Genomic DNA, 72,089 nt, shown 5'->3' on the forward strand with positions numbered 1-72,089 from the left:
CTAGCTAACCCCAGGGCCCTCCCAGCAGAGCCCCTGGCAGGAAGATACCCCAGCCCTCCTGCTGCTTCCTGCAGCTACTTCCTGCTTCTGGGTGGGCGTCCAGAGCCCTGGAGAACCAGGAACCAGGGGGGCACCCCAGAGAGGACTGTGGGCCACAGTGGGGGAGAAGGGGGCAGACCCATGGCCTGGGCGGCTCCCAGGGGGCCGCGCTCTGGGTGCCCCCGGACCCACTGTCTTGGGCTTCAGTGGGGCTCCCTACAGCCAGGGATGGGGTCTCATCCCGGATCTGAGGAGCCTGAGTCCAGGGGCTGACAGGTACCCAGTCAGGGTTTCCAGTTCAATGGAAGCTGGTGTTGGTTGGTGCCCCTGCCTGGGTGCAGGCTGTTGCCCCTCCCTTGGAGACTCCTAGGAAGCTTCCAGAGGCTGTTCTCTGGGAAGATGGAGGGTTGACGTGGTGGGGGGGGGGGGGGCACCTTGGCGCAGCGGGGAAGGCCTTGAATGCACCAAACTGCGGTAGTTGTGCAGCAGGGAGGGGAGGCCGGCTCTGCGGATGATGTGTCCTCCTCGTGCCAGAAACCAGGGACCTCCTGGGATGGCCCTCTAGCTGAGCCCTGGGCTTCCCATCTGGGTGCTCTTCCTGGACCGACAGGGAGTCAGCAGGAACCTTGAGGCTGCCCACTTGTCTGCACTCAGCCTTCCCTCAGCTGACATGTGTCATGTGCCGTCTGGTGGCCGTCTGGTGCTCTGTGTCCTGCCTGAGAAGCGGGGACAGATATCCCTGGCCCAGGATTTCTGGGAAATTAAAGGAATGGTAGTAGGCAGTAGCCAGGAGGCCAAGCCCCGGTGTAGATGGCAGGCAGTTGACAATCCTGATGTATTTGGGGGATCAGAGGGTCCCAGGCGTAGTGAGACTAGGTGCCACTTCTTACCAACCTGGGAAGGAGCAGTGTAGCAGCAAGGACTGGGGGTCCATCCCAGCTGGGTGTCCGAGGTCACCTGGTGGAGGTCCCCTTAGGCGCGAGTGTCAGGGTGGATGGAGGGCAACCAGCTGACATTACCTGCATTCTGGAAGCTGTGGGAAGGGACCCAGGCCTGGAAAGACTAGAAGGCCTGGAGTGGATGGTGGTGCTATTGGGGTCCACATGGGACCCCAAAACTGAAGGACCAGGAGCAATGCAGCAGATACCAGGGAGGCCCCCCTCCCCAGAGGGCCCCTCGGTCCATCTCAGTGCCCAGCAGGCATCTGCTGGCCTGGCCCTGGGGGCTGTGTTGCCCAAAGTCACCTCACACCCACTTGGACCGGGTCCTCCCCCAGGGCTCTGGGAGCCAGTGTTTGGGAAATTAGGTGAGGGGGGCCTGGGACTAGGGTGAGGAAGGGAACTATTTATGGCTAAAAGTCATCTTGAAATTTTCAACATATTTTTTATTTTTCAAAACAAAAGCTGTACACGTGGGGTGGGAGGGGGGTGAACCTAGCTTTGTGGGAAATGAGTCAGACAGCCATAAAATTGTGTTTTTCTGAGCCGAGGGGATTATTTTACATCTTGTGGCATGAACACACTGAAAGGAAGCCCTCGTCCTGGTCCCTGGCAGGCTTCCCTGCTTGCCAGCCTGGGCCTCCGCAGCTCCCTCCTCTCGTGAGCTGGGGGCTGTCACCCTCCCAGAAGAGGTGAATGCTGTAGCCGCTTCTGAAGGCCTCGCTTCTCACCTCCTAAGCCTCTCCCTTCTCCCTCCCTAACCTACCCCCCATTCTTTTAGGCAGGAACAAGGCCGTGAAGGGTGGTGGCCTCACAGTGGGTCCTGTCTTCACCATTTACAGTCTGAGAATCTGGCTAAGTCCAAAGGTCCTCAGAGAGCCTCCCACCCCTCATCTGGTGGCTGGCTGGTGTGGGACCACCCTCGGAGCAGCTGACAGGATACAAAGAGAGACTTAAGAGAGCACCTGCATACCATAGGTGCTCAGTAAAAGGCTTTCCTTCCCCACCGTCAAGCAGCATCCTTGAGCACAGGTGATGAGGGGCACCAGAGACAACCTGTTCCTTTGGGGGACTTTCCCAAGGCCAGAAGGACAGGAGTCCTTCCCTGTCACCAGCATGCCCCACCCCCCACCCAGACTCACTCCCCCCACCCCGGCTCTGGTCCCAGGCAGGGATCAGGAGGCAGAATCTCCATCCCAGGGGCTGGAGGATTCAGAAAGGTTAGGACCATAGAATTCTGGGGACCCACTGGGGACAGGACCCTGGCTTCAGGTTATAGCTTTCAACCCCTTATCTCCTCTCAGGCAGGTGATGGTTGGGACTAGTCAGGAGAGGCTCTCCCTGGAGCCCCTCTGAAGTCTCTCACCTGTCCCTCACAGCCCTGCCTCCACCGGCTGGAGCCACAGATCCCATGGACAGCCTGGGGCCCAGGAGACAGATGTCATCCATGGGGAGAGACTGCTGGCAGCCTGGAGCAGGGCCAAAGTCAGGGAAAACAATGTGGGATCTGAATCACATTGACTGATTCCAGAAACCTACCACCTTCCTCCACCAGGATGGTGTGAACCTGTTTTTTCTCCAGAAGCAATGGGAAAGAAGGTTCACTCTGTATAGATTCCATTTCTTCCCAGGCCAATGGCCAGTACATCAGACACCAGTTGTTTTGCCTGTCTCGTTTTCCCCAATTCCAGCCACGACACCCAGATTTTCCTTGGAGAACCTCCCCTCCACTCTCATTCCATGTGGTGTGCATATAGCTGACCCTCTTCTAAATTGCCTGCTGGGGAAGGAGGGCGGTGAGAACGGGACTCAGGATCGGCCTGTTGGCATCTTCCACCCTCCCAGGCACACTGGCTGGTTCAGTGATGAGCCTATTGTCCAACAGAATCCAATTCCAGGACTTTAGACGGAACCGTTCAGAAACAGAAGCTCCGTTCTGGGTTGCTGGGTGTCAGTTTGGAGGCCTTGAGTTACTGGGAACCTCCAGGCACTGGAGACTCAGAGACCGAGCCGGCACAAAGGATGGCTAAACAAGGAGTTGGAGTGACAGAGAATTCTCCATGACACTGTCTGGCGGATGGATCCAGCCATGCCTGAAGCCACATCCCCTCGTGGTTTGTTTTGCTGATGGCACTCGGATCTATGCCTGAGTCCCGGGCACAGAGGCGGGAGCTTTGGTGAGATGTGCCAATATCATTTGCTTCTTTCTACTTAGGCCACTCAGGCTGGGATTCTGCAAGTGTGGGTAAGCCAGTTACCTAGGGCTGAGGCCTAACACACAGCTGGGCTCACTGACCACGGAAGCCTGGATATGTGGGTGAGAAGGGAGTCTGGGGGTGACCCACACTGACTGCAACCCCCTGAGGAGACCACCCTCAAGGGTGAATTTGGGAGCAGACTTCACGGGAAGGAGCTGATGATTTTCCAGTGACTAAATTAAGAGAAAGAACCAGCAGCACATTCTTTTGCCTTCATCTTTCCATCTGTATGATGGGCACCCTGAGCCATAGAGAATCGATTGGTTAATTTTGTGAGATGTTTGTCAGCATTTCTAATGCTGGAATGGAAACTCCAGGGCGGGCAGAAGTTTTGCTGAGTGTGGCTCAGCGCTGTGCCCTAGAGCTGAGGAGACCCCTGCTCCGGAAATATTTGGTGAACGAAGGAAAAGTCTGGTATTCTCACACTCCCCTGCTTGAAATCCTCCAATGCCTTCCCACTGTAGTTAGAGTGTATGAAATCTAGATTTCTTCCTGTGTCCTATGAGTAGGGTAACTGTGTCATTTATTAAGCCATCAGGGATGCATTTTGTGAGTCAAAGGAATGCTATAAATGATTATTCTGGAACAGTGGGAGTAAACGGAGCTTCTTGAGCAAATGGAGAAGCAAAGCTACCACACTCCGAGGCCCCCAGGAGCTGGTCTCTGCCCCTCCCCCTCATCCAGCCACTCTGACCTTCCCCTGGGACTTTGCTCTGTTTCTCTGCCTGGAGAAGCCATTCGAGTGCCTGGATCTTTCTCGTCACCTTGGTCTCCACCGGACACTGTCTCCTTAGGGGCCTTGCCTGACCACCCACCCACCCAGGCAACCTCGCCAGGGGATCTGGGTTCATTTTCCTCCCTCGCAGCTCCCGTCTCCAAAGCGAAAGTGAAGGGAAGCAAACTTCCTCTCAAGAGGTGGGGAAGCGAAAGGCAGAAGAGAGGGAGGGAATGGAGCTTGGCAGACCAGCCGGGCCGGGGTCCTTCCCAGAACCACCCACAGCACGGGGCATCCCAGAAATCAGATGCTCTCTGACCTTAGTCACTCAGACACTTCTTTTAAGATGTGTTTGGAACCGGAGTTTGAATGCGGATGCTGGGGCAGGACCCCAGCAGACACACACCCGGATTGCGTGGCCAGACAGAAGACACCAGCTCTGTTTATAATGTTCCTAATTACCTCTGTCCTCCCTGATACTGGGGTTCTATAAAATTGTCACAGCCGTGTTTGTCATTTGGCTCTGGCTCGCTGTGCACACACGCGGGTGTTTGTTTACGGAACACAGACGGCAGCCGGGCCTTCATGTGGGCTCTGACACCACCCCTTTGGCTGCCACGAGGGACTGGCCTCCCTCCAGAGTTCCCAGACAGATTTGCTTCTCCGGATTCTTTAAAGCCAAAAAAAAAAAAAAAAAAAAAAAAAAAAAAAGCCCTGAGTTTGATGATCAGGGTCCTGGCAGAAAACCAAACTTACCCCTGATGGCTCCAGTGAAGGGATGTTAACAAAGGAACTGTTTGTGGGGGTATGAGCAGGGTTGAGGGAATCGAGAAGAGATGCTGGGGTCCCTAGAGACTAGCCACAGCAGCAGCTGTCACCACTGAGGGGCTCAAGGGCAAAGTGAGAGCTAGTGCCACCAGAACCCCGTGAGAACTGGGCCCATCGAGGGCAGAGGGTAGGCTACCCAGCAGAGCCCGGAGCCCTGGGGGCATGTAGATGGGGCGCTGAAGCAAGCAGAGAGCAGGGAAGAAACGCCCAACCTCTCTCTTCTCCTCCCTCTGATCTGCTGGTGTCTACCATTGGCCAAAACCAACAGGGAGCCAGAGGCCTGGGAGGCCCTCGGTGTGGCCCACACGAGCCAGACTCCCAGGGCAGAGAAGAGGTATGGTGTGGATCCAGGGGCAAACAAAAAATAATCAGTATGGTTGGGTAACACATTCTGGAACGCTTCTATGGTGCAAAATCTTATCCTGTAAACATCTCTTGAGTCCATCCACCTCTGTGCCACTAAGCCCCCTCACTGGCCTGACAAGTGCCCCACTGCCCACTGTAACCCACCTGCCACACTTCAGCATAGTGATCCTAATGAGCAAACCCAACCGCAATGCTCTCTGTGACTACTGCTGCCCTTGGGATGTTGACCAAAGTCTGAAACCCTGCTCGTGAGAGCCTGACAGTCTGACCCAGCTGACCTCCAGCATCACCTCTTGTCCTCCATCCCCGACCTTGCTTCATGCACTGTGGCCACACTGGACACTTAGCAACACCTAGAATGTCATGATCCTTCCCACTTCTGAGGTCTGTGTATGCTGCTCCCTCTGCCTGGCTTCCCTACTTACAAATCCCTTCAGGTCCTTCAGAGCTCAGCTTAGAAGTCATATTCCTAAGGACAACTTCCGTGAGTCCACAAAGTGGGCGAAGGCTCTTTCTCATCACCCCTGAACATCCTTGCTTCACAATATGCGTCCCAGCTGTAATTAACTAATCAATTGAGTAATTGTCTGTTTGTTGTCTGTCTCCTCAGAGAGCCCGAGAGTGCCCCAAGAGTCCACTTTGTCTGTCTGGTTTCCTTGTCTGCTTCAGCACCGTGCCTGGCACATAGTAGGTGCTCCACAAATACTTGCTGAGTGACTGAAGAGAGAACTTCCAGCTCCCAGTGATGGCAGGCTAGATTACTTGCACCTATCTTGCACTGAAATCAACTAAAAATGCTGCATAAATTTTTTTAAAATACGGTCAAAGCACAAAAGTGTTGCAGTATAAAAGGAATTTCCAGGCCAAAACTGAAGGGAAAAGGAATCCAGACAGGTAAGAAACTGAGTTCTATTTTGACAGCCTCATGGAACGAGAGAGATAGAAATCAAACCCCAGGGCACATACAGGTGGGGCATATAATAAGATACCATCCCACATTGATGTGGGACTCTAAAGGGTTACACCCTCGGGGTAAGGGTGAACCAGAAGTAGACCAGCTCTCACAGGATCTTGCAATCTAAATTCTCATCTGGATGGGTTAGGGAAACTCAAGCCGTAAGGTTGATTGAGGTGGTCCTCAATCAAAAAACCAGTATTCTTTAACATTTGGCAGGAGCAAGTAAAAATGCTCTCCACATAGGTGCTTTTGTCCTCAATTTCAAATTTTTCTTTCAGATAACTTTTTTTCTAAAACAATGACCAGCACACAGTCAAACATGATCAGACACACAAGAAATATAAGACACTAAGAGTAAACACTAGAAGAATCAACAGAACACCGAAATAGACCCTTATGACTTCAAATTATTGACTATAAAAGAACTGTGCATCTAATGTTTAAAGAAATAAGACATGATTAAAAATAACTGCTGGGGGTCCACCTGGGTGGCTCAGTCGGTTAAACATCTGACTCTTGATTTCAGCTCAGGTCATGATCTTGCAGTTTGTGGGTTCGAGCCCTGCACTGGGGCTCTCTGCTGGTGGTGCAGAGCTTGCTTCAGATCCTGTCTCCCTCTCTCTGCCCCTTCCCTGTTCATGCTCACCCTCTCCCTCTCAAAAATAAAATAAACATTACAAAAATAACTGCAGAGAATGGGAATTTATAAAAAGTGACATTGCAGGTCTGAAAAAAGAATCAAGATGAATCTCTAGAAATGAGAACTACAATAACCACCATCAAAAACCCAATGAATGGATGTAACAGCAGAGTAAACACAGCTAAGAAGGGAATTGGGGAATGAGAAATGTCAGAAGAAATGATCACAAATACAGTGCATAGAGACAAAAAGACAATATGGAAGAGACAGCATGAGATAAAGAGGAAGAGAAGGTCTAACATACGTTTAATGTTATCCCCAAGAGAGTAGAGAAAAGAATTGGAACGGAGGCAGTGGTTTAAGTGTTAACAGGTAAGAATGTTTTGGAACCGATGAATGGGATGCATTGAACCACTTAACGATCAGCTATGGTTTGGTGATAGAACTCCATGTTTCAGACAACCCAGAGCTCAAAAGATACTGATAGGAGATTCTAGACCCAGTCTGTTCTTGGCCAAGGGCTATGATGTCATACAATACCAAGATCAATGTAGCAAAGGACACAAGAATAGGGTGAAAACTCAACCCTTGCCTGTCTCTGCCTCTGCAGCTCACCCCCAGCGGCATCCTCCTGTTCTTTCTTCCTCCTGCAGGCCTTACTGCCCAGTTACTGGGAGAGAGCAGAATGCCATTCCCTAGGGTCCCTTCACAGCCAATTGGGGGTGCAGTGGCATGGCTAGGTGGGGTGATGGAGGCCTCTGTCCCACGCTGATTCAGTACTGATGGTGCCATCCTCCTCCCAGATACTGTGATTCTTCTCTCCTCGGTCCCTAGTCTCCTTGTTCTGTGGATGGGCTCCAGTCTGAGGTCTCGGGGAGACTTGGGAGAGACTTATTGACCAGCTGGCTGATATAGTCTGGCCCTGGCTGGGGTGCCAGGATCTGAAAGAGGAGGGGATGCTAGAATGTCCCTTTGCAGCAGCTGAAGAAGGTTCAATGATGCCAGCACCACCTTAGTCCTCCAACATGGGCCAAGGAACACTAATGTTCCTGATTATCCAGCCCACCAGCACCACCTATGACCTGGATGGCAAGCTTCTAGAAGCTGGGCTCCAGAGACAGGAAAGGAATCACCCACGCCTGGGTCCTACAGCCCTCTGGCTTCTACCCCTGAGCTTTCTTGGGCAGGAGAGTGACCTGGCTGGCAGGCGGGTAGTTTGTTTCTGACTCACACTCCCCTCTTGGCTTCCAGGAGGCCTGGTCCAGGTCCTCCTCAGTGTGACTCGTCCTGGGATCAGGTTCTTGTGGTTGCTCTGTTCTGGAGGGACAGCCATTCATCATCTTGCCTCTGGGAATCCCGGCACACCTCTCAGACATGCTCAAACAGAGAGGCTGCCAAACCTGCGCCGGGTCACACAGCAGGTGTGTGGCGAGGCTGGGACACACACGGTCTCACGCCCCCGGTGGGTGGGAATGCAGGCCAAGCCCTTGTGTAACTAGCATCAGGACCTGAGTTCTGTGAGCAGCTCCACAGTGAAGGCTCACTGAGGCCCTGGTCCCGCCCTGGTCCCGCCCTCGTCCCGCCCTGGCCCTCCGGCATGTGCCAGACTCCCCCACCCCCAGCAGCAGGTGCCTCCAAACCTCTGTGCTGGGCAGGGAGGGGGAAGGGGGGTACCGGCCGCAAAGCCTTGTCTCACGGGGAAAGTAGAAAGAGACCATCAACTGCATCTCTCAGCCCATGACGAGTGAAGATGAGGGGAGTCATGTGGGCCCCCAAACCCGGCTCTGCGACGTCTCTGACACGCCAATCCAATTTCTGGAAATCTCCAAAATGTTCCAAACAATATGCAGCTGATTTAATTTTAAAAATTAAAAAACTAAAGGAAACTAAGTTGAGGAATGTTGGGTGGAGGCGGGGGAGGGGGGAGGGTGTCGTGGAATAAAGCCAAAGATGAGAGTCTTAGGAAAACACGAGGCTTTCACTCCCCTGGGTGGATTTGTGGGTGGAGAGGGTCAAACTATGCCACGGGTCGGGATGTGTAGGAGCCCAGGTGCTGATGTCGGCCCTGCCCTGGTCTTGTCGCTGGTCCTGAGAGTCAGGGCTCCTCGGCAAGCCCGGGGTGCAGCCGGTGAGGTAGGAGACCCGAGCGCGCTGCTTCCCTTTCTAGTTTGGCTCACACCCCCCAGGCAGCACTGCCCCACATAATTACATAAACTGCGCATCACTCAAGATGCTCATCACGCCTCTGACACATTTCGGGCTTGGAGCCATCATCCCCACCTCCCCTCGACTCAGGGGCCTGGCCCATGACTCACATGCCTCCACCCCTCCCAGGTGAGACCGCTCCTCAAATAGAGGTCCAGCTTTGGTGAACTTGGGAATTGCTCTTGGAAGGACCCTTCTGGGCACAACGAACGCTCCTCCAGCCCAAGGCTCAGAATCAGCCCCAAGTTCAGATGCACACAGCACACCCCTGCAGCCATGCCCGCGCCCACACGGCACCACTCTCCCCGGGGGACGCCCGCGGCCCGTGACTGCCCTCTCTCCTTTCTGCTGCGCCGCACCAAGCCCAGCGGACGGACGACTTACGGCCTCCTGGCCTCCCTCGATACCCACTGCCCTCCCTTGGTTCTGCAAGTGGCATCCAACTGTTTCCTGTGCTTGAGCACGGAGGTGGGGTGCCCGAGAGCTGCCTGCCTTCCTCGCCTGAGGAGTTTGCTCATTAACTTGAGTTACTCTCATGTTGGCGTTCCTGGCAGCGAAGGGAAACACGAGGCCGGTTTCCAGAGAGCTTTCCTGTTGGTGGCCCCAGCTCTGAGGAAGCTTGGTCAAGGCCGCCTCCCACCTGCCTCTGTGGCCCCTCCTCACCCCTCCAGGATCCCAGTCAGGTCTCCCCACAGGGCTGAGGGCAGCCCCTCTCCTCACTTCCTGGGCTCAAGCTAGTCAGGGCAAATGGGAGCTATTTGGCCCAAGTGCTGAGATGACCGAGTGGGGAAGGGAGGGCGGAAGAGGGGCGGGAGGTGTCTCCCCAACTCACACCACACATCCCCCTGCTCTCCTGCCACCAGCAAGAGGGAGGCAGGGCCACCTTACTCGCCAAGGTCCCAGATTTACAAATACAAGGGAGTTAATGGGGGGGGGCACCTGGGTGGCTCAGTTGGTTGAGTGTCGACTCTTGATTTTGGCTCAGGTCATGATCTCATGGTTCGTGAGTTCGAGGTCGGAGCCTGCTAGGGATTCTCTCTCTCCTTCCCTCTGCCCTTCCCTGCTCATGCTCGCTCTCGCTCTCTCTCTCTCTCTCAAAATAAACAAATAAACATTAAAAAAAAAAAAGAAGGGAGTTAATGGGAGGCCTGTGAGGTTGCGGGGAGGGTTCTCTCAGGATTTGGGGGAGGCTGATGCCCCAGTGAGAATGTTTTCACTGACCAGAAGTCCTCACTGAGGATTCTGCACTTGTATCAAGAAGCTTTTCCTAGGACAAGCACATGGGCACCTTTGCTGGCTCCAGAGCTCTCAGTGAAGGCGAATTTGACCACTGGACTCAGCCTTCAAGGTCACTGGCAGGAGGGCTGTGCGCAGTGAAGTTCATTAAGCGTTTTCTAAGCAGAGAAAAGGCATGGGGGGAAGGGGGTGGGGGAGGGGAACCGAAGCAACATTAAAATGGTTTCAATAATTTGGTTACTCTGGGTGCAAGGCTTCTGGCCTCGTTATTCTGACGACTATCTCCTTCCGCGGGACTTTTCAGGGACCGGGGTGTGCCTTCCCCCACCCCCTCTGCCTCCTGCCCTAACACACAGTAATCTCGTTACCTTGAGCCAAATGTCTCACAAGTTTTGCCTGTTTACCTTTCACAACAACTGGATGACGGACGTGGTACTCGTTTTGCATACATTTTGCATAAAAGGAAACCGAAGCTCGGAGCAACAGACGCCACACAGTCAGTACCAGGCACAGCCAGGGCTCAGTGGGGGCCCGCCCCGCACGGCCCAACCTGCTCAGGGGATGGGAGAAAGAGGAAACATTTATCACCCGTGAACAAATGGCTTTCTTCCAGAATCCAGCTCTCTGCATCCCTCAGGCATGTAGCAGGCCAGGACGTCTGGGTCTGATACATCTGCTTTCGCGAAAACTGCTAGCCTACTACGTGCCGAGCTCTGCAGGAGAGCGTCAGAGGCTTTCAGCCTGCGCTCGCCGTCCTTGGTCCCAGGCGGGTGGCGCTTGCAATACTGAATCAGACGTATATTTAAGCATCACAGACACCAGTGTCTTCAAATTGTTCTGCGATAAATCCTTTGTCCCGTGGACTTCTGGGGTAAGGCCAAATTAAACTGCTGCCAGGTAGGGCTCATTCCCTATAAATCAGTGGGAATGTGGTCACACGAATTTTAAATATCAGATTAAAATCAAATTAGTGGGAAAATTTGGAACAAATTGCCTTCAAGTACAGTGAATGAGTCTATTTTTAAAATGTTGCCGCACCAGGCAAAAGAGTGAAGCAAACACATTTCCTAACAGCGAGTCGACACCGTGATGGGAGTGATTGGTCATGCTTAGTCACTGTAATTGCTGCAGCAAAACTGAGGAATCAAATAAAACGTGTTTGCAAATTGTAAATCACTCCGGGAGGCTACTTCAGACGGGTCCTAACCTGATGTTGAAGGTCACAGCACCTCCCTCTGGGGCAGGCAGACATCTCTCTGACACCACCTTGTCCCTATTCTCCGGGCAGGGGCTGCGCCCTGGGTCCAGCCGAGACCATCGCCCAATGTGCTGGAGAGAAGGGCCGCCATAAATCAGCTTTATGTCCTCACCAGCATGGGTTCCTGGGGGGCACCCAGAGAGCGCTTGGGCTGGCTCCAGAGGGAGGTGGGGGGGCTCCCTGAGGCCTCCACGGCTGGGCCGGGAAGGGACAAAGGCCGCTCGAGGAGAGCCTTTCTTTCTGGTGAGAGGTTGGCGGCTATTTGCCAAGGAGGAGAAATATCTTCAGATCTAGAAGGCTTGGGACAGGCTGTGATGGCTCCCTTCAGGCCGTCTGGGTCACTGGGTGACATGCTCTGGCCCTAGACCACCATGTTTGGCCACTGGTGTTCCCATCCTCAGACCAAAGTCCCTCAATATTGACTTTGCCAGTCATCCTGGAGTGGGGACATAAGGGGAGATGCAGAGAAACCCTCTTTGCTCCCCGTGCATCTGAGCAGCTCTGGCAGCCCTGGGACATATTGCCCTGCCTCTCCCCAACCCTCTCCTCTCTTCCAGAAAGCTGACCATCTCTTGGGGGCTGGCTAGTCCCTGCTTCTGGGGCTAAACTAACCACACAGAAGTGCTGAGGATTACCTAGAATCGGATAGTTTACCTTTTTTAGGCCTCTCGTTGCCTCCCATAATGGTGAATCCTGGTTCCTCAAGCCACCCAGTGGACTCTTGAATGGAAAGGAGGGGGTGAGGATGTTTGTTAAAGAAGGAGAGAGGTGAGTTGCAGAGAGATCCGTGCATTCAGACGCATGTGTTAAAGACGGGCTGCGGGCCAAACACGGGCCAAATTCAGCAGGAAGCCAAGAGAGGCAGGATCCCAGGCAAGTTCATGTAATTTGGTTTCAGGAGTTCATGGTGACCTTGGAGAGAACAGTTTCCCCGGAGGGTGAAGGTGATGGTGAAGGTAGAGGGTGGGGACAGGGAAGATGAAGGTCAGAGAATGGCTCTCTGGGTATATAAAAACCACAAAGGACTTTTTTTTTTGGGGGGGGGGGTAAAATTTTTTTTTTAACGTTTTATTTATTTTTGAGACAGAGAGAGACAGAGCATGAATGGGGGAGGGGCAGTGAGAGAGGGAGACACAGAATCGGAAGCAGGCTCCAGGCTCTGAGCCATCAGCCCAGAGCCCGACGCGGGGCTCGAACTCACGGACCGCGAGATCGTGACCTGGGCTGAAGTCGGACGCTTAACCGACTGAGCCACCCAGGCGCCCCCACCTTTTTTTTTTTTTTTTTTTTTTAACAAACCAATTTCCATCCCAACGTGATGGGTGTAAGAAAACTACCTCTTTAAGCCAACCTCAGGTGGGCCTCCAACTATGGTCTGGAAAATGGGGATAAGGAAAGGTCCTACTTCTTGGTTCTGCCTAGAAAAGTCTTCAGAACAGCAGAAGATTCTTTTCCTGTGGTCTTTGCCCAGCCCCTCTGGGCTTCTCATGGCAGCCGGGCAGTGTGAACCCCTGTGCCCTGCTCCCCTATCAGTCATGCCTGCTTCTGAGAGTTTAGCTACTCTTCTTGCCCCAAGTGCCCACCCTCTCTGAAATCAAAGGGGAGCTCCCGGGGCTTAGGCCCCACGGGGTTCCCGACACAACCTTCTGCTGTTGTCAGGCATGGGCAGTGGGCTTGGGCGCGGTGAATAAAGAGAAAGGGCATCTTTGGAAGCTGTCACGCAGGGAGTCCTGCTCCTAGTGGGTGGGGCCAGAAGGCTAGAAAAATAATAAATAAAAACAAAAGTGAAGGGAAGCAAAGCTCTTGGGTGCCAGAATGGGGCTGGCTGAGGCTGTGGCTGCCTGAGTAATGGGTTCCACATTTGTCTGGCTCTGTCTGCAGCGACCAGGATTGAGGATGTACAGTGGGCCTTGCAGGGGGCTGGAGGGGATAGCCCAGCTGTGGCCAGATCTAGGCATGCCCTTGTGATGGCCCCATCCCGGGCTGGCCACGACGTGGCTGAAGCATCGCTGCGAGCTCACACTCTTGAACCCCGGCCTCCTTCCTACCCCCGCCTGCAGCTCCTGGGTCCCTGCCGGCCTGCACAGATTGTTCGCGTTATTAATGCCGTTTTCCCAGAGATTCCATCTGGCTTTTTAATTGCTCTGGGATGGGGCTAGGATGCTTTGATAGTGAATTGGTATCTTTCCTATGTCTCTGCTTACGTCAAATGCTCCATCCACAGAGAGGGGTTGGGGGAGGGGAGAAGGGGGGGGCGCGTCAAGAGAAGGGAGATAGCATAATCTCTCACAGAGACCAGAAAGATCTTTCAAAGGTGCTAGCGGTTTAGTTCTATTTAAGGAAAAGAAGAGAAAGCCCTTCCCCCACCCACCAGCATAGGAACTAAACGGACGCAATAGCGCCACCTCCACCACCAGCGCCGCCTTCCAGGCAAGGGACCCTACCCCGTCTGTGCAGAAAGTCTGCTGAGGAGCAACGTCGGAGTTTCTCCTCTCCCTTGACCGGCCTCCCTCTTTCTCTCCCCTCGGCCCCCCTCTCCTCCCATGAAATCAGCAGCGTCTAGAGGAGGCCTGGCAGGTTTGTGCCTGGGAAGGAGGGGGCGGAAGACCTGGGAGGGGCAGACACTCCTCACCAGTCCCAGTGGCTCATCACAGGTGTCAGGGCCAAACCCCACGTTCACAAATTCCCAGGAGATCCAGGAGATAAGGGTGACATCCACGACAGCCAGAGCTAAACCATTGGGAGGCATCTGGCAGCAAAGAAGGTGTGCCTCCCTCTCTCCCTTCTACCTTTGCTTCCTCCCTGGAGGCTGGTTCCCCTGAACAGTGCTCTCAAGGGGCCACCAGGCTCAGACGGCCCACCGAGGGGTGAGGCCCCTGCTACCTCTCGTGAAAAAGTACAAGGCAGGGGCATCTAGGTGTGTTGGATTGGGTCCATGACCAGGTCTTAGATCAAACTGCTGCCTCCAGGAAGCCTTCCCTGGTGGCCTCTGTTCACACTGTGAGCTTCTCTTTATTGCACTTGTCACCCTGAAAACCCATCTTGGCGCCACAAACTGTGAGCTCTGGAGAGCAGGAGCCAAGTCCTCCTGTTCCCAGCTGGGTGACCCATCCTCGGCCCAGGCTCTGGCACACAGCGGGCATCCAGTAATACTTGGGGTGTGTTCAGTGCCAGGCTCTTGGAGTGGCTCTTCAGGAAGGCTGCAGTCAGGAGGGGAACCATGGGGGCCCTGCAGGAAGCAGTGGGTGGCAAAGAGCAGCTCTTCCCCAGGCGCCTCTCTGGCCAGGCCCAGAGTGCATGCTGGGCAAGTTTACCCCACACCACCCCCTCCCCTTGGCTGGCTGCTCTGTCTCCCGGGGGGCCCCACTGGGGGCCTCACTGGCCCCATTCCTTTCCTCGGGTTAGCTTTGGTTGGATCCGTCCTGTCCCAGCAAAGTCTGCCCTGGACCTCAGGATCTACAGTGGGAGGGGTGCCCTTTAGTAGACTGACAGCTTTGAAAGAGGAAACCCCGGGATATGGGGCAGGGAGAGGGGAGAGGGAGGAGAGAGGGCAGGAGGGGTGTCCCTCCCCTGCTCATCCTGGGATCTGTTCTGGGGGCAAAGGGGGAGGCTGAGGTTTGGCCCCCTCAAACAAGAAAAACTGGAATTAGCACTGAACTCGGAGAGGGTTTGCTGGGGCCTAGCAAGCTGTGGCCTGCCCTAGGCCTCTAGGCGGGCAGCCGGGCTCTGCCTCCTTGGTTCCCAGGGCGGTGGGGCAGGCAGCCGCCTCCACACTGGGCTCGTGGCCTTTTCTCTGCCAAGGGCGGCCATGGGCGAGGAGGCGGCAAGACACAGGACAGAGAGGGCGGGGGCTGGGGCCGGAAGGGGGCAAATCACCCCTGTTAACCACGCAGGCAGGTAAAGCTGGAGCTTTCAGAATTTAAAGAGAGTGTGTAATTTCTTGAAACTGTCCCAGCCCGCATCTGCATATATGGTGAGCTGCTCAAGTGAACCCTCTTGGGGTGAAAACAGAAGGTAAAGAGGGTTTGCCTTTTACCCTCAGCGAGAGTAAACTCTGAAAGCTGTGGCTGCCTCCTGTGCTACTTCCTGCCAGGCCCTGTTCTACCAGGCATGAGGGTGGGCCCTCCTTCTGTTGGCTGTTACTGCTGCTAAGGGGGTGCCAGGGTGCCTGTCCTCACAGGGCAGCCGTCTGAGTAGGGAACTGGGTCCAGGATGGGCACGGTGGGGGGAGGGTGGACACTGGGGCTGGCTCTTTGCCAGGTGGTGTGGGTGAGGGACCACACAGCCACTGCAGGGATGGCGTGGGCCCCCTCCCTGGGGTGGGTTGGGGCAGGGCAGGTATGGAAGAAGGGATGGAGGGGTGCTCGGCCTTCAGGCTGCCCTTCAGGGCCCTGCCGGGGTAGACTGCAGCCGCGTGACCCAGAGCAAGTGGGGAGGGGTAGAGGGGCCTACCCCTCGAGGCCTCTCCCTGCCTTCCCAGGGTCCTGCTGGTGGGCTAGGGCAGGCCAGGCATGAACAAGGCTGCTATAGAGCTAGGGCAGTAGGTGATAGAGAAGCAAATGTGGCCAAAGGACCCCTGGAGCCTGGAGCTACTGGGCCAGGCCTATTCAAGTCCCACAGAGCCTGTGGCAACTTCAGGCAGAAGGACCCTTCTCTGAGCCCCTCTGCTCCTCCCAGGGGCTGATCAGAGGCCACACCAAAGCCCTATGACCTCCCCCTCAACCTCTCCCCGCCAGCCCCCAGGGGACGCTCTCTTCAGGCTTTGGGCTTTCTCGGCTTGGAGTCTATCCTCCTTCTGCCCTTTATTTGCCTCGGTTGGGAGAAGTCACCCCCTTAATGTAAAGAAGGGCTCAGGATGCGAGAGCTAATGAAAGGCAGGATCTCAGCCAGAGAATATGCTGTGATTATTTACAAATGTGACCTGGCCCACAGAAAACCTTGGAAGTAGCTTTTCTGGTTTTAAAAAGACACCAACATTTACTTTGATATGTTTATATTATAGATATAATACATAAAACATCTAGCATGAAACTCTGCGTTCTCCCCAAAGAAGAGAACCAAGCTGTCCTTCCCTGCTCCCAGCCCCGCCGATCTGTGCGTGCTGGCTGGAGGCCGCCTCCCTCCAGACCAGGAGCCAGGGCCTCTGGTGGGGGCAAGCCTGTGGGCAGCCCAGGCCAGAGGGGAGCGAGGCCCATAGCCCCACACCCCCTTCATCACCCCCCCCCCCCCCCGGGAAAGAGGAAGCCCACCTCACCTCTTTGGTTCCCTTGGGAGCAAAAGCAATCCCAAAAACCAAAAGGAAAGAGAGCCGCAGACCCTCCCTGCAGCTGCTGACAAAGAGTCTCATTTTGGCAAGTATCTGAGCAAAACCAAAACAAAACAAAAACCAAATAAAATGGTGGTTTAGCATAGACGTGCACATTCACATTGCTCAAGGCACCGCTGGGACACAGAGAGGCCAGATACAAGTGTTGATATCGGCTGATAAAGCAAAATATTTGGAAAGCTTCTCATAACTTCGGTCCCTCTGGGATGGACAGATTGTGCTTCATGTTTGTATGCAATGCTCGCAACATACAGTACAGGCTGATGGTCCCAGTGTCCCTTCACCCCACCCCCACCCCCGACCAGATCTCTGGGTTTCCCTCTTCCACCAGGCCACCACTCCCATGAACACATGTCCTTACAGCTCACCCATGACCTAGCTTTCTGATCTGACTGGGGGCAGGGGGCTCCCACTGGTCACCTGGTGACCCCCCATCTCAGTGGGTTCTGCCCAGGGAAGCCCAGCCTGTCACAGGCTGGGAGATTAGAGGCAAGGAACTAGGGACCCTCCACCTTCATGTAGGACTAAGGGAACAACGTTCCAAGTCCCTGTATCTCCTCCCCTCCGAGGACAGGCATTGAGGAGCGGCTAGGGCTGGCTTGTTGGGATCCCTGCTCCCTGAACCTTTCTCCTGCCATAGGCCGCACATTGCCTTCTCTCATGGAGGCCTGCAGCCTCAGGAATGAGGCAGGAACCCTCCAAATAAAATGACAAGGCACGTATTTGCTCCACCTACTCGGTAGGAATCGGAGCGGTGAGTTTGCGTTTCCAAGGCACAAGGTTATTCCTTAATACTGGAGCTGCCGGGCTTTCGGCTGAGCCCCATGGCACTTCTCTCCGGCAGGGAGAAACCACTGACTGACCCCTCATCTTAGACGCACCGAATCTGGCGCAGAGGAAGGCAAGGGGCGCGCGCGGCAGGCCAGGCTTTCTGGCGGCACCGGAATCTCCTAGTCCCGGCCTGCGCCGCTGGGGCAGTCTTGAGATCCGGAGACCCGAAACCACTCCTTGGGTCCCAGCCAGCGGCCGGCCCAGGGCGGTCCCGCCGCCCCGCGTCTCACGCGCAGTTGCCCATGGCCTTGACCAGGGAGCTCTCGGGCAGCTGGCGGAAGATGCCCCGCAGCGTGTCCAGTTCGCGGCTCAGTTGTTCCACCCGCTTGCGCAGGCGGTCATTGTCACTGGTCAGCTCCAGCACCTTCTGCTGTGTCTCCACGTTGCGCTGCTTGGCCTTGTCCCGGCTCTTGCGCACCGCGATGTTGTTGCGCTCGCGCCGCACCCGGTACTCGTTGCTGTTCTTGTCCACCGACTTCTTGACTTTGCCCGCGCCGCCGCCGCCGCCGCCGCCCGCGCGGAGGTCGGGGTGCGCGGCCGCCAGCCCCTTGAGCGCGCCGCCGGGGCCTGGCAAGCCAGCGGCACCGAGAGCCGGTGCTGGGTGAGGGCTGGGCACGGGCGTGGGCGGCGGCGTGGGGTGGCCGGGCTGCAGGTGCATGGTGGTCTGGCCGCAGTGCGCGATCTGGAACTGCAGGTGAGGGGCGGCCAGGTGCGCGGGCGGTGGGTGCGGGTGCGGCGGCGGCGGCGGCGGCGGCGGCTGGTAGGGGAAGAGGCCGGCCAGCGCCAGCTGCTTCGCCTCGTCCTCCTCGCGCGGCTCCTGCTTGATCACCAGCGGCCGCAACGCCGGCGCCCCGACGCGCTCGTACAGGGGCTCCAGCCTGCCGTCCAGGTAGCCGGCCGCGGCGCAGCCGTAGCCAGGAGGAGGGCCGTGCGTCCCTCCCGGCATCGCGGCGCCGCCGGGCCCCCCGGGGGCGCCCGTGTAGTCAAAGTCACCGCCGCCGGCTCCTGCGGGGGCCGCAGCCGCCTTGGCCTTCTCCTGCTGCCGGCTGTGCTGGAACAGGTCGGCCAGGAACTCGTCGTTGAAGGCGGCCGGGTCGATGTAGGCGCTGATGTCGATGGACGTCTCGTGTTCGCAGATGCCGCCCAGCGGCTCTGGGGCGGCAGGTGGGGCGGGGGGCTGCGCGGAGCCCGCGCCCCGGGGAAAGCCGAAGGCGGCGCTGCTGGGCGCGTGCGGGGGACTCTGGAGGTGGCTGCTCATCGGGGGCCGCGGCTCCGCCTCGTAGAAGTCGGCCGACTCCATGGGGGAGCTACAGTCCTCCCGGCATGGCGAGCCTCGGCGGCCTCCAGCCTGCGCGGGGCGCCTATGCTGCTGCCGACCACCCGGAGCCCCGACTCCCTCGCGCCCGCGCAGCTCCCGGTCGCTAATGGCCAGGCGCACTCGGGACCCGCATTTATACCAGGGCGGCCTTCGCCCTCTAGTGTCCGACGGCGGAGCGGCGCCTCCTGGGTCTTAGCGCCTGCCTTCCGGAGGGGGCGGTGAGTGGGGCCAGAGCGCAGCGCGGGCCAGGAGAGGCCCCGGCTCAACGCCCACTACCCCCCTGCCCCGCCAGCCGAACCCGGACACGCGCATGATGCCCCACCCTGGGCCGAGTTGTCGCCCCCGCACGCACGTGGTCGGTGACGGGGCCCCCTCCTCTAGCTTCTCCGAGGCACCCACTTGCAGCCAACGGTCGGGGAGCCCGGGAGCACCGAGACGCTGCGCGGAGGAGGGGGGTGGGCTGGTGGAGGGCCACTCTTGGTCTCTGAGTTACTGTGGCGCGGACTCGCTTTAAAAGCTAGAAATCGTCCTTTTCGGGACCGGAGTCTCTGCTAGGCTGCGGCGTGGAGAAGGGGCCGGGGGTGGGGGGTAGGGAACAGCTTGGGACGTACTGGCCCAGCGCATACAGCGGCATGGAGAGGCGGAGGGCAGCGTCCTGTAGCGTGGTGATTTTGTGTCTCTATCTCTGATCTCCTGATGACCCCACCGATTCCACGCCGAAATACCTCTCCCCCGCTCCGTCTCTCGAAGCCCTTTGGGGTCCCAAGGGCTCTACAGCGCCGGGCACTAGGACCCCGCGGGGAGCGGAGGGAATGGGAGGCGGCTGCGGCCGCAAAGCCTGGAGGACCCGGCCGGTCCATCCGCTTGGGCTTGGAAAACTTTTTCTTTTTAATTACTTCTCCTAGCCGGAGCGCTAGGGTTGCTAGGCGCGGGGCTGGCGCTGCTACCCGGCTCTCGGCCGCCAATTTTTTTTTTTTTTTTTTTTTCCTGCGGGACGGGCCGAGCTGGATTCCAGGGCTGGGGTACCGGGGCGAGGTGGGGCGCATAGAGGGAGGCGGAGAATTTGACTCCGGGACCGGGATCCCAAATCGGGATCAGAATCCACTGCAGCGTACCCCTTCCCATTCGGGTGGGCTCCAGGGCCGGAGCGGGGGTGTCAAAGGAGCCGGGGCCTCGGAAATCTTGGCGTCCGAGAGTCCCATCACCTACCGGGAAAACCCTGTCGAGTGGTACGCAGGGCGCTGTGTTCCGGGGATCTTGGGGAACAAGGCGGCCAGGCCCCGGTGCCCCTTGGGCGCCTCCTCCGCATTCACTGCAGCCGAAGGAAGGGGTTTAAGGCAGCGCGTCTTCCAGCCACGTGGCGCCTCGCTGGTTCTATACCGGGATCGCCGGCGGGCCAGGGGCGCAGCCGGACTGCACTAGGAGCCTCCTGGGCCGGCAGTTCGCTCCTGCCTCTACCCCCCCACCGCCCCTTAAGATTGTGCGCTGGAGCCCGACACCGTCTGGGTGTTGGTCGGAGGTGTCCCTGTTTGAGAAAAGCGGGGCTGCGCAGGTCAAGACCCCCTCGCAGACGGCGGCCTTCCAGAGCCTGGCAAGGCGCCAGAGCCCTCCCCGGAGCCCTCAAGGAGGCGCCCCACAAAAGCACAGCCGGCCCCGGGAGGCCAAGCTTCCACTGTGGTCACTGTAAAGAAGCAGCTTCGTCTGGGGAACACATACTGTGCTTTAATCAAGTTCCTATTCAACATATTCCCAATGATTAATGGCCCAACTGCTTCATTTTTTTGGTCCAGGGCTCATACACAAGATATTTTAAGCTTTTGGCCTGGGAGTAAAAGTAAATATATTAAATAAATAACCTCTGTGAGCCTGGAGCAGCTCTCTGGGCCAGAGGCAGGACCCATTTCTGCACCAGGCCCCTGAGGAGACCTGGAAGAAACCTGAACACATGCAGTGAGATTTTCAGTTTTTTTTTTTTTTTTTCTGCAGTGAGTGCTAAAAATAACAGCTGGTGGCAGGGTAGCAGCAAAGCACAAGCTCCTGAGAGTGTCCTGTTCCTAGCATGGACACTTGGTCTACTGTGCAGGGTTGCTGTTTCCAGCACAGGCAGCAAGAATGTGACCTCTTAGGATGGGAGGAAACCACAGAGGCTTTCTGGACAGCAGAGGAATAAGGCCTGATGGATAAGGGCGTGTAGGGGTAACGGGGGCACCAAGCGGGGCCCACATCCAGTGCCACGGGTCCTCACAGCGGAACCAGAATTCTCCCCAGGAGGCCTGCTCTGTGCAAGGTGCTCAGGGCCCCCGGATGAGTGAGAGGCGGCTCCTGCCCTCTCAGAGCTCTGGGCAGGAGATAGGTCGGCTCACAAGGTCTGCTCGGAGACAGTGGCCTTCCCACAGAACAGGTGACTCCAAAACAGCAGGGGATGGGAAAGGGACACCCTCCCCTGGTGAATACGGGGCTCAAAGAGAAGCAGCAGCCACCTTTGTCTGGGGAGGTATTCTGGGCTAAATTGTGACCCCCCCCCCCATTCATATGTCGAAGCCCTATCCCCAGTATGACTGTACTCTGAGATGCAGTTTTTAGGAGGTAATAAGATTAAATGAAGTAAGGTTGGGGTTCTAATTTGATAGGCCTTATAAGAAAAGAAGGAAATCTCTCTCTCTCTCTCTCTCTCTCTGTCCCTTCCTGCCTCCCTTCCTCCCTCTGCCATGTGAGGACACAGGGAGAAGGCAGAGTGTGCAAGCCCGGAAGAGAGCTCTCACAGAGTCCAACCATGCTAGCTAGCATCCTTGTCCGCAGCTTCCAGTCTCCAGAACTGTGAGAAAATGAATGGCTGTTGTTTAAGCCACACAGTCTGTGGTATTTTGTTATGGCACTTGTCTTACGAGCCAAGACAGGTGGTGAGAGAGGGTTTCATGCAGGAGTAGACCTTTGAGCTGCACCTTGAAGGATGAGCAGGAATTTGCTGGAAGGATGGGCAGACGGAACGGCAGGTGCAAAGGTGGAGAGGCTGCGAGTGAGTGCCTGGCATGTTCTGATAACAAAGGACAAGATGTGTGGCGGGCTGGAGTGCAGGGATTGCTGGGGAGGGGCCTAGATAAGGCTGGATCCACAGACAGGGCTGGGTTCATGGCCAAGGCCACTCCCAGTGAAGGAGAGAGCCATCTCAAAGGCTTTGGCTGTCCAGCTTTCAGCAGGCAAGCACTGTGATCCAATTTGAGTTCCTGAAAGGGCACTGTGGTAGAGGCTGGGCAGGGGAGGGTGGACCAGATGAAAAGCGATGGAGACCTGAGGCCCCAGGTGGGGGTGGAGGACAGGGATGGATTTGAATGTCAGGACTTGGGGTCTGGGTGGGGGCTGAATGCCTGGCTTTTGTCTGGGGGTACCATCCGCCGACATATGTAGCGCAGAGAAAATAAAGGATCTCCTCCAGGCCCCTTGGGGTCAGCTGCAGGACACCCGCCTGCCTGCTTTGTGGCTCTGGAGAAAAGGACAGTCGGCCAGGAACAGCCGCCAGGACCTACCTGCCATATTTTAGTTTTCCCTTTGAGGTCTAAGAGAACATCTAGGGGATGGAAGGAAGCGATTCGGGGGCAGGTAGTGGTCTGTGGGTCTGCGGTGCAGGAGTGTCCCGGAGCTGTCCAAGCCCTGATGCAAGAATTGGCTCTAGGTCCTGGGTGAGACCCCAGGGTTGTGGAACCACTTTCCATGGGAGGTGCCCACAGCTGGCAGGGGGTTGTGGCCTGATAGGATGCGTGGGCAGTCAGCATTTGGCTGGACTCACTTGGGGGGAGATGGCTGTGTGGCTCCCGCTCAACTGACATGGAGCCAGTAATAAGAGAGGCGCATAAATCCTCTCTCTGACCACCTTTACTATCCTTCTTTTTTGTCTTAATTTATGACACTTGGCAGTTCCCGAGGAGAGCCCTGAGGGAGAACTCTCCAAGTGCCTTGGCCTCAATGTGCTCAGCAGGCAGGGCCTCGGGACCGGGACCCACCCCAAGTCCCACAGGCTGCAGGCTCACCAGGGCCTGGCTTCTGCCACTGCAGGGGCCGGGGGAGAGGAGAGGAGAGGAAGCTCTGGCTCTACTTTTTACAAAGGAGAAAATCAGCAACAGAAGTGAAAATGCATTTCATAGGTGTGAATTGTGCTCCAGCCAGCTCACAAGAGGAGGCTCTTCTGAGCTGGGGGAGGGCTGGTCCGGTGGGGAGAGGGGAGCTCCCACCTCCATGCATTGTGGTGCTGAGGGTTGGGTGCCCTGGGATGGAGCCTGATTCCAGGGTCATTCCCAGGGTTAACCATTCTGAGGAGACAAACGGAGGCCTGGGAAATTTTTTTGTTGGACTTTGATTCAACCTTCCTAATGCAATGCATACAAAATAATTCGTATATAAGTTTGAGAGTTCATCAAATTCTGAAGAGCAAGACGGGAACCAGCTTTAAGTTTTCTAGCTTTATCGAAAGCTTAATGGATAGGAGATTGGTCACTCCAAAGCAGGACTCATTAAGATAATAAATAAGGACTAAGAAAAGACAAAAGACAAGAACGCTACACTTTCCAGGCGCGGTTTGTGCTCTGACTAGGGGGCGTGAGAATCTCATACAATATGTCTAATACAGTGTTTTAATAAAATGCTCTTAAAGACCTTCCTAAAACTTAGACACACAAAACAGAATGCAAGTTACTTTTTATGATAAATGCACTGGCTAATGAGTTTTATACTAATTCATTTTTATGTTTTAGATATTGGTGGGTACAGCAGATGAACCCAATGAACAGTCTATCAAGAGTCTCGTGTTTCTTACCAATAGCCTCTGGACACTTGGGGAAACCATTTTTATTCCTCAGTAGATTGTACATCCTAGCTCACCAGGAGGCCAGTTAAAACCTCTCACCCACCATTTACTAGCTGGGTGATCTCGGGCAAGTTGAATTTCTCTGAGCCTCTGTCTTCTTTTCTGTAAACTGGGGGCAATAATTCACTATAGTGCATTCTCAGCTTGTTCTCGGGCAAAGGCACTTAGAAGTCATACAGAACATTACTGGGCATAATCGCAATACCATGAACTGGAAATTCTTTAACTGTTAGGAAATGTCACTATATTATATGTGTACCATATAAAACCATAACCATGAGTACTCAGATCCATAAAAGGCCCCTACTGTCAGATTCATCAGAATCAACTGTTTCCAGTTTTCTCTGAAGTTTCATTTACTATCATGTATGTATGGATTTTTCCGCCTTGTTTGTTTATCTCATTTGCTTGCAACTTACCAACAGATAAGCAGTAGCAGGCAGTAAAAAAATTTAGAAAAAGAAAACTGAGCCAAAAATGAAAATTCAGAGAATTCTATCCATTATCTTAATTTTGTTCAGCAAACCAAGGAAAGTCTTATATTCTGTTTTGTTAGAAAACTCCGTTGGTAGCTGATGGACCCCGGAACTCCCCATCCAGTATTTGGAGAACACTGCAGAAAGCAAGCAGTGGATGTGGGCAGGCCCATTGCACGTTCTTGTGGGATCTGGGACAAGAATACAAATGGCAGTCCACATACCATCTGTTTAAATACCAAAAGTTATCAGTCAAACGAACAGACTGGTAGATAAAATATGTTCTACCTTTCTGCCTTGACAAATAAATCTTTGTCATGTCCTGGAAGGCCAGGTTTGAATTTAGAAGTTGACTCTGGAACATGGTGCCGGGAGGGCCACCGCCTTCTTCTCTTCCTTCCTGGTGCCATCCTCCACTGGAGGGGTCCTTAGGCAGGTGGGAGTAGGTTCCCAGCACAGGCCTCCAACACTGCCGTCCCCCCCTGAAAATTGCTGCCTTCCTGTCTCCCCTTGATGAGTGTGCCCACTGCTGAATGCCTGGTGAAAGGGCCCACGTAGGCCAAGGCAGCTGGCTCGGGGCTGTCTGGGCATGGCGTTTCTTGTCCAGTAGGCTCCTCACCCTGAGGGAAGGGAGCAGCAAGAGGAGGGCATGAGTGGGAGCCTCGTTCATGAGTCTAAGAATGGTCCTGGGGGTCTGCCCGGCAGGGTCTCGGCACCGTGGAGGGGGCCACACTCATTCCACATGAGCAGGAGGGCAGTGACGCCAGTGCTCCCGGCCTTGTCTGGAGGCCCCTGGCTCTACTTCTGTCGGAAGACACGTCTGTCAGCAATAATTCCAACCTTGTGTCCCCAGTTCAGCCCTTTTCTCCCTCTCACCACAGACATCCTGGTTCCAGTGGCCACCCTCCCCCACCGCAGCAGCCTCTAACCGGTCTCCCTGCCACCCTCCCTACCTCCTTGACCCCCAACTCTCCTCACAGAACAGCCGAGTTTCCCATTAGATGTGCATTCAGTCCATGTCCCTCACCTCTGTCAACCCCTGTGACCCCCACCCCCACCCCGCCTTCCAGGAGATGTGCAGTGAATGTCCCAACGTGGCCGTGAGGCCCCGCATGATTCGGCCCTCACCTCTCGTAGGGCCTCGGACTCCTCACTCCTCCCCGCTCCCCAGTCTGCTGTGTGCTAAGCTTAGCATCTCCCAGCCTCCAGGCGTTGCGCTTTGCTCTGCCGGCTCCTTGGAAGCTCCTTCCTGATGTTGGAGCAATTCCTTCCCTGTCATCTCAGTCTCACAGTCTCTCAGAGTCTCTCACATTCTCTCACATTCCCCAAGAGCTTCCTCTGAGGCCCGAGTTGCACAGTAGCCACCCCTCCCCCATCACTCCTGAGGCCATTGTGTGTTCTATTTTCCTCCTAGCACACTCTGGAAAATGGTCTTGTTTACTTATTTTACTTGTTCCCTGTCTGGCTTCCCCCAACTAGAATGCCAGCTCCACAAAGACAGGACCTTGTCTGTCCTGTTCTGCCTATTTCCAGAGCTACAACAGGCCTTGGCATATGGTAGAGCCTCAAATATTTGTCGAATGAACACAGAATGGATTCTATTCAAGAAAACTGCTACCCGGCCACCCTCCCAGAACTCAGTTCGTCCCCGAGCCTAGCAGAGCAGCTCAAGGGTGGCCCCGAAAGATGCTCGGGAAGACCCGACCCCCTAAGTTAGGGCTCCCCAAGGGCAGACCCATCCAGAGCCTCCTGAAGCCATGCCAGGCAGGACTGCCAGGGCCTGGAGAGTCCTCACAGTGCTTCTGGGCTAACTCATAAGAAGCCCCTTCAGGCAGATGTGGCCCCCAGGGGCTTGGCTGAGCAGAGAGTGCCTCTGCAGGGAGGAAAAATGGCCCCTTTCTCTGGAGAGATGTAGCCCAGCTAGGACACAAGGCTTGGTGCGGGGAGGCCTCCAGAACTGGGCTCGTTCGGGGAGTGCAAACCCTCAGTCCAGACGGCCTTGAAGCGCCCCTCTGCCTTGGCTGCAGAGAGCCCCCCTGCCTGTGGGGCACTGTTGGGAAGATGTCCCAGGAGAGCAAGACTTCGTCCTTGGGCATGGCTGGACATCAGATCCACCGGAGAAAACGGGCCTTCCTCCCGGCAGGCTCCCATGGAAGGGAGGGGGTACTTCAGCAGGTGGACCTGCCGGAACCCCACTACTCAGGAGATGGGGTACGTTTCCCTCGCACTTCCGTGCACCCACCATATTGGCCCCATTCCTTCTGGCTGATTCCAAGGATTTATGTCTTCGGGTGCATCTTCAAACAGAAACAAACAGTTAAAAAAGAGTTTGCAAACGTTACCATTCTTGACACCCAGGATTCACCCCTACCTGAAAAGAAGCAGGTTGGAGAACAGCATGTAGCTTCCCTTCTCTGGGGAAAAAAAAAAAAATTATTAAAATATACATATAGTCAGTGTACAGAGAGAAGTTGGGAGAAATACACACCAAACTGTTAACAGTGGTGTTGCCTTTGTAGGACGAGAGAGAACTTGTTCTTTTTAATTTATACACTTGTGTATATTGGACTTTTTAAGCAGATGAGTATGTATCTATTACGTTTATAGTTTTATAAACTATAAAAATATTTTAAGTCACCTTAATTTTACAGTTTTATAATTTTTATAGTTTTATAAACTATAAAATGTTTTAAAGTCACCTTCATTTACTCTACAAATATATAATGCCACAATGGGTTGCATAGTTTCGTAAAAAACTTCAAAATGCTTTTGAGTGACCCTATTTTCCATGTTAAAACATCCGAAAATGTGCCCTGAGAATAAATTGTTGTCTGACTTGTGAATTTGCTCATAGGGAGAATCTTACCTAGTCATAGCCACTGAATCACATTTAGTTCTATGTTTAACAAGTCAGCTTTATTTTAAATGAGAAAAGCTCAAGTATTTGTATATATAAAGAACTTCTACAAGTCAGTGTGAAAAAAAAATACCAATTCAAAAGAAAACGGGCATTTACAGAGAGTTTATAAATAAAAAAACCCAGCAAATGCAAATGAATTTTAAACATGTTTAAAAATGCCGATTCTCTGAATAAAAGATATACAAATTAAAACTACACTGGTCAGGTGGGTAAAGATAAAAACGTCTGATAATTTGCTATACAGGTAAATGGCTAGAGCAAACAGGCAGGATTATATATTGATCCAGTCTCTCTGGAGAACAATTTAAAAATACCTATCTAAGTTGAAAGTGTCATTAGCCCTTCTCTTAACAAAATGTAATCCCATAAACTCTCACGTGTACAAAAGAGTTACATACATGGGTATTGACCAAAGCACTATTTATAATTGCAAAAGGCTGGCTGAATGTCTGCCTGTTAATAGAAGACCGGATAAATAACCGTGGATAGCTGATTAATTATCCTCTGTGTCTTTGTGAAAAAGGATGAAAATCTATATGAACACATATGGAAAAAGCTCTGATATGTTCATTTACACACACACACATATATAATATATGCATATATAAAAATACATATATACATACATAATATGTCAATATAAAATACACATACACACGTATATAAGTGTGTACATATGTATATATACAGTGCAGAAAACGTGTATAATATATCTCCATTTGTGTAAAAAGAAGGGGAAGGGCCTATACGTATGCTCATCTCTGTCTAGAACATCTCAGGAAGGGCACTTAGGCAGGAAAACTGGAGAAGGACTTGCAAGCAGGTTAGACATTTTTATTGTACATTAAGATATATAAATGAACTAAACAATAATTACCTCATAAGGAATTGGGGTTACTCCAAAAATTGCAAAACACGATTGCTGAATATTCCCCGAGAACACTAGTCTTGGGATAATATGAAGGGAATGTAATTTAGTTTTTCTATAACTGAACAGGACCGTATGACCATAAAAGCCCAAACTTTTCATTGCTGTCCCCAAGAAAATCTATAAACCGATCAGTTACAGTAAAATTCTTTCCTGCGACATGAACTCATTTACCCCAAATATGGGATTGAGCTTCCTGAGCATATTGATTTAAGCAGTTCAGGGACTGCGGGTGGGGCAGGGTTATCCCTTCCCATCCCTCCAATTGGTTCCGTCTCTGCCATTTTCAGTCAAAATTCCAAAGGTCACTTGGAAAGCACATAACCCACTAAGCTGTCCAGACACTCCCTTTTGGCTAGATAACCCCCCACGGCCCAGATCCCAGCTCAGTCTTGGGAACCAGGGGAGCGCTATTACAAAGCCTTGCTGCTTGGTCAATAACTTGGAGGTGACCCTGAACAAATTGAGAGTTTCAGTGAGTGTATCTTTAGAATCTGATTTTTATTATAATTGATTAGAAAAATCCAGCTTACATTCCAAATGCAGTCATTTTATCATAGTCAAGGTGCAATAACAGTTAAACAAAAGCCAGCGTGAGTCATGCTCCTATAAAACTGTCTGCTAGCAGAGTTTGGCTTTTCTCTAAACGAGGGAAACTCAAAGTCAGGCAGCATAGAAAGGGGTTGTTCTGGCCTCTTACTGGGAGAAATTATTATAAGAAAAGCAGGTCACACAGGATCTGCCCAATGGCTCACTAACATGGAATGTGCACATTGATTGAATTCTTTGGTTGCCCAGCACCATTTGAACATCCTTCCAACATCCGGGGATGTCCCACCTCCCCACGCAGAAGCCAGAAACGCCCTCTTCCAGCTGGGATGAGGCATATGAGGAAGAACTGACAACGTACACACTGACAAGAGCCGTTGGCACGACTGAGAGGTGTGTAGGAACAGGTGCTGCTGGACTTCACTTTGGGAGAACGACCAAGAGTGTTTGGGGTGCTACACGTATGCAGGCTAGTCACACAGCCTCTACTCTGGATCCTCTGGTCTTCCTAGAGACGTTGCCAACTTCCTACCATTTTCTCGAACTCTTCTTTAACTTTATTCTCTTTAACTAGTTAGCGTGGATTCTGTTGGTTTTGCCCAGCTGGGATAAGTCTCTGACTTGGATGACTAACGAGACCTGGGCCAAGATCAAAGTCACAGATGACTCCTTCCACCTTCTCTCTCCAGCTATGGCTTGGTCCTGGTAACTTGCCCTCTTTGCAAGCGGTGTCTCATAGCCAGATGAACGAAAACATGCTGTGGAGTAAGGGGCTGGTTTGAATGCCACTCATGCACAGTGACTTTGACAAGCAGCTTCACCTTTCTTGCTCAGTTTTATCATCTCTAAAATGGGAGTAATAAAGCCATCTTTGCCCCACAAAGGAGTTGTGAGGATTAAATACAGTAACCCATTAATAGCTCTTAAATGTTGAGGATTAACTTTACCAATAAGGGTACAAAATAAGGCTAACATAGGGTGTTAGAAAATTCCCTATTATAAATCTTAAAAATCAAAATCCCTTAACAATGAGATCTGGAGACCTAGCATTTTTTTTTTTTTTCTGGCCAAAGACTTCTTTAGAATGAATCAACAAAAATAAAATGATATATCCAACTAGAAGCTCTGGACAAAATCTAAAACTCAACTACCTGAAGATACTGGAGAATGAAAAAAGCAGGCAGATGCTGGGGGAAAGTCGACACTTAGAAGAAAAAACCATCACAGTGTGAATTTCTTTAAAAAGCATTTATTGAGCCTCAGGGCGCCTGGGTGGTTCAGTTGGTTAAGTATCCAACTTTGGATCAGGTTGTGATCTCCTGGTTTGTGGGTTCGAGCCCAGTGTCAGGCTTTTTACTGACAGGTTGGAGCCTGCTTCAGATTTTGTGTCTCCCTCTCTCTCTGCGTCTCCCCTGCTCATATTCTCTCTCTCTCTCCATCAAAAATAAATAAACATTAAAAAAAAGATTTTTTTAAAAGCATTTATCCTCAAGGCAGGCCCCAGTCTCTGCAGGCAGGGCAGCTAAAATTCTGATAGGAAATCTATCAGTATTACTGGCTTGATGAAGAACCAGAGGACACAGTTTAGGACAACCGCAGTTACTGGAAAGTGGGGAAAGAGTATCCAAGAAAGGGGAGGTGGTGCCCAAATTCTGTGCACAAATTCTACCCAAATCTCTGGTTGACTCCTAATCTGCACATGCATGGCACAGACACCAAGCAGCAGACAAGGCCACCCACCACAGAGGAGATAAAATTTACAGTGTGAATTCAGTCAAATTTACTGCATGGCAAAATCTGAATCAGCTTTTTTTCCAGAGGAACATTATACAGAATCCAGAGATTCTACAAAGCATCATTCACGATGTCTAGGATATAAAATATAATTTTCTAACCTTCCAGAAAAACAAGAAAACATCACTCATTCCAAAAAAAAACCCCAAAAAACAAAAAACACAACCAATGGAGACCAACCCCAACGTGATTCAGATACTGGAACAGCAGACAAGGATTTTAAAGTATTAACACTATGCCCAAGGATATATATATAGGAAACATGGTTGTCCATTAAGAGAATAATAGAAAATCTCAGCAGAATATAAATCATAAAAAAGAACCAAGTAGAAATCCTAGAAATGAAAAAGTCAGTATTAGAAATGAAAATTGCAATATCAGAAATTTAAAAATTCACTTGATGGCTCTAAAAGCAGAAAAGAGGACAAAATAAAGATTCAGTAAAATTAAAGATAGTTCAATAGAAGTTATCCAGCCTGAAGATCATACATATTTTTTAAAAAGACTGAAAAAAAATGAGCAGTTCCTAAAAGACCTGTGGGATAATATCAAAAGATTTAACACACATGTAATTGGAGCCCCAGAAGGAGAGGAGAGAAAAAAAATGGGACTGAAAATGCTTGAAGAAATAGTGAAAGAAATGGCTAAATTTGGCAAAGGCAAACGTTTATAGATTCAAAATGCTCAGGAAACTCCAAAGCAGGATCTTGAAAACAACAACATGCCTAGGGACGTTGTAGTCAAATTGCTGAAAACTGGATGAAAACAAAATCTTGAAAGTAGTCAGATAAGCCAAACCATAAGAGACACTTAAAAACTGAGAACAAACTGAGGGTTGATGGGGGGTGGGAGGGTGGGGAGGGTGGATGATGGGTATTGAGGAGGGCACCTTTAGGGATGAGCACTGGGTGTTGTATGGAAACCGATTTGACAATAAATTTCATATACTGAAAAAAAGATGACACATTACATTCAGGGAAACAAACACTCAAATGACCTTGGACTTCTATCAGAAACAAAGGAGACTGGAAGGCAGTGGAACAACATCTTTAAAGTACTGGTGGGAAAGAAAAAAAGGTCTACCCAGAAATCTAGATCTAGTGAATATATCCTTCAAGAATAAAGGTGAAATAAAGATATTTTTAGGTTAAAGAAAAGCTAAGAGGATTTGTCAGCAGCCAACCTGTACTGCAAGAAATGCTAAAGAAAATTTGTCACACTGAAGGAAAGTGAAACCAGATGGAAACCCAGATCTTCAGGATGAAATGAATGTCATTGGGAATGATAAATATGTGGATAAATATAAAAGATGGTTTTTGTCCTTCATTTCTTTAAAATATAAATAATTGTTTAAAGCAAAAAAAAACCCCATAACATGGTATTATGAGGTTTATAATGTATGTGGATGTAATAATTACAACAATTATAGCATAAAGTTTAGGGGCTATAAATGGACCTATATGATTGCAAGGTTTCTACATTTTATGTGAAGTGGTGCAATATAAATTCTTAGCAGACTATGAAAAACTGAGGAGGTATATTGTAATCCTAGAGCAATAACTAAAAAGTAAAGCAAAAAGACATAGGTACAAAACCCAATAGGCAAGTTAAAATGGAATTCTAAAACATTCAGTTACTCAAAAGGAAGGAAGAGAAACAGAAAAAGAAATGGAAGGGGTGAGCAGAAAACAAATAGTAAAATTATAGGCTTAAATCTAACTATATAAATAATTATATTAAATAAAAAGGACTAGTATTCTAATTAAAAGGCAGAGGTTGTCAGAATGAATAAAAGTGCAAGGCCCAATTATATGCTGCCGAGGAGCAATGCGCTTTAAATATAAAGACTCAAACAGGTTGAAAAATCAATGGATGGGAAAAGATATATCATGTAAACCTTAAACATAAGAAGGTTAGAGTGATTATAAAAACATCAGTAAAATAGTATTAAAGGCAAAGAGTATTACCAGAAAAGGGGATGCTTCATAATGATATAAAGGTCAATACATTATAAAGATATGATTATCATAAATGTGTATGCACCTGATAATGGAGCCTCAAAATACATAAAGTAAAAATTGATAGAACAAAAGGATGTGACTGGAGGTTGAGAATAGGAGAAGATTTTTTAATTTCAATTTTATATACTTCTTATGGCTTAAATTTTAATACCAAATATATGTCTGTTCTATCATCATCATCACCATCATCATAGATTTCCAGATAGATGAAAGGGAAAGGCATTCTAGTAAAGGCCACACGTGTGCCACTGCAGGCATCAGGGTGGCTGGTGTACCTGGGGACTGTAGATTTCTGGCATGCCTGAAATATAGAGTTGGGTTGGTATTGCTGAGGAGGGATAAAAGATAAGCAGCAGATGAGTAGAAGCGAGACTTGGAAGAGCCTTATAAGTATATTAAGGAATTTGAGCTTTATCTTCATGGTCATGGATAGTCACTGAAGTGTTTTTCAAAAGGAGGCGAGAGAATCATGTTTGATTTTTAGACGGCTGATTCTCACTTAAAGTTGGAGGATACGTTAAAGGAGATCAGAGTAAAGGCAGAGTGTCTTCTGGAAGATGCTTCAGTAATGCAGATTAGAAATGCTATAGACCTAAATTTTTCCACATAGATGGAGAAGGAAGTATTGTTTTGAAAGGTTCCGTAGGAAGCAATAGAGTGAGAATTTGGCAATTCTGGATCCAGATGATGACACACTCTGACATCTATGAACTCCTGAAGTTGTGTTATGAAGCCACTTGGTGAGTGCTACTTTATTCCCATTTTCCCATGAAATAATAATAACATAGTAATTAATACACCATTTAAAAAGTTTATTTTATTCAACACAATCCCTATCAGAATCTCTGCTGGCTTCTTTGTAGAAATTGACATACTGATCCTAAAACTTATATGCAACTCAAGGAACCCAGAGTATCCCAAACAATCTTGAAAAGAAAAATAATATTTGGAGGACTTAACGCTGTCTAATTTCAAAATGTATTACAAAGCAAAAGTAATTGAGACAGTGAGGGTACTGGCATAAGAATAGATGGATCAATAGAATAAAATTAAGAGCCCAGAAATAAACCCATGTGTCTATGGTAAGTCGATGTTTTGACAAGGGTGGCAAGACTATTCAGTGGGAGAGAGAATAGTCTCTTCAACAAATGGTGCTAGGACAGGTGGCTATCTATATACAAAAGAATGAAGTCGGACCCCTACTTCATACTATATACAAATATTACCTCAAAACTGATCAAATACCTAACTGGAAGAGCAAAAACTATAAAAGGGAAACAAGAAAACACAGGAGTAAAGCTTGATGACCTTGGATTAGGCAGTGATTTCTCAGGACACTAAAAGCACAAGCAGCAAAAGAAAAATTGGTAAATGTCACTTTATCACAATTAAAAACTTGTGTGCTTCAAATGACACTGTTAAGAAAGCACAAAGATAGCCTACACAATGGAGAAAATAAGTGCAAATCATATCTCTGATAAGGGACTTATGTCTAGAATGAAAAAACTCTTAGAACTCAACAACAAAATTAATCCATTACAAATGGGCTAGTGATTGGAACAAATATTTCTCTAAAGACGGTATACAAATGGTCAATGTGTACATGAAAAGGTGTTAAATATTACTGATGACCAGAGAAATACAAATAAAAACCTCAACAAGAAACCAGCTCACCAAAAAATATTAGGATGGCTATAATCAAAAGTCAGATAACGAGGGCTGGTGAGGATGTGGAGAACTTGGAATTCATACACTGCTGGTGGGGCAGCCACATTAGAAGACAGTCTGGTAGTTCTTCATAAACACAGATCTCCCATTTGACCCAGCAACTCCACACTTTGGTATATACCTAAGAAAAATAAAAACATATGTCCACACAAAACTTATACATGGATATTCACAGTAGCATTATTTATAATCGCCCAAAGGTGTAACCAACCCAAATGCCCACCACCTGCTGAATGGTATAGACAAAGTGTGGTATATCCACACAATGGAATATTATTTGGCCATGCAAAGGAATGAAGTATTGACACATCTACTACACAGATGAACTTGGAAAATATTATGTTAACTGAAAGAAGCCAGTTACAAAAGGCTGCATATTATATGATTCCATTTGTATGACGTGTGCAAAATGGGGAACTCTATGGAGACACAAATCTATGGTTACCTAGGACTGGGAAGATAGGATGGGGGTAAGGGTGGTAGCCAAAGAGTGCATGGTTTTTTTGAGGCTGAAGAAAATGTTCTGTAATTGTGATGGTAGTTGCACAACTCTGTGAATATACTAGGAATCATCATTTTGAATGGGTGCATTTTGAATGGGTACATTTTGAATGGGTGAATTGTGCGGTATGGGAATTACATCTCAATAAAGCAGCAATTGGTAAATTTACAGAACAAGAAAAACGTTCATTTTATCTGGAATTTTTAAAATTATGCAGCTAATAAATGTATATTTCACACTTAAGACTTCCAAAATAGAGCAGGATGTAAAGGGACAAAAAACTAAATTGCCATCTATCCCCCAATTCTAATCCTACTGCAGTGTTGAGCAGAAGTCACTGTTATCAGTTTAATGCAAATCCCTCTTCACATTTTTCTTTGTATTTGCATATGTATGAACATAAACAAGATATCGTTCACAATTCCATTCTGGAATTAAAAAATAAGAGCATCGGGGCACCTGGGTGGCTCAGTCAGTTAAGCCTCTGACTCTTGATTTCGGCTCAGGTCTTGATACAAGGGTTGTGAGTTCAAGCCCCATGCTGGGCTCTGCGCTGGGCATGAAGCCTACTTAAATAAATAAATAAAAATTAAAAACAAACAAACAAACAAACAAGAGACTTCATGCTGTATTGTATTCATGTATTGTTCTGCTGCTTGCTATTTTCATTTAATGCTGTGTTTTGGGAATCCTTCCATGTCATTATGAATAGATCTTCCTTTTACAAAAATACTGCATAGTTTTTACATAGTATTGCGTCCGTAAAGATGTATATAGGCTGAATACTTAATAATGGAAGTATTGGGCTGAAGGGTATGGGGTTTAAAATTTGGCAGCTACTGCAAATTATCCTCTAAAAAGCCTGTAAAATTTCCACCCACCCTCCCATAGTGATTATATATGCCCTTCTCTACACCTATGCCAACAACGTGGCTATTGTTAGTACTTTCAAATTTTATTTGTTTGATATCTCATTGTTGTTTTCACTTCTGTTTTCCTGATTCCTTGTTAGGGTAAGGAATTTGAATTCCCTAATGTTTTCACCCTGAGTTATTTTTCTAAGATATTTTGTATATATTTTTCACATCCCTTTAAACAAATTTTTTAGCCTTCTTATTTATCCTTTTTTCTTTTGTAAATAGCAAATGGGTTTTTCTTGACTGTAGTTCTCATCGATTTGCCTGATCTGAGAGCTGGAGAAAAGGAAAATGCAAAACTTAATAAAGAATCTGTTAATGACAAATCACTAAGACTAAAGTTTCAAAGTCTGTCTTTATAGCCAGTTGTATGGTATCTTAGGTTTGCTGTAAAATTAAAGTTTTAGAGTTGGTTTATATAGAACATTTAAAATTTTATCATAGGGTATTCCTCTTTTAAAAACACATTCCCCCAATTCTCTGACCCTTCTCTCACGAAAGGTGGGATCTAACTTTCCTCCCTTAGAATGTGAGCTGGCCTTAGTGACTCACGGCTAACAAACAGACGGAAGTGATGCTGTGTGGCTTCCAGCTTCCCCTTGGCTCTTTGTGTGTTGGGATGCCTCCCTGGGAACCCAGCCACCGGGTTGTGAGGAATCCCAGGCCACGTGGAGAGCCCCACACGAGGGGAAAGCGGGCTTCCTGGCAACAGCTGGCACCAACTATCAGCCCAGGTTTCGAGTCTTCAAACTGAGGCCATCAAGAGTAGACAGGCCATTTCCACTGGATCCTGTCCCCGTGCCCACCCCTCAGAACCTCTGAGCAAAATAAATAGTTTTGTGCCACAAAGTTTTGGGGTCATTTATTACGCAGCCATAGTAACTGGTATATTTATCAGCAAAGATAGCTTTAGAGGTGTTCCTCAACACCTTCCAACTGGGATGGAAAAGAGAAGACAACTTTGCTGAGAAATTTTACTATATTTTTCCAGTAACTCACCCATCTACTTTCCTCAATGAGATACGTTTAGAACTGTTTCTACCATCTTCTTTTGGGTTTTCTCTTTCTATTTCTGAATAGAAGTTTTTTGTTTTTTTTTTTTCTGGGACGCCTGGCTGGCTCGGTCAGAAGAGCATGTGATTCTTGATCTCAGGGTAGTGAGTTTGAGACCCACGTTGGGTGCAAAGATTACTTAAATAAACAAAACCTTTTTTAAAAAAGACATTTTTTCTTATCTTTTTTTCATTTTTATTTTTATTTTTTTTTTAAGTTTATTTATTTTGAGAGAGAGAGAGAGAGAGAGAGAGCGTGTGGTAGGGGCAGAGAGAGAGCAGAGACAGCGAATTCCAAGCAAGTGGGGCTTGAACTCACAAACGGTGAGATCATGACCTGAGCCGAAATCAAGAGTTGGACCCTTAACCGACTGAGCCACCCAGGCGACCCCCCCTTTTTTTTTTTTCATTTTTAAAAACCTTTTACTGGCTTTGATGAAAAGCCTTTTATGTTGCTTTTACTTTTCTTCTCCCATTCTTTGCTCTCTGGGAATTAGAAATATGGAGAGTTTATATGTCATCTCTTCTTCTAGGATTATGATTACATTTTTAAAGTTTGTTTGTTTGTTTATTTTGAGAGAGACAGAGACAGTGTGAGTGGGGGAGGGGCAGAGAGAGACAGAGACAAGGAATCCCAAGCAGGCTCTGCACCGTCAGTGCAGACGAGCCCCACGCGGGGCTGGAACCCAGGAAACCATGAGACCGTGACCTGAACGGAACCCACAAAACTGTGAGATCATGACCTGAGCTGAAACCAAGAGTCAGATGCTTAACCGGCTGAGCCTCCCAGGCGCCCCATGATTACGTTTTTTAACACGCGTTTTCTCTCAGTGTCTATATCCTCCCCTGAACAAGATGAAGAACTTACTGGGCTTTCACTTCCTTCCGCCCTCTCTTTCCCGCCATCTTTCATGTTTACACGATCTGTGCCTGAGTTTCAACTGTCTTGTAAAAAACCAGCCAGCAATGATTGGCATTTAATTATATGCACACCCTCTGCCCCCGATTCTTCGCTCGTCACTGGTTTTAGTATCTTTCTCGTGGGTTCATTTTCTCACTTGCTGGATTTTGCCTTCTGGCAAATTTTCAGGGTTGTCTGGGAGCGTAAACTTTATGAATCTTGGGATGACTTGAATACGTCTTTATTTTGTGCTCTCCATTTGAGTGCTGCTCAGCCTTGGTAGAGAGCTCTGGGTTCGAAAGCTGAACTCTTTCCAGAACTGCCGATGTGGTAGTTCACTGTCTGATGCCACCGTGTTGCCAGGGAGACACAAGGCTGAGACACGGTCATTCCTTTGTGGGGACTCTGGTAACCCCTCTCCCCCTGTCTCGTGGAGGATTTTCTCATTATTTTCGGTACTCTGAATTTCACGAGATGAGCTCTTTCTTCACTGTTCTTAGCAACCCAAGGACCATTTCCTCTCTTCGGCTCTGTGATTGCTTCTCTCCCAATCTCTGTCTCTCTCTCTCCATTCCTCTCCTGTTCCCCTTCCTGCGTCTTCACTCGGCCAGTGTCCCACTCTAGTCCCACGGGATGCAACCCTCTCACCTGCCTGCCACCTGATTGGCACCTGTCTTCCCCGTCCTTTGTGAGGACGCAGGTGGCTTCCTCCCTCCCAGGTCAAGGCCTTTCCTCCTGCTCTGGACCCATTGCCCTCTCCCGCTCAGGGGCCCGTCGGTGAGCATCCAGGCCCAGGCTCATGCCCCCACTAAGGAAACCAAGAGCCTCTCTCTCTCTCTCTCTCCACCAGTTCCACGTCCGACCACCTCCCTATTTCTCAACCAAGTTTCTTGACAGCATTGTCTCCATGAGCCCCCTCTTCTTCTTCATCTTTCATCAGTTTGCTCATGTGGTCAAGTCCACTCCCACAGCCCAGGCGCGTTCCTGAAGCTGGTCTGGGGGAGGTGCCTTCCGCCCCATGGGGCAGTCAGCCCTCCGTCCTCGATGCTTTTCCTTTCTAGAAACACCTCCACCTTCTCTTGTTGGAACACTTTCTTCTTTCAGCTTCAATCTGCTGCTTCTCAGTCCTCTTTATGGGCTCCTCCTTTCTGAGGTCCCAGCCTCAGCCACCCCCTCTTCTCTCTCTGCACTCTTTTCCTGGGGGACGTCACCCTCTCCCCTGGCGTTAAGTGCCATCTGCATGCTGTTGAGTTGCAGATCTGTGTCTCCAGCCCAATGCCAAGTCTGAGCTCCGTCTTCCAGCATCTCACCTGTGCCTCTGGTTTTTTCTCAGGATCTCAGAGTTGACAGGTCTAAGACTTGACCTTGTTTTCTCTCCTTCTCTCCAACTTACTTAAGCCCAAATCCCAGGAGTCAATTCCCACATCTCCTTTTCTCTGACTGCTCCGTGTCTGATCTCTTAGCATCATCTGTTGACAGTATTACCCTTCATTATGACTCAACATGTATGTATCAGGCTCTCCTTCTGCCCAAAGCCATTACCCTAGTCCAAACCTCCAGCTCTCACCAGGACCATAATATTCCTCTCGCTGGGCTCCTTGCTTCCGGTCCTGCTTCCTTATAATGCATCTTCCATCCAGCAGCTACAGACCTCTTTCCAAAAACACAATCCAGCTCACCGAAGTTATTTTGCACCTAAAATAAATCCTACAAATTCTTCCGTAATCTGGCTCCTGCTCCATCTAATGGCATGTTCTGCCATCCCCCAGTCCTGTCCCCACACCTTCATTCACTCACTGTGGCTTTTTTTTTACCTCCAGCCTTTCACAGCAGGTGCTGAAGCATCACTCCATTTGGCAGGGAATTTGACAGTTGAGGAGGAGATGGGGCACGGTGCCCAAGGATGCGGCAAATTGGATGCATTCTCCCGTGACATGATGAAGGGTATTTAGTTTTCTGACTTAGGACTAAAAGGGGCCTGAGAGATCTATGCCGGAAAAGTCCTTGCAATACACATGGCAGGTGGAAGGTTAAGATCCACCATGTGCAAAGATCCTCAACTTGAGAGGAAAACCACAAACAACCCAATAGAAAAATGGGCAGGGGGCTCAACAAGCTTCTCACGGAAGAGGAATTCAAAGAGTCAGTAAACACGCAAAGAAACTGATGTATGTGTCTGTTTTCTAAGCCCATGAGATTGGCACAAATAACAGAGTGGTTGGCGAGAGTGTGTGAAATCAGACACTCTTGCACATTGTTGGTAGAAACATGAACTGCAGCAATGCTCTGGGGGAAATAATCTGGCAATGTCTGTTAAAATTAAAATGCATGTCCCTCTTGACCCAGAAATGACACTATTCGGAATCTATCGTGTAGGTATAACATTACCAGCCTGGAAGTATATTTAGCCCAAGATGGCATTTTGGCAACTGTTTGTAATATCAAAAAATTAAAAGGGAGGTTAGAAAAAAGATTGCAACAAAATGGAAAATTGTTCACGGTATCAGGTTAAGTCAAATGGGAAGATATAAAATTAGGTGGACATTACTACACATTTGCCAGCATGGACCGAGCATATGGACAAGAATATGTAGAAATATTGATTTAGATAGCCGGTGGGATTGTGGGGGATCTTTGCCCTAAATGTCTGTTGCTATTATACCATTGTTTTGCCAATAATGTAACTTTTTCAAAACACGTATGGTGAGTCCTGGAAGTGATGGTTGTTCGTGGGTAAAGGTTAACTTGCCTCGAAGCCTGTTTTAAGGTTTTCGAGTTATTCTTTGGGAAGCCGCGAGTGGTGGACAGGGTTGGGGCTTGGGAGTGCTAGAGGTGGGTGTGGAGGCAGAGGGGGAGAAGGTGGAGGTTAGAGGGGAGTCCAGGTGCTTGGGGGGGGGGGTCGCTGCCACTCTCTCTGTATTGGCTGGGTGAGGATCAGATCTGGGGCAGCAGAGAAGGAAGGCAGGAGGCTGATTCAGAAAGCCATTCAGAAGAAACCAGCCAACCAGGTAAGTGAAGAGAGAGAGAGAAGGAGCGAAGCCTCACGTGGGCAGGGGAAGTTTTTAAAGAGGTAGGGTGGGAGGAGGAACGTAAGAGTTCAATTTCAGACAGGCTGAATTTGAAATTCACGAGTTTTCTGAACTCCGTTTGGAACGGGGAAATGTTTTCTTTGAATGACAAAGTTTAATATATATATACTTTGAATATAAACTTTGACAAAGTTTAATATATATATATACACAAATATATATACATATATATATATTTTATATAAAAGTTTAATATATACACAAATATATGCATATATATGTATGTATATTATATATACATATACATGTATATGTATATATATACACATATATATTTGTGTATACATATATATTAAACTTTGTCATATATATATTTTGTCATATATATATATATATATATATATATATTTGGGGAGCCAGAGACTGAACATTGTTCAATGATTTGATTGACCTGTAGAAAGATTGAACTTTCCCTCCAATGAGACAAACTACTTTCAGCAGAGAGGTTTCCAAAAATAGCACTTCCTCACTTTCTGGTACAGCTTTATCTTAGTTTTTCGGTCTAATATTGCACCCAGATTCTTCTTTTTGGATCTTTGTAATATGACTAGCATATTATCCCTACTTAACACAGTTCTTCACAAAAAGAATTCCCTTGCTGGTGGTGCCCACTGTGTAGCTGTAAACAGTGGACACCAATGACCCAAACTACCCCTTGGAGCTTTCGTCTTTGCTATGGACCAATTCCTCCATTCTTTTAATAACTTTGGTTCCTCTTTACAGTCTGTCAGCCTATTCCCTACATACTTGTGGTAGAAAGTGGCTCTAGCTAAGCACTGTTTTCTGGGTGTGGTTCCTCTGCACTTCCCTCATCTGGGCGCCATGGTTCTTGGCGGCTCTTTCGGGTTCTCTGGCATGAGCAGGTCTGTGACCTTCTCCTGCAAGGCGCTCTTCAATTCCACCCACCAACTGCGGCTACTTTCCATGCCCTCTGCCACGGGTCACAGATTCACACCTTCCAAGTCAGTTGTGAGCGTTAAAGCATCCAAGATTGCCTGCTAGGGTGGCTATAGGAATTTAAAAAAGGAAAAGAGCAAAGGTCATCGAGGATGTAGTGAAATCGGAATGCTCACACATCACACTGCTGGGAATGCCAACTGGGGCAGCTGCGTGAAAGGCAGTGTGACGGTTCCTCGAAACATTAAAAATAGAATTACCATATGATCCAACGATTCTACTTCCGGGTATATCATCGAAAGAATTGAAAGCAGGTCTCAAAGAGCTACTTCTATACCCGTATTCATAGCGACATTATTCATAGTAGCCAAAATGTGGAAGCAATCCAAGTAACCGTATGCAGACTGCGGCATATCCGTACAATGGATTACTATTCAGCCTTAAAAAAGAAAGGAAATTCTGACACATGCTGTAACCTGGATGAATCTTGAGGACGTAATGCTAAGTGACATAAGCCGGTCACAAAAAGATGAATGATGTGGGATTCCACCTCTAGGAGGTGCAGAGAGTCGTCAAAATCAGAGACACAGAAAATAGAAGGGTGGCTGTCAGGAGCTACAGGGAGGCTGGAGTGGAGAGTTGTTTAATGGGTATAGAGTTTCCATTTTGCAAGATGAAAAGAGTTCTGGAGATGGGCTGCACAACAATGTGGATGAACTTAATACTACTGAATTCCATACCTCAAAATGGCAAAAATGGTAAATTTTATGTCAAGTGTCTTTTACCACAATCAACAACTTTTTGAAAAATTAACAAAAAAAAAAAAAAAAAAAAGGAAAGAAGGAGTGGAGCTAGGATCCAAATCCAGGTCACCCGATGACAATGCCTATTCTTAACACTAGGCTATGCTAGCCCTACAGGTAACCGGACCCATGTACCTCGGAAGACAGGTTACCTGTCACCCACTCTTGTCAGAGCATGCCCTTGGAGGAGTCATTCCCCAACCCAAGCAGCTTATTGATGGATGCCTCCTATGTACATTCAGAGCCCCCTTTTCTTCACGACTCCTGCCCAGAGACGCTCTGGTAAACCCATTTCTGTATGTCCATTTACCTTCTCAGGATCAGAGGCCCAGCAGCCAGCCGGCTGGGCCACCCTCAATCAGGATAACACAAGCAGCGCATCTTCTAACATATTAAAGCCTTGTGAGTAGACGACACATAGCCCCAAGACCCACCTCCCAGAATTCACCCACCTTTGTTATTTGTGTGTTCATTTAGCTTCCTCGTGCCTGTAAGTTTCTTCCGAGATAATCATCTGTGCCCTGGGGACTCTTACCAGCCCTGTGTTCGTGAAAGCTTTTCTGCATGGGCCAAGAGTATTCTGTTCATTCTTTTTACCTTACGCATTCTTCGAAGGTAGGATCTTGTCTCGTACCTCCCACAATATTGCCACCATGTTTACACACATAACAGGCATCTTTAAGAGAACAACATAGAGATGTTTAAACTTGACAAGAGTAGAGAAAATAGAGAATATACTCATGTGCTCATCACACTGAGCCAACATTTTTATATTCTCGATACCTAACAAACATTTAAGAAACATACGTCATGAGATAATAGCATTGAATGGTTATAGTCCAAAAATTGAGAGTTTGAATTACAAGGAAGAGCTTCTTGGAAAAACTTCTTGGTAGGTACATTCAGCTTCTTGATAGGTGACACTATGGAATACACTATTTCTACATAGGTAGGCCAGATTTTACCTGTCTAAGATCATTTATACCTAATTCTAATGATAATCTGGAGGTGGGCTAAATTACCTCTTAATGTATTTTCCCATTTCTAAGTCCAGAATGCCATAGGCTCTTTGTTTACAAGCAACAGAAACTGAGTCTGGTTAACTTAAACCAAACAATCTACTGAAAAGATTTGGAGAAGCTCATAGAACCCAAGGAAAAAACAGGATAACCTTGTAAAGGACAGCCTGCAGGGCAACTCCAGGGCTCCAGGGAGCAGGAACCCATTGGCAGTCTATCCTGGGTGCTGCTACTGTCCAGATGAATTAGCACCAGCCATTCTCGGCTTGTCACTCCTGTCACCGCTTGAATTCCCAAGAGACAACGTCCCCTTTTGAATTCCCAGCAGAGAATGTCGATTGCTCTAACCTGGGCATGTGTCCGAGCACACGTTCAGTCAATCACCATGATTCTCATTTGGCCAGGCCAGGCTGGTTCCCCAAAGAAGAATCTTGTACTGTTATCAAAAGAATCCATGAGAGATAACAAGGGTGATCAAAGTTCACCCAAAGACCCACTAGCACTTTTCCTTGACCAAACCTTCCAGCTTGATGTCTTGTGAACTTGATTTGTCTTGTGTGGCTCCAGATAGGGCTTTACTTTTTAAAATGTTACGTAGTTTTTAACTAATCCCTAAGATACTATCACCCTCTGTGATATTGTCTCCCAGTCCTCTCCAACATTTTGCAGAATAGCTAGTGTTCACAAGGGTATAAATCTGCCATTTTTATTTCAATTTCAGTTAATTTCACTTTATGTAATCAATAAATGCTTGGACTCTACACACGAGTAGCTTTCTTTTGGCAAATTGCATTATGCTTTCCTATTTAAAATTTTTTAAATGTGTATTCATTTTCGAAAGACCGAGAGAGACAGAGCACAAGCAGGGGTGGGGCGGAGAGAGAAGGGAACACAGAATCTGAAGCAGGCTCTGAGCTGTCAGCACAGAGCCCGACGCAGGGCTCGAACTCACGATCATGACCTGAGCCGAAGTCAGATGCTCAACCGACTGAGCCACCCAGGCGCCCCTACATTATGCTTTCCTATTAATTTTTTTCTAATCTCAAAGTTGTCATCCTTATGTTCGACTCTTCTTTAGTAAGTGGTGGTCATGACACTGGGACTCCCCTATGAATTCAGTGATGCTCTGTTCAAAGACTACTTCATGCGAGGTCCTAATATGAATATTTAATGAGGAAAAGTTCTGTAAAGTGAAGCATTCTTCTTATTCTTTGTTTCAAAAGGATTTATTCACATTTTATGCATTTTTAAAAGAATACATGAATAGAAATTTTAAGGAAAGGGGGTAGAAGAAATCGAATCGGTAGAATTACTGTAAAAATGTTCCATTTTCGTTTTCTATGTCATTACTATCCTGTACTTAGGTCCTTCAGCTGGTCTTTAAGTCAAAACCTTGTGGACTGGGTTGAATACACACCTTCGGTTATGATAAGCCTGTGTTTACCCCATCAATTAAAATTGGGATTGTCCCAAAGAAGATTCCAGGTTGCTGGTAGAATCTGTTCTTCAGAATCCCTTCCTCTTGTTTCGTTTCCTTTTTATCCCTTTTCTTTTTACCTTGAGAGGGTTTTTTTTTTTTCCTTCAAATCTTCTGGTTATAGACGTTCTTAGAAAACATTTGCTATATTTTCCTGGCTTTGGGCAAGGCACCTAAACTCACTCTGATCTTTCATTATTTTATTCAACACACTATGCTCACCATTTTCAGGATGGTCTAGAGTCCACCCGGGGTTCACAGAAATGCACAGCATTCAAGTGTGAGCTCCATGAGGGCTAAGTATACCATGCCATTGGAGAGAAAGATGGTTTCTTTCCTTTTTTACCTGAGAATCTTTTTTTTTTTTACTTGAGAGTCTTTTTTACCTGAGAATCTCTAGACAAATGGATAATTTTCATCAACAAATTATTTTTTTCTGCACATTTTCCATGAGCCAGCTTCTCCCATTGTGCCGCCTACACCTTGGCTGATAGAGTTCTGTTCCTTAGCTGATGAATGCTTTCAGGAGCACAGGTCTGGGCCACTCTAGACCAGTGCTGTCCTATAGAAATAGAATATGAGCCACATATGTAATTAAAAATTTTCTGATAGCTATATTTAAAAAGTAAAAAGAAACAATTGAAAGTAATTTTAATTTACACAATTATATAAAAATATTTCAACATGAAATCAATATAACAATTATTGCTAAGATAGTTTATAGTGCCCCCCCACCAGTCTTACTGAGATATAATTGACATATAACATTGTATAAGTTTAAACTGTACAACATGGTGATTTGATATATATATGTTACAAAATTTCAGGTTTTTTTGTACAAAGTATTCAAAATCTGGTGTGCATTTTACACCGAGAACGCATCTTAATTTAGACACTAAATTTTTATTGGAAATAACTGATCTGTATTTTAATTTCGTGAAAGTGACAGTTGAAAACAGGTTCACAAACCGACATGTTTATAATGCCTCCAATCACTGAATCAGGTATTGGTTCTAAATTTTAAACATAAATTAAAGTGAAATAAAATTGAAAATGTGGCTCCTTAGTTTCAACGAGCTACCCTTTTTAAAAAAAAGTTTATTTATTTATTTTTGAGAGTAGGGGAGGGGTGGGGGGGGGTACAGAGGATCCAAAGCAGGCTCTGCACTGACAGCAGAGGCCCCCACGCAGGGCTCAAACTCACCAACTGCGAGGTGACCTGAGCTGAAGTCGGATGCTTAACCAACTGAGCCGCCTACCTGAGGGGGTCCTGAGCACCCCTCAATTAGCCGTGCTTAAGTGCTGGTTTGGGGGATACTTATTACTCAAAGTATGGTCCAGGGACCCGCAGAAGTGGCATCACCTGGGACCTTGTTAGAGCTGTAGCCCCACTCTATCTCAGAAGCTAGTTCCCTAGCATTCAACGGCACATTAAAGCTTAAAAAGGTTACTCTAGACCCGGGTCAGTAAAATTTTCCCATGATGGGCCATACATTTGGGCTTTGTGTACCACAGATAATCTCTCTTGCTTATTCTTCTTTGATTGATTGACTGATTTTTACAAACACTAAAAATGTAAAAATTATTCTTAGCCCATGGGCCAAATAAAAACAGGCTATAAGCCACACCTGGCAAAAACAAGCTGTAGGCCACATTTGACCCAATACAGGCCATAGTTTGCTAATCCTTATCTAGACCAAAATGGATAAAAGAACAAAAGAATCAGAAAAGAGTCTTTTCTGGTGACCCAGTTACCTGGTATGTTCTCATCATAATAAACAAATGTAATTAAAAGGATATCATGAATTTTATAGAGCACATTTGCCATTCCCTATCCAAACATAAATATGTTACCCTTTGACCCACACATACCACTTTCAGACATCTTTTGTACAGAAAAAAATGCAATTATACACACACACATACACACACACGCACGCAGCCACACACAACGTAGCAATTATATATGGTCAAAGATATCCATTGCAGCATTGTTTGTAGAAGCAAAATATTGGAAATATTGTAAATGTCCATCAACAAACATTCTAATAAGGTATGATGTTTCCGTTACCACAATACACTCTACAGTTGTTAGAAGAAATGAAGTTGATCTGCATAAAAGGACACGAGATTTGTCCAGGACATATTGTTAATTGAAAATAAAATTACAGAACAGCATATTCTCATCGTAAAAATTGAAATACACATGTGCAAACCTGCACCTCCACAACCCAAATTAGTTCAGCGATTACCCCCATGGAGTGAGAGCTGGGATAAAGGGGCAGAAGGAACAGCGAACTTTCACTCTTTGCTTTATACCTGACTGTATTATATTAATAATTCAATAGGCATGCATTATTTCCGTAATAAAAGTATTTTTAAAAGGTGACTCTGATTTGAGGGCATATGGCCACAAATACTTTATATTCTTTGTGGTTCTCCCTATTTGTAGTAAAGCATATGAGCATACACCTAAAAAATTAACCACGTCAGTCTTTTTCATTTCTGGTAATGTGGGTCAGACTCCCAGAGAGGAAGGAAGTTGAGATGAGCCCAACAGTCTGCAGCTCTTTTCTCCTTGAAGCATTTCCTGATTCGAAATCAAATGGAAGTGCGTACTGAAGTCACCTAGTCAATGACTAGGAATCTGGAAAACCAAGCGGAACTTTCGGCAGAATTTAAACTTTCACTTGAAGTCTAGGAGGGGGCTACGCTTGACAAAGTCTATACTGGAGACAGACACCCCTCTCAAAAAACTGAACACACACGTAGACATCTTTCAATCCCAAACTAGAGTAAGGTCATTAGCTCTCGCTCCACTTGCCTGCCAGGAGGTAAAATTAAGTCCTCTTGAAGCATGGTAACATCCACCAGAGGGCCAAATTATCTGCATACTCTGTCATACGTAATAACTTGTGTCCAATCTACTATTGCCAGGATGTCAGGTGACAGTACGAAATGGCCAAAACTGAAAGAAAATAGAGAGCAGATGGAAAAATAGACAATAATGAATAAAACTTAAAAATAAAAGAAAATAGTAGATGGGAAGTACTGTAAGCAGACCCTGAAGGGATCCATATACTGCAGTGATCAGAAATGGACTTTAAAATACCTGATTGAGGTACTAGCTAGAATAAGGGGAGAAAAGGAAATTAAAGGTATAATTATAGAAAAAAATAAGACTCTCATTATTTATAGACAACATGATGGTGTATGTAGGAAGTCCAAAAGAATATAGAGACAAACTACTAAAATTCGCATGTGAATTTAAAGAAAGTTACTAAATCAAGTTCAATATAAAATTTTTTTGTATGTGTCTCTCAGCAACAAACACATTTAAAATGTCACACAGAAGAGTATAAAAACATCAAACTACCTGGAAATAAATCTAATGAAAGATTCTAAGTGCTACAATATTACCCTAGCAACTATAAAACATTACTGAGAAAAATTTATAAATGTCTAAATATATGAAAATATATGAGATGTTTATGGATTAGAAGACTCAACATAATAAACACTTAATTCTATCCTGTAGTAATCAATAAATTCAATGTCATGTCAGTTAAAATCCCAGATGTGTTCGTGTGTGTGTTTACTAAAATGGGTAGACTTATTCTAAAATTATATGGAAATCGTAGTCAAGGTAATTCTGAGAAAGAACAAAGCTAAGAACTTACATTATTAAACATCGAAACCTATTTAAAGCTATGTAAGCTGTAATTAAGATAGTACGGTATTGGCACAAGGACAAATGAGTCGGTGGAAGACTATGTAGAATCCAGAAACAGCCACACATACCATCAACCGATTTATGACAAAGGCCATATAAGAGTGCAGTGAGGAAAGGATTACCTTTTCAACATATGACATGGAACCAATCAGATATCTATACAGAAAAATATATATTCCTACTCCCCTCTCATCTTTTATCATGGTCAGTAAACATAGGAAAAGATGCCCAACTTCATCCAATATCAATGATGACAACTGCTTTGGGAAAATAGCTTGGCAGCATCTGCTACGGTTGAACATACGAATATCTATGGCCCAGCAATTCTACTTCTAGCTATATACCCATCAGAAATGCATGCAAATGTTCACCTAAAGGTATGTGCTAAAATATTTCCTAACAGCACTATCTGTAATAATGCCAAGCTGGAAACTACCAAATGCCCCTCGACCACTGCATGGATAAATCCGTGAAATACTATATAGTGATAAGAATGAATTATGCATATCTAGATAAACAATAGGGACAAATTTCACAAAAATAATATTGCACAAAAGAAGCCTGACACAAAAGAGGACATATATGATGGGTAGAGGCTAAGGTGGCCCTCAGTCATTTTTCTTTCTGGTATTTATGCCCTTGGTTAACTACTTCTCCCCTTCCCAAGTATGGACTGGACCTTGTGACTCGCTTTTTTTTTTTTTTTTAAGTTTATTTCTTTTAAGAGAGACAAAGACAGTGCAAGTGGGAGAGGGGCAGAGAGAGAGAGACAGAATCCTAATGCAGGATTTGAACTCACAAAACTGTGAGATCATGACCTGGGCTGAAGCCAAGAGTCAGACACTTAACATACAGAGCCACACGGGCGCCCCGCTTGTGACTCACTTCTATTGAATAAAATGTGACAAAAGTGATAAAAATGTCACTTTCGACATGAGGTTGCAAAAAACTTTGGCTTCTATCCTGGGCGCTCTCTTTATTTTCTCACTGCGAGGAAAGCTGTTGCCGTATTGTGGGTTGTCCAGTGGAGAGGCTCATGTGGCAAGGAACTTAGTTGGCGGGGGGGGGGGGGGGGGGGGGGGGGAGGGTCTCAGTCCAACAGGTGAAGGATCTGAATCCTGTTAAAAATCTGCCACTGGACTTTGATCTTCCCCACGTTGAGCCTCCAGATGAGGCCACAGTCACGGCTGACAATTTGACTGTGAATTCAGGAGAGACCTTGGGTCAGAGATACCCAGTCAAGCCACGTGTGGTTTCCTGACCCATGGAAACTGTGAAATCATAAGTGTTTGTTGCTTTAAGTGGCAAAATTCGGGGTTAATTTATCATACATGGGCTCAGTGACATGGGTTCCAACTCACCGGGGTCAAACTGGCTATGGCCACCACGGAGTGTCCAATCTGCCAGCAGCAGAAACTAACATGAGTCCCTGCTACGACATTGTTCCCCAGGGAGGTCAGCCGGATACCTGATAGGTTGTTTTCATTGAAGAACTTCCAACGTGGAATTTTGTTCTTACCGGAGTAGACATTGTCTCTGGGAATATGGATTTTCCTCCCCTGTGCACAAGGCTCCCACCAAAACTACCATCTGTGGACCAACAGAATTCACCATCACGGTATCCCACACAGAATTTCTTCAGATCTAAGAACTCATTTCACAGCAACAGAAGGGCAGCGGTGGGCCCGCGCTCATGGATGTCACTGGTCTTAGCACGCTTCCCACCATCTCGAAGTAGCTGGTTTAGTAGATGGTGGAATGGCCTGTTGAAGGCTCAGTTACAACACCAGCTAGGTGGCAAATCTTGCAGGGCTGGGGCGAGGTTCTCAAGAAGAGTTTAAGTAGTGTGAATCAACATCCTATGCATGGTGCTGTTTCCTCTGCAGCCAGGATTCACAGGTCTAGGAATCAAGGGGAGGTGATGGGAGGGGCACCACTTACCTTTATCCCTGGTGACCCACTAGCAAAATGTTTGTTTCCTGCTCTTGCAAATGTACGTTCTGTTGGCCCAGAGGTCTTAGTTCCAAAGGAAGGAATGCTTCCACCAGAAGACACAATGATTCCATTGAACTGGACGTTAAGACTGCCACCTGGCCACTTTGGACTCCTTGTTCCTCTGAATCAACAGGCAAAGAAAGGAGTTACTGTGTTGGCTGGGGTGATTGATCTCGATCACCACGGGGAAGTTGGACTGTACTCCACCAGGAGGTAAGGAAGAATATGTCTGGAATACAGGAGATCCCTTAGGGCATCTCTTAGTTACCCTGCCCTGTGATGAAGGTCAATGGAAAAGTACAACCCAATCCAGGCAGGATGATTAACAGCCCCGACCCTTCAGAAATGAAGGTTCGGGTCACCCCGGCAGGTAAAGACCCATGACCAGCTGAGGTGCTAAGCTGAAGGCAAAGGTAGGAGAAGGTAGTTATAAACACCAGCTATAACCATATAGCCGGTTACAGAAATGAGGACTGTCATTGTCCTGAGTATTTCCTCCTTATTTTGTTATGAATGTGTGTGCGCATGCATGTGTGTATGTGTGTGTAGCAAATGTCTTTCAAAGCCAAAATGTTTTCCTCCCTGTCTCATTCTCTTTAATGTAACATAAAGTATATTGACTTTATACTATAGTACTTAAGTGCTGTTCAGTTTATATCATAGAATTTAAGTTACAGGATATCACAGAGAAGAGTAAACACCACTCAAGGACTTTACCTCCTCTTGTGGGAAAGGTGTTCATGTGTTTTCAGTTGTATGCAGAGTAGTTGCATCCTGTTAAGTGGATTTATGACCTTGTTATTGTCTTTATTCGGAGATTCACAATGGTATAAGATATGCCATAGGTCAAGTGCCAAGTTGACAAGGGGTAGGACCTGTGGTGGTTAATTTCATGGAGAAGTATGGAGAGAGGGAAAACATAGAAGATGCAGAAAATAACGTGAAAGACATTTTGAAAACGTTTAACATCATATAATGGGGGCCCCAGAACAAGAGGAAAGAGTGGATTTCAAGCTGGCTAGATAAAAAGAAAGCCACGCCTAGGCACATTATAGTGAAGATTCTAAAATTTACGATAACGAGAAATCTGAAAAGCGTCTGGAGAAAGAAAGACACTTTTTCTTCAAAAGGAACAATAAAATTGACAGTGCAGTTTTTGATAGTAAGAATAAAAGTCAGAAAAAAAAAAAACCCACGCAAGCATGAGAAAAATAGTTCCAGAGTCAAAGGTAGAAATTCAGGAAAGATTAAGGAGTGACAGAAAGAGAAAACGTGTGTGTATAGCTGAGTGAATGCTGGCTGCATAAAACAAAAATAACAATGACTGATGAGTTTTATATACATGTAGAATAAAAACATATGACAATACCACGAAAGATGGGAGGGGAATTCATCAGAGCAGACCTGCAACAAAGACCTGAATTTATGTAATTCATTCAGGGAACTTAACCCAGATAATATCACTGTGGGCCCGGGGAAGGGAGGTGGGGAAGGGAAGGGAACAAGAAGTGTGCAGAATCCAGCCATTTGTCACTATGAGGAATTGGAGCTGCATCCTGCTTGGACCAGAGGGGAACAGGCACCTCAGGGTTAATCCCACCCGAGGAGCAAAGACGCTATGATATTTGCCCACTGTCTCTGGTCAGTAATTGGTTGAGGGCTACCTCTAAGCACTTTGAATTTTCCTGCCACATGGAGTCTGCCCTGCATCCAGCATCCAAAACAAGCCCTCCAGCCAGGTTAAGTCACAGAGGCTGGAGGCTGTACATGGAGCCAAGTAGGCATGGTAAGCACCGTGGACGTTTAGGTGGGCAGAGAAAGTTCTACAGGAAAAGAGGAAAGCTCGAAAATTCAAAATTTATTTTTAACCATCTAGGAAAACATAAGCAAACTAATTTACATTAGACTCTAATATAGAAGATGCATATTATAAGCTTCAGATTTTCAAGAGTAAAATTATATGTATTTGGCAATAGACAATTCTGCAATGTAGTAGAAGAGAAAATGGGTTGATAAAATGGCTTCATCAAAAAGAAGATTTTAAAAATTGAAAAGATGAACACGGAAGAATGGAATGATGGGGCGTCTGGGTGGCTCAGTTGGTTGAGTGTTGGACTCTTGATTTCAGCTCAGGTCATGATACCAGAGTCATGGGATCGAGTCCTAAATCAGGCTCCGCGGTGAGCGTGGAGCCTACTTAAGATCCTCTCTCTCTCTCTCTCTCTCTCTCCCTGTGTCCCTCATCCACTTGTGTTCTCTCTTTCTAAAAAAAAAAAATGAAGAATGATGAATGGAGGGCACATACTTAATGGTAGATTTTAATCTTGATGCATCACAAATTGCAAAAACGTGAAAGGATTAAGTATTTCAATCAAAAGACAAAGATGATCAGATTGAAAAATAAGGCACAATACAACTAAATGCTGCTTACAAGAGACACACTTTCAATATAGAATCCAGAAAAACTGAAAATAAAAAGATGGGAAATACAGACACTGTAAACCTCAACCAAAACAAATTGGGTGCATCTTACTAATAACCCACAAAATAGATGCTAAGACAGGATGTATTTATTACTAGGGCAAAAGAGGGATAATGAGAAAAGAGATAGGACAATTTAAATTTGTGTGCATCGAATCACAAACCTCAATATGTCTAAAGCAAATGAACGAACAAAAAGGTGAGTCACATTCATTGTGAGAAAGTTTTAGCACATGTCTATCATTTTCTTATTTTATTTAAAAAAAATTTTTAACATTTATTTATTTTTGAGAGACAGAGAGGGGCAGAGCATGAACAGGGGAGGGGGAGAGAGAGAGGTACAGAATCCAAAGCAGGCTCCAGGCTCTGAGCTGTTTGTTAGCACAGAGCCTGATGCGGGGCTTGAACTCACGAACTGTGACACCATGACCTGAGCTGAAGTCGGACGCTCGACCGACTGAGCCACCCAGGCACCCCTAGCACATGTCTATCATTAACTGATAGGCAATACAGAACCAATAAGGACATGTAATATGTAAACAACAAGATTAACAAACTTAATCTAATTAGCACATATAAAATATTGCTTCCGATATCTGAAGCATACACATTCTTTTTTTTTTTAATGTTTATTTATTTTTAAGAGAAAAAGAAAGACAGAAGGCAAACAAGAGAGGGACAGAGAGAGAGGGAGACACAGAATCTGAAGCAGACTCCAGGCTCTGAACTGTCAGCACAGAGCCTGACATGGAGCTTGAACTCACAAGCCATGAGATCATGACCTGAGCCGAAGTTGGACATTAACCTAACCGACTGAGCCACCCAGGTGCCCCTGAAAAATACACATTCTATTCAAGAACACTATAACATTTACCAAAATTAGCCAGACAGGAGATGTTTTCTTACTACAATGGAATTAAGCTAGAAATCAATAATAAGTAAAACAATGCCAACCCCCCACCCCCAAATGTTGGAAATGAAGAAACACTTTTAAAAATCGAGTGCTTCGGGGCACCAGGGTGGCTCAGTCGACTTTGGCTCAGGTCATGACCTTGCGGTTTGTGAATTCCAACCTCATATCGGGTTCTGTGCCGACAACTTGGAGCCTGGAGCCTGCTTCAGATTCTGTGTCTCCCTCTCTCTGCCCCTCCCATGCTCGTGCTCTGTCTCTCTCTGTCTCTCAAAAATAAATTTTAAAAAAAGTTTAAAAAAATTTTTAAAAATCAATGAGTCAAAGAAGAAATTGCAATAAAAATTGGAAAATACTTTAAACAGAATGATAATAAAATTATGACGTAATAAAATGATTGGACAAAGATAAAACTGTGCTTTCTATATATAGCCTTATGTGTTTATGTTAGAAAAGAAGGCTGAAAATTAATGATAGAAGTATCCATTTCAAATGCTAGAAAAAGAACTGTACATAAACTCAAAGAAAGTACATGGAAAGAAATAATAAAGATTAGAATAGAAACAGTGACATTAAAACACATGTATATTAAAGAAAGATAAAAGTTAGTTCTTTGAAAAGAATATTAAAACCTATAAACTCCTTGCAGGACTAATCAAGAAGAGAGAAAAATCACAAATTACCATCATGACAATGAATTTGGAACGTTAGATGAAGTTTCGGGAAAAAAAAAAAAAAAACAACCTTCCAAGAGTGACAAAGAAGGAAATAGAAAAAATCGGAATAATCTTGTATCTATTTAATAAATCAAATTCATGATTAAAAACCTTCCCACAAAGAAAACTCCAGGTCCAGATGGCTTTACTAGTGAATTCTACTAAACATTCAAGGAGAATAAATGTTATTTTCCAGGGACTACTTAAGGAGAAAGCACTTCCCAACTTGTTTTATGAGACGTCCCTCAGACTGAGGTCCACGGCCGTAACAACAATGGACACTGACCCTTCTCCCACCAAAGCTACTGTCAGCTTCTCAATGAGCTGCCTGCAGAAGGGTCTCACTGTTAAACGCAGCACAGCCTGCATTGCAGCCTGCTTCACCCTCCCCACTCCTGAGAAGGGTAAGCACCAGAGCACATTCACCTGATCAAAGCAAGAGCCACACTGTTAGGAAGACAAACCAGTAACCTTGACTCCCAAACTCACCGGATATTATAAGAAAAGTATAAGCCAATCTCTTTCATAAGTTTAGATGTAAAAATCTTGAACAAAATATTATTAAGCTAAATCCAGCAATATAGCAAAAGGATAACGTGTAATGACCAAGATCTAAAGAAATGTAGGGATATACCATGTTCATGAATTGGAAAACCCAATTTTGTAAATGTTAATTCTCCTCCAGTTCAATGCAATCCAAATTAAAAAAAAAGGTGTTTAGGGAAGTTGGTAAGCTGATTCTAAATTTACATAATACAAAGTGCTAAAAATAGCAGAGACAGCCTTGAGAAAGAATGAATTTGGAGGATTTATACTGCCAGGTAACAAGACTTACTATAATGATACAATGATATGATGGCATGATATTGACACAAAGATAGGCCAACGAACAGGATAGACAGTCTGTAAATCCACACGCACATGGATACTTACTTCATGATAAACATGACAAATGCAGAGCTGTAAGGAAAGAATGGCTTTTGCAATAAATGGTGCTAGATCAATTGGATATCTTCATAGGAAAAAAAAATGAATCTTGACCATTACCCTAGGTTATATGTAAAAATGATTTCTTGTCATATTGGTGACCTAAATGTGAAAGTTAGAACCAACAATGTTTCTGGAAGAAAATACAGGAGAAGATCTACGTTACCATGAGACAGGCAAAGCTTTCCTAAACAGAACACAAAACATAAAATCGTGTTGGTTGTGTTGATAAATTGGATTATATTAAAACTAGGAACTTATCCTTATCAAAAGACACTCGTAAAAGAATAGTAAGGCAAGCCACAGAATGGGAGAAGATATTTGCTGACTTATGTCTGACAAAGGACTTACAAACAGGACACATAAAGACCTCTCACAAATAAAAAAAAAAAGACATCCCAGTAGAAAAAGATTTGGGTTGGCAGTTCATCAGAGGCTCTCCAAATGGTCAATAAACATGGAAAAGGTTGCTCTATTCTGTTAGGTGTCAGGGAAACGCAAATTAATAGGATAATGAATTATCACTGTATACCCCACTAAAACAAAAATGACCATACCACATGTTCGTGAAGATGTGGAATGGGGTGTATTCATTGGGTAGGGCTGCTGTAACCAAGTACTGCAGACTGAGTGGCTTAAGCAACAGAAATCTATTTCCTCACGATTTTGGAGTCTACAAGTCCAAGATCAAGGTGTCAGCTGGTTGGCTTATGAGCACCTCTCTCCTTGGCTTCTAGGAACCATCTTCTCCCTGTGTCTTCACATGGTCTTCTTCAGTGTGTATCTGTGTCCTAATTGCCTTTTCTTATAAGGACAGTTGTCCTGGATCACAGGCCACTCTGATGACTACTTAATTACCTCTTTAAAGACCCTGTCTCCAAATACAGTCACATTCTGAAGAACAGGGGAGTTAGGGCTTCAACGTATGAATTTTAGGAGGATAGGATTCAGCCCAAAACCTGGAGCAGCTGACCCTCTCATGAACCGGGAGTGTGGATTGATGTAACTTCTTTGGAAAATGGCTGGGCAACATCGACTAAAGCTGAAAGGCACACATATCCTGTTATGGTAAGATCCCCTCCCTAAGGAAAGAAAAAAACCCACAAAACCTCAAGGCAACCTGGCTATACACGTACATGACAACATCCCTCATGACCTTGTAACCTGAGACCACTTAATCAGACTGCATGCTTGTGGGTTACCACATATAGAAGACAGAGAAGTAGAAAATATATAAAAAAAAAACTACGCCACATGGCATTCGGGGCTCAGTTCTTCGGGTACGAACCCAACTGAACCATGCTGACAAGAATAAAGTTGCTTCCTGGGGGAGAAAAAAAGCCTCGGTGTCATGACTCTGTGTGAGAATCCTGCTACACTGTGTCCAGAGATGATTCCATTTCTAGGTGTACACGCAACAGAAATGCAGACTCATGAGTAACAAAAGACATGTACAAGAAGGCTCATGAAGATAGTGGCCCCAAGTGGAGACAAACCAAATACCCAAACCAAATATTTATGAGTACGTAAAATCTGGCATGTTCACACAATAGAATTCTATAGAATAATAAAGATGAACTGTCTGTCGGTACTCCCAACATAGGTGAATCTCCTGAACATAATGTTGAGTTAAAGGAGCCAGACATGAAAGCATACATCCTGCACATTCTAGAGAATTGCGTTTACATCAAGTTCAAAAATAAGCAAAACTACTCCATGGGGTTCCGGGAGGAGGGAAGGAGAGTGACTGGGGGTCAGGAAACGGGAGCGGGCTTCTGTTCCTTGACCTGGGTGCTAACCTGGTACAATGTCATCGAGCTGGCCCTTAGGGTTTGTGCAGTTTTCCTTAGTATATCAGTTCATTAAAAAAGATAAAGCCCCTAACCCAGCCTGATAGTGGTCTGCAACTGATTTAAAAAGCCACCTCTGGGGGCGCCTGGGTGGCTCAGTTGGTTAAGCACCAAAACTCTTGATTTTGGCTCAGGTAATTATCTCAAGGTTTCTAAAGATCGAGCACCCCTGCTCCCACGGTGAGGCTCTGAGCAGACAGCGAGGACCCTGCTTGGAATTCTCTCTCTCCCTCTCTCTCTCTCTGCCCCTCCCCCATTCACACACACGTGTGTGTGTGTGCGCGCGCGCGCGCGTGTGTGTGTGTGTGTGTATGCGCGGGCACGTGTGCGTTCTCTCTCAAAATAAATAAATAAATAAACAGGAAAAAATTAAAATAAAATTAAAAGCCACCTTGTCAGGACAATCCCAGTATCCCTGTTTTCTGTCCGTGCCAGGTGGAGGCCACCAGGATGGACTGGCATTATTCTCCCCTAGCTGCTGACACCACTCGTAATTCAGGTCCTCAGCAAGTTTGGGAAATTTCTCCCCAAAGACTACACCTCTCATGATCAAAGGAACATTACGTTGACTATTCTTAGAAAGAGGAGCTTAGATGAGGGAGTACTTTTTATGATGGCATCGAGGAGGGATTCGGGAAAGAAAAGAGCTTGGGTAAACAAGACAGGAATAGAGTTCAACAAATTTACCCAGACAACGTCTTGATCCCCGAAGGATCTAAAACTCATTTTCAGCTCAGATCCCTCTTAAGGGCTTGGATTCTTTATTCCCAACTGATTATTCAGCTGAATTTGGGCATTAGGTGTCCCAAAGCTGGCTGAGTGTGCCATTTCCAAAGCCCTCTCTTCCCCGCCTCTTTCTGGTGCCACAGGGCGGAGCTGAGCACTGGGAGCCGAGGCTGTTAGTGTCTCTAGTTTTGATGTAACAGGATAAACAACAGCAACAACAACAAACCGAGCTAACTGGAGTTACCTTTAGAACACTTAAGATTTGGCATCTGTGTTCCTCATGTTGATTCTGGGAGGGTCCTATATCAAAACTAGAATTATTTTCATAATAATCTCGGTTTTATGAATATCCCAGTAATTGCAGGTGGGAATTTCCTTCTATGCTGGTGCCTCCTTGGCCCAAGGCCATGACTCTTGCTTTTCCAGGTTAAGGAGAGGAAAATCCTGGCAAGGGTCAAGGGTGTCTTTGGAAATAGGGATGATGGGTCCTAAACCCGTACAAGAGGACAATCTATTCCCAGGTGTATCCCACTCACTCTTGTTTGGACACACTTTGGATCAACAGGCCCCTTGTAAAACAGAATTCATTAAGTATGTAATTTGGGGGGGTTTACTTAAAATTTCAAAATTTTACAAAAATCTCCCCGCAGGAACAAATTTCATGTCAAGAGGCAGGAATGTGCTTTTTTCCTTAGTATAAGTCAGGCTGCCTCTCTGAGCACACATCCATATATAATCCTTGGGAAAGAGGGCTGGGAGGAAGGGAGAAGATATTTCCCCAAAGAATGACTGTAATTACATCCATGATACCACGTCCTAAGAGGAAAAAACGAACCTGGCAGCTTTCAGAGTAATGTGACACCTGCAGAAAGCCATTCTAGATCATTGTTTTCTTTTGGCACATTTGGGGGGGGGGGTTTGATTTTCTTGATTGATCTACACATCTGCTCCCACATGGCCTTCTCACCCAGGCCCACCTTCACCATGCTACTTAAATGTACTCAGTGCCACAACCTTTCCTCCTTACGCTGTTCCTCTTCCCACCCACAGTATTTACCACCTTTTACTACAGTGATGAATGTGACCCCAGGAAGGCAAGGACCTCCTTCCGGATTGTACATACTGGTACATACTAAATGCCTAGGAGTGAGCCTTGCACACAACGAGCGCTCAGTAGATGCTTGCGGACAACTTGAGAATTCAGTACCTTCGTTAACCGAGTGCCAAGCCTCCTTGTCTTCTTGCCTCATCTCAGACTGAAAACTTTGATGAAAAACTCTTTGCTGGAAAGCAGAAATAGACCCATACATACAGAGAGCAAACTGATGGTGGCCAGAGGGGAAGGGCGGGGGTGGGGGGGCGGAAATGGGGAAGGGGATAGGAGATACAGGCTTTCCTTAATGAGATGAGTCAGTCACGGAGAACGGAAGTTACAGCATAGGGGACATAGCCAATGGTACTATAATAGTGTTGTGTGGTGACAGACGGTAGCTAGACCTGAGGTGACCATAGCATAACGTATCGATGTGTCCAATCACTATGCTGTATGCCTGAAACTAACATAACATTGTATGTCAATTGTACTTCGATGAAAGAAAGAAGTCTTTGTTGTTATCTAAAGGATATGGATATTTTCCAGATACAGGATCAGGTTGCACTTCCCCCCCTTTTCCAATATCTTTTAAAATATTTTTTTAATGTTTATTTATTTGTGTGTGTGTGTGAGAGAGAGAGAGAGAGAGAGAGAGAGAGAGAGAGAGAGAGGATCCAGAACGGGCTCCATGCTGACAGCAGCAGAGAGCCCAATGTGAGGCTCAAACTCATGAACCACGAGCTCATGACCTGTGCTGAAGTCAGACTCTTAACCGGTTGAGCTGCCCAGGCACCCCTAAAATAAATTACTAATAAATGCTAATCTCATATTAAGGTATAAAAATCTGGAAATTAAAAAAAACCTTATGTATGTAATACATACATCTTCTGTGACGTAAAGCAAATTTGGGGTTAAACGAAGATTCTCTAAAGACGAGCTCAAAGACACAACACATTTGTCTTTAATCACGGCATGAAGTGTCTGCTTGAGGAACACCATATGAAACAGCCCATATCCAATTATCATTGTTAAAATTGTGCATTGGATGCCTGGTAAGTGCCAGGCCTCACATTTTCCCAACACCCTTCAGGATAGGTATTATCATCTATAGGTGAGGAAACTGAGGCCCCCAAAGAAGAAATAACGGGCCCAAGGTCACATGGATTTCAGACGATAATATGGTTTGTTCAACTCCAGGGTTTACCCGCAGACACTGGCTAGCTCTCCAGAAAAGTGCTCAATGCCCTTTCACGTGATATTCACATATGTCATTGGTTTCATATTCTTAGTCAACACATATGTTTTGAGTAATTGTTGTGTTCTCAGCACTGTGCGGGCTTCCTTGGAGATCACTGTAAGAAGCTTGCCATCTCGCTGGGAGGCACTCACGAACCCCGGGGAGACCATGTGAACGGATGGATGAGTGGGACCCACGTGGATGCTGTAAGAGTTCTGAAGAGGGAGGAGCCCTCGTGGGCCGGGCTCCCAGCCTTAATCATGGGGTGCCCCTTTGCCATCTCGGCCAGGCAGGGCCATGGGTTGAGTTTGGAGCCCAGCTTCTATCCGCCCTCACAGTGGCACCTCAATCCTCATGAGAAGTGACCTTTCCCATCGCTTGGTCTCTCCACGGGGGTGACCCTAGGTCACTGCCTCCTGCTGAAATCCTTCCTCTCTTGGATACTGGTGGGGTGAGGGGGCATGGGACAGCTGACAGATCTTGAGTGAGTGACACAAGGATGGCAGGCCACCCATAGGCAGCAATGACTGTGGTGGGTAGAAGTTAAACCCAACCAGCCACACCTTGATTGGCTGCTCCGGGGATGAAACAGTGATGCAGGCACCCCCTCCCCCCCGGCCCCCGCCTGAGAACGGGGGAGGGGCGTTCCTATCAAGTCTGGGAGCCCACGAGATCTTCCCGCCAACCCCTTTGCAGTTGTCCTAAATTTATTGTCCATTCTTTACTGGAAAGGAGTATTTTTCCGTTATCCTTTGTCCTGAACTTAACATTGATGGATATGGTTCATGAAAAAGAACATTCTAGAGACACCCATCACTGAATCAGAGGGTGAAGCCTGCTTTTAGGAAAATTGTTGGTCACTTACAGAGATGCTTTCTCCATCAGTTGAAGTGTGTCTGATTCTTACTGAATAAAGCTGAGAAATTTCAGTGTTTTCTTTATTCCCCTGAAGTTACCTGAAGCTTGGTGAGCACAGAAGAAGCCACCAGGAGTCACGGAGTCATGAGGGCCCTCAGGCCCTCCAAGCGGACCGGGGCACTGGCTGAGGCGGCAAGGAAGGTAATGCCAGGGCCAGGGTGCCCGGGGGGGGGGGCGGGGTGGGGTGCTGCTCATCTTGCCCTGTCCGATGGTGCAGGGAGAGGCTTTCCTATATTTTGGGCCCAGATCACAAGATCTTATCTGCAAAACCATGGCACTCTGCCTGGTCTTGAAACCATCAAAGAACTAAGCCCGGAATGACCCACTTACTGGGTGAATGAAGGCTGCTTGCCCTGGCACTGTTCATTACCTTCCATGGTGTGATGTGTTCATTCACAGAGTATATTTTCAGAGCACATCTGCCCCTTTAAACGCTCTGCACCCGTAACTACAGCGTGGAACTATAATTTGAATTCATCAAAGCCAATTATTCCAGTTCCTTTTTTTCAACTCAGAGTTTTTTCTTTTTTATTTTAGGTTGTCATGGGAAAATAATTCTTAATAAATCCCTTTAAGCACAGGCAACTAGGGCAATTACTGACATTTTAAGAATTACTGAAACATTTTAAGGTTTTATGATTTATGTTCCAAAAGACATAAGCAATCCTTTCTTCTTCTTCTTCTTCTTCTTCTTCTTCTTCTTCTTCTTCTTGGAAGAGCTTCAGTTAATTTCAAGGACAGACACTGGGCACACAGACTGTTCAAATCTAATTAATTATCTGGCTTTACCCACAACAGTCACACCTTCAAAACATTGAGGTTGTAGCTAATCATCTGAAATTCTCCCACACTGAAATAATTGCACACACCCTTTTGGGTCATGACAGATATATGTACTGGGTGAATTACAAGAAGGAAAGGCACACCCCCAGAGGGAAATCAAGTTTTGTTTGTTAGTGACTCATCAATTTAGTCATGTATTAAATATTCAATATCTGATGTAAAACATTTAAATCCTGAGGTAGTACCTTGAAGCAAAAATATACAAGTCTGGGGGTGCCTGGGTGGCTCAGTCGGTTGAGCATCCAACTCATGATTTCAGCTCCAGTCATGATCCCAGGGTCATGGGATAGAGCCCTGCATCGGGGGTCCATGCTGAGCATGGAGACTGCTTGGGATTCTCTCTCTGTCTCTCTCTCTCTCTCTCTCTCTCTCTCTCTCTCTCTCCTCTTCCTCCCCCTCCTCTGCCCTTCCCCCTGCTTGCATGCAGGTGCATGCAGGTTCTCTCTCTCTAAAATAAAAGGAAGAAAAAGAATACACAAGTTGGGTTATCCAACTGCATTAGTTTTTTATACCCTAAATTAGATTAGAAAATCCCACATCTGGGGAAAGCAATGCTGGAAAGGTCCCACGGATGGCATGACTCAGAAATCCAGCCTCAAACCAGGTGAGGCTGGATGGTGGGTTCCTTTCAGTTTCTGATCAACAGGAAGCTGAAGGCCAGTGACCATTGACCATCGAAGATATCTACCCTATGCCCAAATGGCAGTCGCTTGGCGTTAATTTACTGCATTAGAATGTGCATCGAGAAATGAACAGCTTATGATTCATACTTGCATTTAACCTAAAAAATACTTTATTTTTCCATGCATCGAGACATTTCAGAAATAGAATAAAAGAAAAAAAAAATTGACCGTGAAACCTAAAAACTAGAATGTGGCAGCCATACGTTAATCACTGTTGACAGCCAAACCCTTCCAGTCTACCCTGTGAAAAGACAGTACACCAGGCTAAAAAATAATACCATAAATTCTGTCAGAGTCACAGCTGAGTGGTGGTATGTAGGTCTGGAGTACAAATACAAAAATAAGTGCTAGAACAGGCCATGACATGCCACGTGCACTATCAGAGGCCTCTTTTCTTTGGCACAGAAGTTTGGAATCCACTGCTCCATGGAAAAAAATGCCTGTCAATCCAAACTCTGGACACAGATACTGGATGCCAACTCAGTGATAACTTTCATGTGCGAATCAAGTGGTTTCTAAAAGGCAAGAGAGCTGTCCCTGTGAGGCTTAGATACTGCTGCCAAGGGGGCATCGTCCAGCCCTGTTTCCTACACCTGTCAGCTAGAATCAAGAGAAGCTGGTTTCCACTGATGAGGATGGTCAGGCAAGGGAGAGATGAGCAGCTAAGGTTAGGCATATTAATACAAAAGCTGGACATAGCAGGCAAAAGGCTGAGTTCTACCTGATTATCACTGATGATTCAGGAGAAATCAGTGTTTGGGTCCGCATGGCTGAAAATTTGCCATACTGTCTATAGGGCTTGGGACTGCCTAGGGCCCATCTTCCATTTTCCAGTGCACGGTGGGCCAGGAGGCCACCCCAGTGCCAAGCCCTTCTGGTGGGGGGCCAGGGCAGTAGTTAACTCCATCTTCGAGTTGTTCCCCTGGTCCCAAAGTGCCCCAGCCTCTTGCCTTCACCTTTACAGCAATCAGAACTTCACACTAAGCAACCAGTTGTTGAAAAAAGGTTCATTTGTGGGAGGTCCTCATTATCCTAGGAGAAATACTACTACATGAACACAAGCGCGCGTGCGCGCGCGCGCACACACACATATACACACACACACACACACAATTGGAGTGAATCTACTTAAGACAGGAACCAATATTTCATAATATAGTGAAAAAAGATATGATGGGGCTTTGCTTTGAAAATTAAGCATTACAAAAGTCAATTTTATTTTACATTTCAAAAAACTTGGGGTATAATTGCAATTATGCACAGTTCTTAAAATGTTGATGGGGGAGGTTCCACTTATGGTGCATGATGGTACTGTATGGATTTCCCCTTAGACTGTCTCAGCGTGATGACAAAGGGGGCACTTTATTACTTTTCCCAAGAGCTTCCCTTTGCTTTAAACTCATTCTCTTCCATGCCAGTATTCTTTATCTCTCGGTTTCCCTTCCTCAGTTGGTAACCTGCCTGAATTTTGCCCCATCCACCCCGGTTGTGGACTCTGCTTGTGATACAATCAATATGGCTTTCACAGACTGTGTGAAATCTGGCCCTTTTCTGCAATGTCACATTAGGTTAGATTTGTTGTATGTGTATACCAACCAGTCCATTGCCAAGGAGACTGACCCTTCGAAATGGTCACACGAAAAACAAGATCACTCCCCTGCTGGGTCAGGAGATGTGTAAGGGAAAATTCATTTTAACCATGGCAAACTCATCATCCATGGCCATTCATATTTTCATGTCATGATTATCTTGGATTCTCTGAGCAACTTTGTAAATATCGGGCTTTGGATAAAGAAATCCCCTTTTACTTCCCAGAACTGAAAGATGACCCATTTATTCTTTTCCAACAATACAAGCCTAATCTTGAACCAAAGCCTAAAACCATAAATTTTCCTGAGTAACTAAAGCTTTGGCTCTATCATCAAAATTTATTATATACTGTTCTCATAATTATTTTCTAAGCATAACTGAAATTACCATTTTTTATTATATCCAAAAGACATATTCTACCCGGAAGATTTTTTTAAAGACTATTTTTCTTTTGATTGGTAAGTTATTTGATTATTTTCTTGGTTCTTTTATTTAACATCTAGTTTTATTGCATTGTAGACAATAGAAGTTCTACTTTTTTGGAACATATTCACATTTACTTTATTGCCTAATGTAAATTTTTATGTGTGTGAATGCTTCATGGGTATTTGAAAAGAATGTGTGTTCTTTGACCAGTACAGCACTGATACATTTTATGTGTTAAATCACAGTTATATGTTGTTATTCAGCCTTCCATGTCTTTTTAAAATAACATACTTCTTGAGACACAATTCACATACCATCCCATTCACTGATTTGAGGTACATAATTCAAAGTTTTCTGGCGTACTCACAAGGCTGTACAACAACCACCATATCCTAATTTTAACCCAACATCAAAATCTACTTCAGAGTTATAATGACTTAGTCCCAATGAAATAGAGACATTTTAATCCTAAAAAGCTTCATTCTGTCCCCTCTTTATGCTATTATTATTATAAATATTATGTCTTTATATGTTAAAAGCTCAATAACGCATTGTTAAAATTAATGCATTATGTTGTCTCGTGCATTTGAAAGAAACAGAGAAGAAAGAAAACAAGTACAGTTGACCCTTGAACAACTCAGGTTTGAACTGCACGGGTCCACTGATAGGCAGATTTTTTACAGTACAGTCCTGAAAATGTATTTTCTCCTCCTTATGATTTTCTTAATAACATTTTCTTTTCCCTAGCTTACTTTATTGTAAGGATATAGTATATAGAACATATAACATACAAAACATGTGTTAATCGATGGTATATGCTTTCAGTAAGGCTTCCGGGCAACAGTAGGCTATTAGTAGTTAAGTCTGAGAAGAATTCAAAGTTATATGCAGATTTTCAACTGCACTGGGGTCAGTGCCCCTCACCCCTGCATTGTTCAAGGGAAAGCTGTATATATTTGTAGAGTTGTTGTATTACCTTCTTATTTCCCCTTTCTGATTCTCTTATTACTGTAAGATTTGGATTATCCCCTTGTGTCCTTTCCTTACCCCTATATAGCTTTGCTCCCACTTTCCTTCTATGTAAAGTTATTGTCAAGTATATTCTATTTCTATATCTTGTAGACCTAACAATACAATTATAAACACATTGCTTTACAAATCAGTTTAGGGAAAACAGGAGAAGAAATATACAGTTATATGCTGTCTTTTGCAATTGCTGAGTAATTACCTTTACCAAGGCTCTGTGTGTGTGTGTGCGTGTGTGTGTGTGTGTGTGTGTGCACATGTGCACATTCAATTTACTGTGTGAAATCACTTACTTCTGCCTGAATGCTTTTTGTCAGCCAGGTGTGCTATCAACAAATTCTCTCAGGTTTTGTGTATCTGGGAATGTCTTTATTTTGTCTTCATTTTTTAAAGATAATTTTACTGGGTATAAGATTATTGTTTGACAATATTTTACTTTCAGCACTTCGAATATATCATCCCACTTATCTCCAGCTTCCACTCTTTCTGATTAAAAATCTGCTGCTAATCTTCCTAGGGACTCCTTGTACATGACGAGCTGTTTTCTTTTGTTGCTTTAATGATTTTATCTTTGTCCTGCAACATTTTTACTCTGATGCGTCTGGGTGTGGATATCTTTGTTTATCATACTTGGAGTTTGTTGAGCTTCCTGGCTACATAGATTCATGTCTTTCATCAAATTTGGGAAGTTTTAGCCATTGTTTTTACAAATACTTTTAATGTTCCTTTCTCTCTATTTCAGCAAATTCCTTTATGTGTATGTTGGTGCATATAATGCTGTCTCACATTTTCCCAAGACTCTGTTAATATTTTTGCTTTCTTCTTTATTATTATTATTTTCTTACTCTCTGTGGATAGATATTGATCTATCTTTAATTTTGCTGATTTGCTTCTGCCAACTCAAATCTTTTGTTGAGCCTGCCTCTCTAGAGAAGTTTTTGTTTTGATGATTGTACTTCTCAACTCCAGAATTTCTGTGTTGCTGCTTAAGTAATTTTCTCTTTATTGCTGTTCTCTATTTGATGAGACATTGCTATCATCCTCTCCTTGAATTCTTTTTTTTTTTTAATTTTTTTAATGTTTACTTATTTTTTGAGAGAGAGACAGAGTGTGACCGGGGGAGGAGCAGAGACAGAATGGGGGACACAGAATACGAAGCAGGCTTCAGGCTCCGAGCTGTCAGCACGGAGCCCCACTCAGTGCTCGAACTCACGGACTGCGAGATCATGACCTGAGTTGAAGTTGGACGCCTAACCAACTGAGCCTTCCAGGCACCCCTCCTTGAATTCTTTAAGCATGATCTCCTTTAGGTCTTTGAACAGATTTATAATAACTGCTTTTAAGTTTTTGTCTATTTCACCATCTAGGCCCCTTCGTTTCTGTATCTTTTAAAATATTTATCTCCTTGACCTGTCCAAAAAACAAGAGGTATACTAAAATATCCCACTAAAAATGTAGTTTTGGTTTTCCCCTTATATTTCTAACTTCTAGCTTTACAAATTCTGATCCTGTTACTGGGGAAAAAAAGCTTTTTCTTTTCATTTTGGTGTTTATTATTATTATTTTAATGTTTATTTATTTATTTTTAGAGAGGGGGAAGGGGCAGAGAGAGAGAGGGAAAGAGAGAATCCCAAGCAGACTCTACACTGTCAGCGCAGAGCTCAGTGTGGGGCTTGAACTCATGAACCATGAGATCATGACCTGAGCTGAAATCAAGAGTCAGATGCTGAGCCAAGACTGAGCCACTCAGGCACCCCTCTATTTTGGTATTTTTAAACACTGAGCAGCTATAAATTAATATTTGACATAATGAATACCAGACTATGTACCCATCAAATTTAAGGAAAAGAACATTTTTTTTTCTAATTTTTTCACTTTTTATTTGAAAGAACGATTTTGGAACATTTATAATACCAGATATAGAAACATTATTATGCTACCATAATATATCATCATGCTATTAGCACAAGCATAGACAAACAGACCAATGGAACACAACAGAGAGTCTGGAAATAAATCCACACATATACGGACACCTCATTAATAATAAAAGCGACACATGCCAAGTAATAGATTTGATTTATAGAAGCTCATATATTAACAGTCATCCTGTGTGTGTTATATACATTACAAATATTTTTCCCAGTTTCTTTTCTTGGTTATACATTGTTTTGTGTTTGGTTTTTTTTAGTTTGTACGTGGTCAAATTTATTGATATTTTCTTTTTGGAATTCTAGGTCTCATGAATTATTTAGGAGAAACTTCCCCGATCTGTGTACGTAGGAGAATATTTTACTCTATTGACCTGGAAAGTTTTTTCCAATACTTGGATCCTTGATTCGTCCAGAACTTCCTTCCTGCGTAATGCGTGATAGGCACCTAACAAATACCAGTTGTCACTTCCACGTCTATTGGCCGATCCTTTTCTCCCCTCAGGAGCTTAAAGGGCCACATTTTTCATCTTCTAAATGCCCACATGTAACTGCTGCTTTGGGGTTTTCTATTCTGTTCCACTGGTCTATCCGTCTAGTGTTGGGCCAATATCACACTGTTTCAATAGCTACGACTTAATGATATAGTTTGATTTTTTTTAGTAGGACAATGTCTCTTCAGTACTTTTTCCTAAGCCTGTAATGAATCCAGAGGGTACTGTCTAAGGTCTTCTGAGTCTAGATACGCTGAGGCCAGGCAGAACACGCAGATTAGATTTAAGAGAAATATCTCTGGTGCTGGCCTTCATAGCGATGTGGTCCTGCGCCCTCCCTTCCCCTCAGGGAACAGCTCCTGTCCGTCCCGTGTTTAAACGTGCCTGTCCCTCTCGCTCTCTCTCTCACACACCCTCTGACTCCAGACTTCCCTGCAGCCATCCTGCCGCCACCTCTTGCTCAAAGCCACACTTGTAGAAGAAAGTTGTCCAAACTCATCGTTTCTTCTCCTCCCACTCATTTCTCAGTCTGCTGCAAAAGTCACCTGTCACCTGTTTAGTCTTTCCTAATATTCTTGCCTCTGATCTTGCTCTCCTTCGATCTGCTTCTCACTGTAGCAGCCAGAATAATCCTTTTAAGATGCAAATCTGGACACATTACCCCCTTCCTTGAAATGCTTTCATGACTTCTTATTAATCTCAAGATAAGATCCTGGGTGCCTGGGTGGCTCAGTCGTTAAGCGTCGGACTTCAGCTCAGGTGATCTCAAGGTTCGTGGGTTCAAGCCCCACGTCAGATTCTGTGCTGACAGCTCAGAGCCTGGAGCCTGCTTCGGATTCTGTGCCTCCCTCTCTCTCTGCCCTTTACCCACTCACTCTCTCTCTCTCTCTCTTTCTCTTAAAGATGAATAAACATTAAAAATAATAACAATAAAAGATAAGATCCAAACTCCTTGGCAAGGCCTCCACCATCGGTCTCATTCATCTCCTCAGCTTTCTCCAGCCCTGGACTCTGATCACACCTTGCTTCTCACTGTCCCTGACACGCTCTCTGTGCCTCATCTGGTCTTTCATTCTGCACCTGTGCCCAGCTAACCCACACTGACATCCTGCACTTCAGCAAGAAGATGGGAAGACTTTCCTGATCACCACTCCAAGACCAAGTGACGCCTCCTTTTTTGTGTCTCCCTGGCACCTCGTACTTATCCCTTGTACTTATCCTTACCATATCACACTGTTTATTTCTCTCTGCCTGCAGCAAGACTGAAAACTCTAGAGAGCAGGGATCATTTATTTCTTAACCACCATCTAATACCAACAACTAGCAAAGTGTTTAGCACGTAGCAGGTGGACTACAGATATCAAAATAAATGAATAAATAACTCCTGTGATAGCTTGGAAGGTCAACATCATCTGTGACCATTTTTTTTTAAACTAAAGATGGTTCTGTATTTTTATGGTGGTGAAAAACACATACCATAAAAGTGTACCATCTTAACCATTTTTTAAAAGTTTTTATTTATTTATTTTGAGGGAGAGTAAGCACGAGTGGGGGAGGGGCAGAGAGAGAGGGAGGGAGAGAATCCCAAGTAGGCTCCCTGCTGACAATATGGAGCCTGAGGCAGGGCTCGAACCCACAAACCGTGAGATCATGACCTCAGCCAGAATCCAGAGTTGGACGCTTAATGGACTGAGCCACCCAGGTGGCCCAGTCATCTTAACCATTTTTAAAGGTACAGTTGAGTAGGGTGAAAGTATATTTACATTGTTGCAAAATAGATCTCCAGAACTTCTTTACACAACAATTACTCTTTTTCCTCTTCTGCCAGCCCCTTGTGACCACCGCATTACAGTCCTGTATCTATGAATTTGACTCCTTTAGATACCTCATGCAGTGGGATTGTTCAGTATTTGTCATTTTATGACTGACCTATTTCACTTAGCATCATAACTCCAAGTTTCAGCCATGTAGCATGTTTATAGGATTTTCCCTTTCTTTCTTTCTTTCTTTCTTCCTTCCTTCCTTCCTTTCTTTCTTTCCTTCTTCCTTTCTCTCAAGAGCAAGTGGGGGAGGGGCAAAGGGAGAGGGAGAGAGGGAATCTTAAGCAGGCTCCACACCGAGCACAGAGCCTGACTCAGGGCTCGATCATGACCTGAGCCAAAATCAAGAGCTGGACGCTTAAATGACTGAGCCACCCAGTTGCTCCTGGATTTCAAGGCTGCACAGTATTCTATCATATAGATGTAACACATTTTGTTTATCCATTTATCCCCTGATGGATATTTGGTTTTCTTCCACCCATTGATGACTTTTTATGATTTTCTGCAGTATTTATAATTCTGTTTTTTAAAATAAGTTTCTGATCCTGCAACATTCAAATATAGTACTTCAGATAATATAAGCATACATATCCCTTCTAGATATACAAAAGGCTTTATTGAATATAATATTTTGTTATTGTTATAAAATTATTCATACTCTTTCTAATAAGAATATTATCATTATAATGCATATATTTTAATATATATTTCACTCTATAAATCCTTGTTAAAAACAAGAACACTTATATAAGATTAGGTATCAGGGGCGCCTGGGTGGCTCAGTCGGTTGAGCGTCCGACTTCGGCTCAGGTCATGATCTCACTGTCAGTGGGTTCAAGCCCCGCATCGGGCTCTGTGCTGACAGCTCAGAGCCTGGATCCCATTTCAGATTCTGTGTCTCTCTCTCTCTCTGCCCCTCCCCTGTTCATGCTCTGTCTCTCTCTGTCTCAAAAATAAATAAACGTTAAAAAATTTAAAAAAAAAAGATTAGGTATCAATCAGTTAAATTTACATAGAAGAGTGAATCTACAAAGATTTATCTTTATAAGGTCAATCTAACTTCTTAGAAGTATACAATTCTCACCTGAGAATCTGCAACTATATATATAACTATAATAATAAATAATATATAAATGCGTGTGTAGAAAATCATTCAATAATTGGGACATAATATCACATATGATATACAATACATTTGTAGATATCTTCCAAAGCTAAGTGTGTATCTCTTTTTGGAAGAAGGAACACACGTAATTAATCTTGATTTTGTTCAAACAACAGACAGCCCAGAGGAGAACATTTTTAATCAACACCTGAGATCAGGTGGGGAAGGATAGAGTTCCGTGCACTAATGGTCAAATTATAGTGCAATCCATACAAATAGGAATTCGGTTCCTCAAGGGATAAAAAGACAAAAGAAAGAAAGATGACTTAAAAAAAAATCCAGTCACAATCCTGTTCCTTTAAGGCAATTACCCACATTAGGCATATCTCTTTCCAAGCATCACCTTCATTTCTTTTCGTTGATTTTTGAGAATTTGGTCACCACTGGTTGGGGCTAATTCAAATGGACATTTAGATCAGTTCTTTATCTGCTGTTGTAAACAATGATGTAATGTACTTCCTTGTACCTTTGTATGCATATGTAATGATATTCTTAGAATAAATGGCCAGGTCAAAGGGTATGTGCACCTCTAGGATTTTTATCGCAAATTGCCAAACGGCCTTCCAGAAAGATTTTTAAAAATTACTTTCCCACTGACCATATTTGAAGTGCCAACTT

At 46.0% G+C, this 72,089-nt stretch overlaps 1 protein-coding gene and 1 long non-coding RNA gene across 2 annotated transcripts; one reads left to right on the forward strand and one right to left on the reverse strand.

Annotated features, from left to right (window-relative positions):
• Window positions 1-16,417: 16,417 nt before the first annotated feature.
• CEBPA (CCAAT enhancer binding protein alpha) lies at window positions 16,418-19,050 on the reverse strand. Its single transcript, XM_015073088.3, has one exon. The coding sequence runs from the start codon at window positions 18,896-18,898 to the stop codon at window positions 17,825-17,827; it is 1,074 nt and encodes a 357-aa protein (XP_014928574.2). The 5' UTR covers window positions 18,899-19,050; the 3' UTR covers window positions 16,418-17,824.
• Window positions 19,051-28,779: 9,729 nt separating this feature from the next.
• LOC128313260 (uncharacterized) lies at window positions 28,780-36,458 on the forward strand. Its single transcript, XR_008293704.1, has 2 exons — window positions 28,780-29,040; window positions 36,136-36,458. It is a non-coding gene; the product is annotated as an uncharacterized LOC128313260 (long non-coding RNA).
• The last annotated feature ends 35,631 nt before the right edge of the window (window positions 36,459-72,089 follow it).

The sequence above is a fragment of the Acinonyx jubatus genome, chromosome E2, assembly GCF_027475565.1.
Source record: "Acinonyx jubatus isolate Ajub_Pintada_27869175 chromosome E2, VMU_Ajub_asm_v1.0, whole genome shotgun sequence".
Lineage (NCBI taxonomy): Eukaryota > Metazoa > Chordata > Mammalia > Carnivora > Felidae > Acinonyx > Acinonyx jubatus.

Coding starts and splice junctions, on each gene's coding strand:
- CEBPA (XM_015073088.3), bottom strand. CDS start 18,898: ATGGAGTCGGCCGACTTCTACGAGGCGGAGCCGCGGCCCCCGATGAGC.